Source organism: Mytilus californianus, unplaced genomic scaffold, assembly GCF_021869535.1.
Source record: "Mytilus californianus isolate M0D057914Y unplaced genomic scaffold, xbMytCali1.0.p SCAF_5, whole genome shotgun sequence".
Taxonomy (NCBI): domain Eukaryota; kingdom Metazoa; phylum Mollusca; class Bivalvia; order Mytilida; family Mytilidae; genus Mytilus; species Mytilus californianus.
The window spans coordinates 81,937,243-81,998,190 of NW_026262701.1; the positions used below are offsets into that span (position 1 = coordinate 81,937,243).

The 60,948-nt window shown below is 32.1% G+C and overlaps 1 protein-coding gene across 1 annotated transcript; it reads right to left on the bottom strand.

Moving 5' to 3' along the window:
• Positions 1-17,745: 17,745 nt before the first annotated feature.
• Positions 17,746-54,032, bottom strand: LOC127702783 (scavenger receptor cysteine-rich domain superfamily protein-like). Its single transcript, XM_052207086.1, has 5 exons — positions 53,996-54,032; positions 51,125-51,263; positions 45,647-45,670; positions 34,684-34,850; positions 17,746-17,888 (listed from the first exon to the last, which is right to left on the bottom strand). Exons 1-5 carry the CDS (start codon positions 54,030-54,032, stop codon positions 17,746-17,748), a joined length of 510 nt encoding a protein of 169 aa, XP_052063046.1.
• Positions 54,033-60,948: the final 6,916 nt, after the last annotated feature.

Consider the following 60,948-nt stretch of genomic DNA (forward strand, 5'->3'; position numbering starts at 1 on the left):
CCTATCACTCCTACCATTCCAGTGTTGACACATTATCCCCAAACAAGTAAAATTGTATTAGCCTTTTATAATTTTGCATACACTTTCCAATTTCATTAGCTAAGAGACGACTAGCTTTTGAGAAAAGCTATTACTTCATGTACTTGTAGCTGATGCTGTGAAATTTAGCATTGAGGCAATTATTTGGACTAGCACTAAGAGTAAGAAAGTTATTTTGCTATTACATGGACAGATTTTATTTAATCATGTAAATAATTGCTACAGCACTTGTCTTGATACACTGAGTTATTCTAAGTAGAAGATGACTTGTCTGCTTTTATATCCTTGTAACAATTTGTGTACAAATGTAATTGTTAATCGTAACACTGAGTTGGCTGTGATATGTACGAAGTCAATGTTTTTCAGCTGTCAGTTTGATCCACGTGACTAAGCATGCTGGACGAGTGAAGGTCCTTAAATCCACATTGGAATGTGAAATAGCTAGTATTTAAATAGCGGAATTTAAAAGTTTTTATATGTTTTTGGCATCAAAACCTTTCAATCGATTGGGTACGCGCAGACACTGCCTTTGACAAAAACATGCACTTTTCTATCATAACCGGTATTCACCTTTACTCGTCCTTGGCGTGTGACATAAGCCATATGATTATCGAGTATTTCTGTCACCTGTGTATAATTGTTCAATCAAACTTTTATCACTTGTCAATTATCCGACGGCTTGGTTAACCCGAATAATTCAGTCCCTCTCCGTAATCGATCTCTCCTAATGTAGTAATCGTAGATCAGCGGAATTTAACGACTGAATTATTCGGGTTACGGCTTTGTCAAAATATAAACAAGTTGCATTCAGTAATGTCAGTCATCAATACAGGAGTCTTTCGATACACTCAGGCTTTTACTTTATATTTAAAAATAAACATTTGTAAATATCGTAAATAGCAAAAATTATGCGGGAAAATGTTCATTCATGAAATATTCATGAATGAAACGATGTCCCACAGAGATTTCTTTTGATTTTCTCTTCAGCGAATGGAAAATCCGCAAAGTAGTGTTTGTAATACTTATTTTCAAAATGAAGTTAAATTCACCTGAATTTTGGGTGAACATTCATTCCTTTTTAATTCCAGCTGTAATCTTTTCAAAAGGAACTCAAAATTTTAAAAGCATCTTCCTAGAATCAGTATTCAAACACTAGTACTATATTATCTTGGAGCAGAACATTTGCGATAGTCTGTCACGGGAAGTTTGAGGCTGACGCCTAAGGAAAGTATTGCTATAGTAAACTTCCCAAAAATTAAGATAATTATTTAAAAGCTTGTGAATTTTAGCCATTTAGTTTAAACCTATTTATTTACCTTTGATTGGGAAACAATTGCAACTTACACATTCATGACATTACAACTACAATGTAATATTAATACCTTTCCACTTCAGTGTTCTCCCCAGGATTTTTTTAAGGCGCAAAATTCAAGGGCGTGTAACTCTTTTTTTTAGAGTGAACGTTTGTGATCTGAAGCAATAAGTCATAAATCATGACATGCAATATGAATTATAATGCTTTGTGTTATGTGTTTAATAATGCAGAGTATTAATGAATTACAAGAATATATATATGAAATAAATTGATTTTAAACACAAAAGTTATCATGTTTATATTCAGTCAATTAAAGAAGTCAAAATATAAATATTCATCTCTACTCTCTGCTCCTTCTAGGGATATTGTTTCAAGATAGTGTTATTTTGTTGGACAGTCTGTTCCTCAACTTTGTCTTTATCCTCTTCAGGGTTAAAAATTAAACCCCCACTCACAATAACTTTTGCTTATACCCCCTTTAACATTTCTAAGCCATGATACTCAGTCAGGCACTTGTCACTGAAACCAGAAACATGGTGCTTGCTTTTATCAATTGCTAAAACTGGAGCTTGGTTGGGATTAGGAGAAGCAATGAAATCTGCTTATACTGACAGTGTAGACAGAGGTGTATTCCCCTTTTCATTAGAAGTCATTGGTCTGAAAAAAACTTCTACTTCCATCATCTACATGTACCTTTTGCTTATAATTCACCCCTTTGTTATTTGCAGAGAACATGTTCATTCAGAATTAATAAAATCGAGTATGGTTAAGATATTTGGTATACAACTTTTTAAAACAAATTTTTTTTATAAATGAACAGCTGACCAGTTTCCGTAGTTTCACATTACGCTTCTGTGCGTATTATTGTTTAATCCTATTTTTGGCAGATACATGTAGATACTGTAAATTCAGAAATTATTGCGTGCATTTAATATTGCGATTTTGTCATTTTAGACTAAAATGCGATTCTAAATTTTGCGATATTGAGAAAAATCTTGTTTAATTCATATAAAAAATTTCAAAATGCGAGTTTAAATTATTGCGATTATAACCCTGTCGCATTTTTCGCAATAATAAAAACATCGCAATAATTTCTGAATTTACAGTATAAAAAACTTTACAAATTCGTTTAAGTTAAAACCATTGAAATTATTTACCAGTGACATTATACAGAAACTGCGGCCATTCTGTACCCGTGTTGATTGTCACATATTTCCCGACGCACAGATTCACGATCGATGTTCAATGATCATTTTATTTCTACAAATATGACAGTTTCAGACGAATTTACCTTGCAAGCAACATTTTTTCACTTTCTATTAAAGTTAATTACTCCTCGTTATCTTTGCTCTTAAATACAAGTCTTGATGATGAATGGCTTAGTATTTGATCTTTATGACATTATTCATTTCTTTAAATTGAAAATAATTCACAAAAGAAAACCGTTTTAGGTTTTAGAATTACACTTCATTTTAAAACAATAAAAATAAACTTGTTTTATATATTTTTTATCGCATTACACTAACCATTCTAACTAAAGCACAATGAAAAAGTTATTCAACACAAAACTTTCATGAACATGTGCAAACTTGTAAGGTGCAAATGTAAAAGGGATGAACGTAAAAGTAAGCACATATGATTTTGCCCGAATAGACCAGGATTCATGGGAGGTTATGTATATCACATAACAGTTGATTTGCATATTTATTTCTGCCTAAAAACATCTGATACAATCTCTTGTGGTCATGAATACATGTACATACATGTACATGTATCCTCCTTGTATGGGTTTTCATGTTATTAAGAATGCATTTTGACGTCACAATTTCCTGTGTCAAAGCAAGCATACAGACTAGTACGAAATCAAATGAATCTGGATTTGTTCGCCCTAGTACCTGTTTGCTCTAATACCTGTTCGCCAAGGGGTCAATTCGCCCTGATTTTATTTATTCATCATTGTTATCTACTTATCATGCTTATAGAATGTTTATTATTTGATCAGAATATGTTAAAGTTTGTTAAAAATTCGCTGAATATTTGTATTGTCCCAACCGATTTATTATTTTTCCTTTGATTTGCATAGTAGCAGTGGGGTCAGTAAGTTTTGAAGAGGCAGGTTAAATTTCTAAAGTAGCAGGCTAGTAAATGCCATCCCCATCAACGAGCTTACTAGTCATACCTACTGTATATACATTTCCAGATGCGGATTTAGGGTGGAGGCCCTGGACCCCCCTTTCCTAGGAAAAATTTAGTTGATTACATAGGGAATAACTGAAGCATGACCCGAGTGGGCCCCCTCTTAACCCTCTTGCTGCCAGTTGTTTTTCAAGGTTGTATTTTGAGTGCCAGAAAATACGACGTCTGTGACGTCAGATGTCCAACAATGACTTCGTTTCGATACATGACATCACGCCATGATGACCGTTACAGTTGGGACCCAATGAAGAAAAATATGACCCTGCTTTACATGTATCTTCGTCTTTTATTTGAAAAAGACACAGCAATGATAAGAAGCTTGCACAAATTAAAACAGGGACATATGTGTCCCTCCGACACAGTTGGTGTGGACACATGTGTACCTGCGGCAGCAAGAGGGTTAAGCAATCATGCAATGGACTCCCACTATAATGGACATTCATGGATCCGTCACTGATTTCTGTGCATTTTCCTGCAGGTTGATTGCCAGTGAATATGGTTGAACTGAAAGAATCCAAAGATTAATTTGAATTATCACTTGAATTATTTAGTTTGTGGATAGTAAACCCCCTTTTGCAGATACAAGTGCATGTGCCTTGATGGTCAGCCTGTACGAAAACATATATTACATGGGTCTGACCACAATCATGGCCAATGCTTTTTTTGTTTCTTTTATCGTACATATCAATGTGGCACAACCACCCAAATGGACATGTAGATGTATTTTAAGACATCTGTCTAGATTCTCTGTACTACTCTCATTATTGCATGTTATTGTATCATCTGTTTATTTTCAGCACGAACAACAGATGGTCGCATTAAAACGAGATTCTCTCACCTGGAACCTAGACTTGTAAGCATCTATTCTGCATTCGAGTCTTTGAAATGGAGTTGGGTACCAGATAATAATATATGTAATAGAAAAAACATAGTCGGAAAACTTGTGTTAATTTTTCGGCTTTTCCTCTGTTTACCTTTTGCATTCACTTGACACTATTTATGTGAGTTATCAATAAACTGTATTTAATCGTTTATTTATTTTGTTAAAGTGACTTGTAACTGATATCTATGTATATTATATGTATGAGTGTATGTATGTTTGTTTGTTTTTTTTTAAAACAGGAACATATATATTGATATTAGATATACTGTTCCCATGTTTAAATAAGTTTATTTGACAATAAAGATTATTGTTAATTTATGTGCAAAAATTGTTAAACTAAAACAAAAAAAAAATGCATGTTTCATTTGAATGTTGTGACATTTTAAAACATTTTTTAACTTACATTTCAAATGTTCTTTTCAAATGGCACTGCTTAAATTTTTATCTATTCATATAAATAAATATAGCTGTAAAAAATTGTATTAAAAAATATGCTAAAATTAAATGCATGTAATGGAAAGCTGTATATATATATCTCTTTATGTTTAATAATGATTTATACAGCATCAGGAGTATAAGGACTGGTTCAATTATTTATTGCAGTTTCATTAACCCATTTGTCGATATGAGCAGTGGAGAATTTAATGTAGCTAAAGATATGATGTGTCAGTGTATCCATAATAAAAGGACATGTAGACAGGCGCTTAATGTATCAGAATTTTTTTTTTAATTTCCCCCTATATAAATGTACTTTAGGAAAAAAAATTCTGAGACAAGTGCCTGTGCTGTGGTAACATGCATTTATTACCAAGAGTATGTATTGTTAAAAAAATCTTTTATGTATTCTGGACCATTCTTGTGGAATAATTTGCCAATACCGTTAAGAAATATTACAAATGTTAATTCTTTCAAATACAAAATAACAGATCATTTATTGAAATCAACCTAGCTGTATAAATAATATTGAAAACTGATTATGTCATCATGTTTATTTTTTCATAACATTTTATTAAGTTGTATATATTGAACTTTATTATCATAACTTGACTTTTTATACTAATGTATGCAATGTATATAGTTATATAGCTAACTGTGTAACCCTCTTAGAATAAAGTATTGTTGTTGTTGTTGTTAGTTAACATGTATTCACTTCTATTGAAAAAAAAGAAGTCATGGCAACACCCCAGGGGTGGGTGGGGGGTGGGTTCTGACTATTCTTTCATGTATAACTGTGCCAACAGCACTTGCCAAATCATACCCTGTTCTAACCAGAAAACATTGAAAAACATACCCTGTTCTAAACAGAAATATTGAAAAAAATACCCTGTTCTAGACAAAGATGTCAGTTGTTAAGATTATTTGCACTAGACCATATAAAATAGATGCTGTTCTAGACCCTTGTTCTAGACTATCTTTTAAACAGTTAAATAAGCTATCCTGTTCTAGACAAATACTTTGTTTATAAAAGACCCTGTTCTCACCAGCAGGGCATGAAAAAGCGACCCAGTGTTCAAACCAGAAGGACATGAAAATGGGACCTGTTCTAACCAGCAGGCCTAGGGCATGAAGAGGCAACCCTGTTTTGCGGCACACTCATACCACTAGAAATATAGGAAGTAACCCCCTGGGCATGGCAATCATGCATGGCTTTAAATGCTCTTTTGGTGTTAGTGCTGAGGTAAATGTGAAAGTAAACCACTGCTTTAAGTTACTTGATATGTACACCTAAATCTTTAAAACTTTATCACAATTTTGCCTAGGGTTTACTTGCTCTATTTAAAAATATCCATGTTTAGGCCAAATAAAATAGTATTTGTGGTAACACCTAAAAAAGTTAGGGTGAGTAGGTAGTTTTTTTTAACTTCTTATTTTATGTTTTTTTTTACAGTGAGTCTATGGGAGAAACATTCTGACTTTAGCAGTGCATAATGAAAAATGACAAAAAAAAACCTAGGGTAGGCTATTATTAAGACTAAGACCAACGGTTGCATACATATTCTGGTCGAATGGGACAATTTGACCACTTTTGTAGATGAAAAATTGTACCAATTGAATAAATTTGCAGGTTTGAAAGTGGTTCAGGGTTGGAAAAAGCTATTTGCAGTAGTTACCATTATTATTTTTCGTTGAACAGTATCTGATTTCTAAAAAAACAAACAAATGCATTGGATTGAATTATACATGTAAGGACAGAGGGATGCAAAGATAGGACAGAAAAGGGATGGGTGATTTGGGAGAAAGAGCTAGTGGCTGCTGACTCAGCAGAATAATGCGTCGGGAATATTGTTCTTTGAAACAACAATTCCAGATTACTACACCTCAGTACTACAATTCAATTGAATAAGCCCATTCAAATACATTTCGCTTCCACCAGGGACTTTCTATACTAAAGTCCCTGCTTTCACCTTACTATTTGCATGATATGCAAGCTTGTCAATTTTCAAATACAACAATTCATTTTAGTTTTATTTAGACAGAGACATTTAGATCTAGAGAACTTTGTCATGTTTGTTTTAGATTTGTGTTCGACATTTTGGGATTATATTTTCTTAATAAGAAAATGTCATGAATATAAAAGATTAGACAACGATCTCAACATTAATTTCTAAATCTTTTACATTTTGTTAGAGGAGGTCGGAGGGGTTCTGATCCCCAAATCCCGGGATTAAAAACATAAAATCCCGAGGTCCCGAATTACAAAAAAAAAATCCCGACATCCCGAACATCGAAAAAAAAAATCCCGGATCCCCAAAGGGTCAATCCCGAAATCCCAAGCTTAAAAACACCTGATCCCGACGTCCCGAAAAAGGTCCTGCACCCCTCTTTTGTATACAATCATTTCTATCTTACATTACAAAGTTATTTACCTCGCTAGCATTCGTTTGGTATATATATATAATAACAATGATTCCTCTATCTTTCGATGTAAACAATCGCCATACTGTTTTATTCTGTGACGTGTTGGAAATTCCAGACGATATTTACGTAGCACTTTTATATATGTATCATATAACTGATCACTTTAACCTCGAATGTAACTACAAATGAACACCTTATCTACTTCTTTGATCATGACGTCACAAAATCTATATATATCGGGAGACTTAATCTACCATTCTACCTACGTGTCACGTGATCATTTGGTGCCTGTATATCCCAAATCTATGTACTTGAGATATTCTTGAAGTAAAGTAGCCAATTAATTAAGGTCAAAGATAAGGTCGCCACTTCTTAAACCCATATAAGGAGGTGATTGGTATATATCACATAATAATTCCATTTAATTGGAGATTTTTTCATTTTAAGTAATTATCTGTAAATATTATTCAAAATTATCCAAGAAGTTAGTCAATGCATCGTATATTATGCAAGTAATCATGAAAAATATGGATGATGACTTTAAGTCTTCTCATATCTACAGGTGACTTTCCTATGCCGAGATAGCTATATATATATATATATATATATATTATAACATGGCCTTTTTCATATCATACCCCTTATCAGGCCTTGGTCATGATATCAGCCCGAGAGCTGACAGGCTCGAGGGATGATTTTGACCATGGGCTGATAATGGGTCTGATATGAAAAATGACATGTTATGTTCTTTTTATCATATACTTCAGCAGAAACCATACAGACAAGAAAACTTTTTTCAAACTTTATAAAATTCATTTATTGTATTATTTGTTTCGCATTTTTTAATAATATATTTTTCTGTTTTCTAATATTCGTTCTTTCATTCTACCTAGTTATGTTTTTCACTAAAATGTACCACTGAGTTTTTTTTCCGGAATTTGGAGATTAATGACGTCGAAATGCTTTGCGATAACGTTTAAGAAAGGCATGCGATATTAACCGGAAGCAGTTGATATAAACCGGAAGCAGTTGATATATACCGGAAGCAGTTGAAACGGTTTAGACAATTCTTCAAATTTAATGAATGAATATATGTACAAATTAGATTTATCAAGGGGTACAATTATACCATTATTTTCTATAAGTATATGATAAATATATATATGGACCTGTTAGATTACTTTGACGCTCGGACTTCGTCCTCGGCCAATATAATCTGAACAGGTCCATATATAACGTATTGGCCTCGACAAAAATCCATAATTGATAAATATGTTAGCGGCAATAAGTGAAATTAGGTATTAAGCTTAAATCCTAGGCAATAAGCTAACGCCTAGGTTAAATTATTGCCTGAAATTTCCAGTCATTAAGCTTATTTCCTGAAATCTGATGATTATTCAACCTATTGACAAACATCATTTCAGGAAATAAGTTAAGTTTGAAATGTTTGTTTATCTTCCAATAACATGTTAATTCGGTGAAATATTCTTGACGAATAATATAAAAATATTATATTCCCAAAATTAATATATACTGATTTAAAAGATCTTCATCTTTTAGTATTTTTTCGTATGCAGAACAGAACTTGCTCGTTTTTCTTTGTGGCATTGCTCTTTAATGGTCGAGCCGGTTTCAGCTGGTCATTAAAAAAGACAACTGAAGATATGAAATTTTGCCAGTCACATCATCTTACCATCTGTTTTATTGGAAATTTATGTAAATTTTCTTAAATAATCATCTTGTCTTTTAAATTTATTTTTTAATCTGGATTATTAGCATTTAAGAAACAAAATCATTCTTGAATCTTTTGCGGAAAATAGATTTGAATCATGCAGGAAAAACAAAGATGATATACCCAAGGCAAAAGGACAGTGATCAGTTTGAGATTAAACTTTTATAATAAAAAAATAAGGCAACTATAGACTATTACAATTTTGAAATGGTATTACAGTATTTTACCATTGGAGGTTTGAAGGAATGGTAAATCTATAGTAAAAGAGATTGATGAGGGAAATTTAAAAGTTTATGTTTTTCTAAAGGAACGGTATGGTATTTTTGAAAAACACATAAAGAAATATGTCAAAGCGGCATTATTATATTATTATGTACCATAGAATTAAACAAATTAATAATGGCTTTTCAATCATTTTCTATGATTTCATTGTTCTTTTTCTTCCATTTTGTGAAAATCTCTACGTGATAAAATGTGCATAGAGAAGGGTGTAGTAGGAAGTCCCGTTTTAACCAAAGAGTTTTGCAGAAGAGGACAGGTTGATTTAATCGAATTCCATACAAAGTTAGATGGAAACTATATTTTCTTATGATGTTCCAATATCACCTCAAAATTTATGTGTCTAGAGCTCTTACGTCTAAAAGTGCTTTATAGGTGGCTTCTAATTTAGTTTATGTTTTCACAATATTTGGTGTGCCACATAAACAGCAGAGTGACAAAGGTCATGGATTAACAGTTAAGGTTATATCTGAATTAATGCTAATGTGGCCAGAACTAGTTATTTTTTTACGGGAAGCAAATGCATCTCTAAGCACAGGGTAGTATTGAGTTGTCAAACGAAATGTTCATAACATTCTTACTGCAAGGACGAGGAACAACGAACTAACAGTGACCAATTGGAATCAAATACTTCTATATATACAAGAATTCTGCTCTACATAAAGGCATTGAACATCCGGGTACAAAATTAATGACAGAAAAAAATAAAGCTGGGGAATAGTCTGTGCCATAACTCTGCACCAATTGGTAACAAATACATTTCAATAGAATTTTCTATCAATATTAAAATAAGGAAATGTAGTATGATTGCCAATGAAACAACTATATATATATATCCAACAAGTTTACATATATTTTAAGAGGTTTATTCAATGAGTTTTAACATCAATATTTTATTTATGATATTATTTTATATAATTACATTTAAACTTCAGTTCTTTTTATTTTATTATGTACAAACTGAATTTTAACTTTCAAATTGGATAAATTTCTTTTCATTTTAGGCATTAACATTAATGTCTGGACATAATTTTCAGGATTTAAGTTTAAATCCTAGGATTTAAGAGTAATGCCTAACATTATTTAGGCAATAGACTTACTGCCTAGACGTTAGCTTATTGCCTAGGTTTTAAGCGTAATGCATAAATTTACTTATTGCCTCTAACATATACACATCAAACAATCAATATCCAGCAATAAAAACGACTTATGAGACACTATTAAACTTTCAAATGTATTACTTAAAAAAAACAATAATGAAGTTGTTATTCAATCTTAAAGATACATATCAGTTCGCATTTACATTTTAAAAATGTCTTGAATAGTTTGTTTATTTTAGAAGTCTGGATCTGAACTAATTTTTAGTAAGTGTGAATACCCTTAGTTCGGTAGTGCTTTTGTTTGTTTTTTCATTTAGTATATTTGAATTTGTACCTAGAACCTACTTCTATGGGTGTTTATTGACCTAATACCGATTTTATTTGTTCTTTCAAACTGGTGTTTACAGTTTGTTTTTATGGTGTGCTGTATGACACTGATGCAGGTTTCATAAGCCTGTCTCAAGCCAATAATTTGTATAATAAGAGCTGTCGTTGGTTGTTGTCTGTTTAACATTTTTCTCTTCCTGTTCTTGTGCTAGTATACATAAGGTCGTTAGTTATCTGTTTTGGTTAATTCACATCTTGTTGCTTTCTATACGACATGGATTTTTGTTGAACATGTATTCGTTCACAACCTTCCCCTGTGTAATCTGGTGGTTATTTGTATCTTTGCAATAAAACTACATCTTCTAGTTAGAATAGATGATATAACTTTTTTTTAATCGGCATTTATTTCAACATTCACGGTCGTGCCGTTTCTATGTTGTTTTTATCATGCTGAATGCAATTCACTAGACAATACAATGAACAATATTTGACTGCAAATGCGCATGATTGTACATGTATTTACGAAAATGATATTTATTTGAATTTTGGTACCCGGAAAATAAAAGACACAGAATAAATGTTCACAGGACAATCAGCTCATCAACTACTTCATGGCTGGAATGGAATTGACTATAAATGTTGCATCTTGTTTGAAGGTTATGGGGACAAAACTGCCCCAAGTATTGATTGATTGGGGATGTGAATTTTGATCATAGATGCTATCAATCAGTTGTAAATAAAAAAAATATGAAGTCTTCCTACAAGTTCAACAGTTTATTGCTAAAGTTCCAAATCAAATAAAACGGATATTCTGCTTTAATAAATTTAAAATCAGAACTTTAAATTTCTGTTGTAATCTGTTTTATCTTCCTTTCATTAAACATCTCTGTGTTTCAAAGACTTTTGTCGAATCCGATGTTAGGGGATGTCTACAACTCCCAGTAAGAAGCGAGGTTTTGCCCAGTGCTTTATGCATTTACATGACAATGAGGTGAAGAGCAATATTTATCTTTATGATTAAAGGAGGTCTAGTTTGTTCATTGATTAGACACTAACCAAAAACAACACAATATTCAAACCTTAGGATAAAAGACAATTAAATTCTTCTCTATATTTTATTGTTTAATTTTTTTCCTTTAATTTTAAATTTGAAAGCATTGACATGTATCAAATAAATGAAACAATATAAAAAATAGATTACTATAGAAACAAAACTTGTTTAAATGTCAATCATACAAAAAATCAAACGTTAACAAAATTTTTACACTCAGTCTAGGAAGTATAAACGAGAAATCTAAAATCTTAAATAGGCAAAGAAAACTCTTTCCGAAAGACTTTCAATAAAAATAATCAAAAGTTATATTATAAATATTGCATTGTCACTAGAATATAACGAAAGTTAGTAAAAGTTTCCGCCAAATACTAATTATAAAAGAGCGCCGAAATTACTGCGTATTCATTTAAAATGTTGTATTTAATGAATGTCGCTGCTTTATGAAAGGCATAAGTACAATCGCTGATAGTATAGTATAGAACGTTATGAATTTGTTTCAACAGTTCAGTTTTTATGAGTTTACTCTCATTAATTGCGTGCATTTTTATAAGATATTTCGTATAATTAGTATTAATTTTGCTTGCACCCTTTTATTTATTATTTCGTTATTACAGACTGAAACATGATTTCTGTATTAATTTCACTATACCATTGTATACGGTTTTAATGTACATTTGGTCATTCCGCTAATCAAAATTAAAAGTAAAGGGACGCAATTGAAAACAAAGCGATGCTTACATATACCTTTCTTCAGTTCCTGTGTCTTTCAAACGTAAGGAACTTCGACAGTGTTGATCTTTAGTTATATCTAAATGTATTATCGTATTTTAGTTGTCTCTGTTACAATATAAACTCAAGCCGAAGAAGAGCTTGAAATATTGTGAACATGCTAGCCTATTGGTTAACGGCCTCTAATAAGTCTGATGTACAAACATTGCGTCTGGCGTTACCAAAAACATAATATAAAACAAAAAAGATGTGATATGATTGACAAACTGGCCACCAGAGACCAAATGACTGGTCACTTAGGAACAACTATAGGTTAATGTACAGCTTTCAACAATGAGCAAAACCCATACCGCATAGGTACATGTATGGTATCTTTGACAATTTTTGTTAATGCTAGTTTGTATTCTCTTAATATCTTTCTGTTTTAAATCGTTGGATTACTGCCATCTAGAAGTATATCTGACATTTCCATTTATTCATCGTCAAAATATCACAGTTTAAATTTTGATAGCACTATTTGTATGCCCCATTTCCGAAAATATCACTAATCAAACCTCATTCTGTCCATTGTTTAACGATTGCAATAATAAATGCCCTTAAAATAATCTAAATGAACTGAATTGTTTATTATTCATTAATGATATTGAATCACATCAATATTCTGCGTCTGACATACGCCTTTACTGCTTTAAGATTAACAAAACAAAGTCCGATTGAAAGATTTATATCAATATGTATTTAAGATGACAAGTGATGAAAGGTCAACCAATTGCAGGGCCATTTCCTGGAAATAAATTTTGAAAACAATTAAAAACATTTGTAACAAAACAATTTAGGGTCTGTTCGTGTATGTCTAATTCTAAGCTGTTCATGTTTGAGGTTGAAAATAAATAGGAACTGTTATGAAGATATGCTGAAGCTTTAACTGATTATGGCAAAATTATGGTATTTTTTCAGAAAATAAGGGGATAATTTACAACTGCTATCACCATGAGAGGAAGAAGAACAAACATCAATTTTCACGACGATGTCTCTACGGTTGCTTAGTACTTAAAAAATGAAATATAGAAAGCTATCACCTGTTTGCACAGGGTCACTTTAGTTGGTCTTTGATATGATCATCAGACTATTTCAAAAGACCCGTTAATTTATCACGAACCTATATGAAACAATAACTTAAATCCAGGGCAATCAACTCTTATAATAAATTGGATTAGTTCGTTCCCAATGCATCAAGCCTGCGTCTAAACATTAATGTAACACATTTTTTATACTACTTCTTTTTATTTTCCATCTTTTCTAGTCTCATAAAAGCAGCGATGATTAGCTAAGATCAGACTCTATACATGATCAAGGTAAAGGCTCTCAGGCAAAGTTGCTTCGATTAATTTGGCTTTTTATTTTGGTCATATAGCACTTCACGTGTTCAAGTTTTTTAATCCTTGGCTTATAAATGGGAAATAAAAAAAAAAAATGCATCGGACACAAAGAATTAACACAAAGTTATTTTTATTTACTAGCACTGAGTAGAGACCACTGCTTGTGGACTTTTGAACCTTTCTTTTTTTAATTGTCCCTTAATGTATTTATAAATCATTAAGAAACTTATGTTCCAACTCCCCCAAAGAAAAAGTTCGCAGAGGATGATTGTGTCCACCAAGCAGGGTTATCGAGCCAGTGGTAGAAAATATAAAGAACATTTTGCTAATTACGTATGTCTTGGTCATGTTGGTAAATCAGTGGTCTAAATTAAAATCCAAAGTTTTGTTTAATAATTTGCCAAAATGTAGTTTATATCATGGCTTTCTCAAATATATAATAAAAAATATGAATCACGGGACTTTTTGTCAAGCTACATGTTGTACAAAATTGTCAGATTTCGTATAGATGATTCATGGAAAACACAATTTTGTCTGATAGAAAGTAACTAAACCATAGAGTTTTAACGAGAAGATATAAGTCATGTAGCCCATATAATGGGCTTACAAAATATAAAAAGAAAAAATTGACAAAGTTGAAAAAATTTAATCAAACAAAGCAAATATGTATATGAGAAAAAACAGTCGCAAATATGACAAAACACATTATTTTCTTCATACAGTTGAAAAGTCTAACAAATGAATGACTCTCAAAATATGCACCTTTCATCAAAGATCTACCATAGTTTCTTCTGCTATGTTACAATCCAAGATGGCGATTACACTCGAGCTACCTTATTCCATTTAGTTATTTGCATATATCTCGTGTCTAGAATGTATGTTAGCACAATTTTTTTTCCTGAGTATGTCAATTATGTCACGTTAACCAATTGTGTCTGTTTGGATTGCTCACTCAAATTATCGACATTACAAAAATAATTACAAGAGTGGCGAAGGATTCCAAAGGGACACACAAACGCACAAGTCGAAAACAAACTGACAACGATATGGCTAAAAAGGAAAAAGGACAAACAAACAAACAACAGAACACAAAACCACAACATAGTAAACCAGAGAATGAGCAACACGAACCCCACTAAAAAACTGGGGGTGGTCTCAGGTGCTCCGCAAGGGTAAGTAGATTCTGTTCCATATGTGGTACTCTTTGTGTTGCTCATGTTAGTACACACCCGGTGATAAGTCTAATTTGGTAGATCACATTTGGGAAAATTTAACGGGGTTGTAGTTATGACAATTGGAATATATCTGTTGTCATCTTTTCAACTTAGAGGTGGCTAGTAATAAAACCAGGTTTAATCCATAATTTTTTTTCAAAAAAAATCTGTACCACGCCAGGAATTAACAGTTAAATCCACATCGTTCCGTTGGTCGATGTAGTCGAGCGTTTGGTTTTGTTGGTTGTTAAGAACAAGAATTTACCTTGGAGTTTAGATTTTTTTTATTTTAGGTTTTTTTTTGGGCAAATTCAAGGTTTCTTTCAGGGATTTAATATCAATGAAAGATCGTTGTCGGTGTTTGTTTGAACAGTTTAGTAACAACTTGGTTGCATTCAGGCCGATATACATGTATAACAAAATAAACAGCAGATATAACCAAAGGCAATCAAATCAACCAGCCATAAAAACTTAGATACTATGGCTAAAATAGAACACACCAAACAGACAAAAACAAACAATAGTTTACAAAACACTACACATTAAACTGGTATAAAATCAAGCCGTTCTGCACTTTACTATCAATGGCTGTACATCATACATAGTAGATGTTATACTTCAACGGCATGACGATAATTATGCGTGCAAAGCAGGGATAAAAATGTTAAAGATTTCAATGAAGAAATTATGAATAAGTGCATGTATGTTTTTAAATTCACTATTCTTTAAACGTGATGGTTAAAAAAACTGTCTATATATCAAATGCAGACTGTCTGTCCCGATTGTTTATTTAACTTACAGTATTCTTTTAAGTATTCTTTTAACTTGATGGTGAAACATTTAACTCTTGAATAAAGTAGCAAAGACCGATCGTCCAGATTTTCTTTTGATCCTAAATTATTGTTGTAATAGTTTTTTGTTAAGACATACTATTTAATTTAACTGTATTCTTACCTAAACAGGCAACCCCGACATCCTGAGAATGATAACAATTAGTTCTGTACCAGCCATCTGATCTGCAGTTGTCAATATTCGTCTCATTACCAGTGCAATGTAAATAATCTAACATAATAGAACCATTTGCCACTCCGAAATGAGCCCCTCTAAATGCCTGCACTGCCCTATAGATAAAAAATGTTGTGGATAAACAATGTTATTCAACTCACATAGTGTTTCCTGACATCAAATCACGAATGTATCTGTCCGACGGAAAGTATTAATGTATAAAAATGAGAGGTAAAGAGAAAGTACATGTTTTATGGCATCTTTAACAATGTTTAAATTTACTTATGTTCCGAATTCTCCAGAAGCTTTTAATTTGTTCAATTAACAAATCTTATCAAAGGTGCTTTCATTTTAACCTACTGTTATGTCATAATGCTTGCAAGTCACTACATAATACTTTTAATTTGTGGGATATCATAAGTAGTTTATTAACTGACTACAGTGAAAATATTTCGTTAAACCGGTTTGTTTTATGTAAAGAACCTCATAAGTTGTCTTTACTTGCAATTTGATGTTATTTATCGGAAGAAATCAAAAAAAAGGGCTGTTGGCAGATATTTGAAAGACTTTTTAGGTATATTAACAAATATACTATCATATTAGTGCTCAAAAGAAGGATAGAAGATACAAATGTGACAGTCAAAACCAATGCGTCAACAAAAAATGACAATATTGTATACATATGAAAACTGATAAAAAGACAAAGACAAACAACAAAACGTTTACAGAAAATTAAAGATTGATCAACACGAACCCAATTGAAACCGCGAGGTAAACACACATTGTTGACAATACAATGGAATTTTATGCGACTGGCATACAAGTGAGAGGTTTAGCTAGCAATACAATTAGGTTTAATCCACCATTTTCTACATAAGGAAATGCTTGTACCAAGTTAGGAATATGACAGTTGATTTCCATTCGTTTGATGTTTTTTGAGCTTTTGATTTTACTATTTGATAAAGGAATTTCTGTTTTAAATTTTCCTTTTGGTTCGATATTTTTTTTATTTTACTATTTATCTACCTGAAGGATAAGAGATTCATGCTCAGCTAATGTCACCCTTCTCAATGTTCATGACAAGAAAAAATCGGATTTGAAAAAAGATATGTGTCTGTTGTTAACTGTATCCATGTTGAATACGTTATAATTCCTGTTTGTCGTTTTGACTTTAAAAATAGTCAGTTTTAATTAAAAGTTACAATATAAGGATACAAGAAAATTAAAGTCTGCGGAATAAGAAGTTGTCGAAATGCATACATCCAAATAAAAAATTCCAGGTTGTGCTTTGTTTTATTGTTTATAACTAGATACGTAGAAATTTGTGTCATATTAATTGTCCAATACAAGAATTTTGAAATAGTGAAGTCTTAACTAGTTATTGTATCATCTTGGCCAGCATTAAAGAAAAAGAATACATAGAGTACAGTGCAGCCCCGCCTATTAATGTAAAACACTCATCAAAAATACCAGGCTTATTAATTACAGAAGATTAATTACTAAGAAGTTTTCTAGATATAGGAAAAGCTAATGGTGAAATGGATCGTTCGTTATAGTGCGACAAATGTGCAAACCTACAAAGGGTCCGGTTTTTAAATACATCGGGATTTTTATATAAATTATTACATAATAATTTACCTTGGATATCCTGCCATTCTACATATCACGTGTGCATCATCAATATCAAAAGCGTTATCACAAATAGATCCCCACACTCCATTTATATTCAACTCTACAGTCCCTTCATATGGTCCTGTACCACCAGCCAATCGTATTCCTGTAAAGAAGTCAAACATGTATGTTACATTTCAAAAAGAGTTATGTGAATAATACGCAAAAATATAAATCTTTTAAGTATAGCATGTCGGTCATATATACTTTAGAGTGAATTAGCAGGGGAAAAAAAATACGTAAGTATAACAAAAAAAAAACTAAACTTCTCATTAACCTTTAAGACAAATAATCCTAAGCTACGTAATCGTAAATATAACTTATTTTCTGTTTAAATAGTCTTATTATCAAACCAACAATTCAAATATTTATGCAAATTATCAATTAAATTAGGTTAAACTTTTCAAATCTGTTTTAGAATTTGTTCTAGGGTACGACAGATCGAAGTGACGTTATTAAGAGCAGTTCTCTGACTGTGATTTATAACAGGGGCAGTGAATTGTATTTTCCCTGTTTAAGACTTACGACGAAAAGGAAAAAAGAGTCCTGTATATATGTTTTTGTTTTATTTTATCTCCAAGGTAATAACATTTAGTAATTCATTTTTAATCATAACTATTTAAACTTGTTTAAAGTAATGGTGAAGCAATGAGGAAATATACTTTACACTTATATGTTAATATCAATAACGTAGTGAAGGTTAAAGATTTAATTTGAGGTCGCTAAAACAATATTCATAGAAAGAATCGTTTTTGTCCCCCGCGTAATGCGTTGCAGGGGAAATGAAAATACCGGGCGTCCGGCCGTCTGTCCGTCTGTACGTCCGTCCGTCCGTCCGTCCGGTCTTGTTAGCGCTCTCACGGGAACAATTCTTGCCAGATTATTATAAAACTTATACTATAGGCTAATACCAGCAATATCTCAGATAAGGTCTAAAATGGTGGACGATCAATATTTTATTAAAGAGTTATGCCCCTTAGAAATATTAAATTTATGGAAAATGTCCTTGTTAGCGCTCTCATGGGTACAATTCTTGCAAGATGTTTATAAAACTTATACCATTGGTTAATATCAGCAATATCTCGAACAAGTTCTAAAATGGTGGACTATCGACTTTTTTTAAAAAGAGTTATGTCCTTTGGAAATATTTGATATATATGAAAAATGGCCTTGTTAGCGCTCTCACGGGTACAATTCTTGCCAGATATTTATAAAACTTATACTATAGGTTAATATCAGCAATATCTCGAACAATTTCTAAAATGGTGGACGATCGACTTTTTAAAAAGAGTTATGTCCTTTGATAATATTAAATTTATGGAAAATGGCCTCGTTAGAACTCGCATGGGTACAATTCTTGCCAGATTTTTATAGTTATGGTTCAACTAGTCAAAGTTGTATGTAAAATTTCACCTACATCTGTGACATAACCCCTTTACTGTACCTTGACCTTATCTAGCGTATTCACAGACTTTTAAAATGTAAAACATGCAATAGTTCCGAAGTCATTGATTCCCGACTAAGGGTGAGGGGCCACACAATCCCAAAAGAAAATATATGTACTATCAGTAGTTCACTAGTTGTTCTTCCCAAACTGATCACAAACTTGTGAACGTAATCGCAAACTCTTACATTAAGATAGGCAAACGTTGAACATTAAATATACCATGATTGAGGTGGTAGGGCTACATAATTCCAAAAAAATGAAATGTACCAATGCCAATACAACTTTATAACAACTATCATTTAACTTCCATTATAATTAGTAGTTCTCCTTAAACTGACCTGAACACCAACTTCAACAAACTGTTCACGCAATCGCCGTCGGACACATTTCTCCTAATCTCAATAAATTCAAATCTACTTATTAAACACTTCAGCAGCACTTTCATAGTAAATAGATCCCAAATGGGATACAATATTAAATTCAATTTAAAGTTGATGTCATCTTTTCTAGTGTTTAACAAAGGCCATACCGATTTAGATGACAACTATAAAATCACAGATTACCACGGATTTATTTTATTTCGTGTAGTACATGCTTGTCAAATTTTGTTGTTTATGACATTATATAGAGTTCGAATTCTTACTTTAACTGTAAATGTCATCAGCAAAACGACAAAACAATAAGTGGAGCAGGAACTTCTTAATTTACCGGAACACATTTTAAGAAAAGGGTTCGTTTTGCTATTAGATATTAGTGCGTTACGTTCCCCTTGATTGAGTAATATATATTCAACAAGTATGCAAATAACGTTTTATTTAAATATTTATAAATCCATTAGAAATCAAAACAGACGAAACGAAAACAAACTTATTCCACGTACCTTCTACTATATGACTTCTTATACTGCCTGAAAAATACGATGCAACTCTAACGATATATTCATTTATATAGTATTAATGTATGGACTTTGTCATATTGGCCCTGTAACATGCCCGAGGTATTAATAATGGCCAAGGATGATTGTAATGGCCTGTGGCAACGCCGAGGGCCATTACAACTGTCCAAGGGCATTATTAATACCAAGGGCATATTACAGAGCCAATATGAAAAAGTCCATATATTGATACTTTTATTAACCAACTTCATTCAAGAACAGTCTTCGAGTCTCGGGTCCAAATACAACTAACCACGAATCTATAACAGGGCCAATACAGAAACAGCCATTTCATAACACTTTTATTAAATGGTTAAAATTCTTCAATTAAACTAAGAGTAAGAAACTTACCGTGAAGAAGATACAGGAATTCATAGCTGAACTTGTCTTTTCGCATTCACGATGGATTTTTGGTCAACATTGTCAGATGAAATTTCTAATTTCTCATCCAAGTACTTTATCTTATGCTATTACAATTCATTTTATCTAGCAAATATAAAGTAGCTGGAGAGAATAAATCAGACAGTTTAACTTTTCTTTCTCTTGTCAGAGTAGTTTGCGTTCTGATGATTGATCAACGGAAATGAAACAGTGATAATAATCGAAAGTCGTACTCGAAAAGGCTGTGAAACATTTCCGTTTCAAGACGTTACAAAACACTAAACATCATTTACACTTTTTTTATGATATTTAATATTTTTTTAAAAAAAAGGTGGCACTTATTTTAAGAAGTAAACGCCATTTTGATTTAATCGATGTCCCGTTTCATCTGTTTATAATGCATGACTGATTTCGTAATGCACGGGTGTCATTTCGTAATGCAGGACTGCGATTTCGTAATGACTGACTTTAGCAATTTCTCCGTTCATAATGAGCAGTTGTCGAAATTTTCCATTTATATAGCATGGGCATTTCTTTACATATTGTAGTTAGTTGGTAAATAAAGAACAGCAACAAAATTATCTTAGTTTCATAAAATACACTTCAGTCTATGTTTTAACATACTATTGCATGTTCATTGTAATCATCATTATTCGTATGTTTTATGTAATAACATTATAGGTTGCACTTCTGTATTCTATTTTCCATAGGAACGCCCCTTGTGCCACTTTAACTATGAAGTTTCGTTAAAAAAATATATCCTAGAACGGAAAGTTGATATGCACTACTACACATGTATTTTATTCAAAGGTCAAAACATAGGGCTGTGCGGCATATTTTCAACATTTATATGGCCCGATTTTCCAAGATTTTAAACTTATACTAAAATTCTGTACTACTCCTCCTTTCACTTTTTGCCTTCCTCAGAATTCAATATTCTCCGGTACCATGTGTTTTTATACTGGTAACATTCCCAAGTTATGTCTCTATGAGATGACACATAGAGATCGTATCTGGGAACCAGTAGGTAAACAAAACAAAATATCTATGAATATTATATATCTTCCCTAAAGAGGCCTGGCTTGTGAAACAGCTGTATTTACAAAGTGCGACCTATATGTCGTACAAATTCATTTTTTAAATAAGATTTACTTATTACATATTTTCCTATAATGTCGATTGATTGCTGGATATATGTCTTCTGAACTTCCAGTGGGAAATATGTGAATACCCTACTTCTGACCCAAACCGCAACGCTAACTCGATTTGATTACAAGTAAAAGTACAAATAAACCACAAATCCATTTGTGTACCTGTTATTTGAACAAAAGGTTGCTGATTGCAGGATACAAGTATTAACAGTATGTAAGAATGATATATTACTGTATAAGTATAGGCATTTATTAGTTAGTTTATGTTGTTTTACATTATACTCAACAACTGAATGCTCCCAATTGAACGGTATACATTTTGTAAATATATTATGTTTAAATTTATTATCAATGTTAGAATAATATCATTAATTCATATCAAAGTGTTAAATTGATATCGCTTATGTAGCAACATTCCAGCAGCACCTGCATACGTAGTATATATCTCCGAATTGATACGATATTCCCGGGCTTGTATTTCCTATCATGATTTCCTAGAGTGTTGCTGCTCGCAAGGAAGCTATTAAACCAAGAGTTCCAATTGGTGAAGTTGAAATCATCCCTTCGTAAATTTTACGGACGCCATCACGAATTGGTTGACCGTTATGGAATATCCGTTTCACAGATGATATCGGATATGTTCCTTATGTCGTAACTACAATCCCGTTCCCTTTTAACGAATGTGACCTACCGAGTTAGACTATTTACCGGGTTTGTAATAACATGAGCAACACGACTGGTGCCACATGTGGAGCAGGATCTGCTTACCCTTCCGGAGCACCTAAGATCACCCCCAGTGTTTGGTGGGGTTCGTGTTGCTCAATCTTTAGTTTTCTATGTTATATCTTGTGTACTATTATTTGCCTGTTTGTCTTTTTCTTTTTTAGCCATGACGTTTTCAGTTTATTTTCGATCTATGAGTTTGAATGTTCCTCTGGTATCTTTCACCCCTCTTTTATAAGAATAAGTTTATTTAAATGATCGATAAATATATATGGATCGTATCGACATTTCGGTCACTTTAAACAACGTCGCCTTAAAAAATTAAATGTGAAAACCCGTTTGTATACGTTTTGTACAGGTACAGCCAAAATTCCAACCCAAACATGTGTATCGTTTAAAAAATAAAGTAGAGGTTTTAAGTAAATTGTGGAAATAATATCCTTGACTAACTAATTTACAAGTGATCACTGACGCCTTCAACACGATGCAAAAAAAAAAAAAAACCCTGAACGCTGAAAATTTAATCGTTCACTTTTTTTTTTATAAAAGAACGTTTAATTTATAAAGTCTTAGCAGACGTCAAGTTAGGTGTTTGACCAATGTCGTTGCTAGAATATTCTGAGGTTAAAGCAGCTGATGTAGATTGTTTGTTTTGTTTTCCTTTCTTTTAAGAATTTAATATAAGTAAGTAAGTAAGTAAGTAAATTATTTATTATAGTGACATGTGTAAATATGTACAGATTATAAACATACAATATATTATAAATATCAATATGAATACACCCGGCCCAATGGACCTATAAGTCACCTCAAATGAGATTAAATAATTATAATTCAATTTTATCACGTTCTTCAAAATAACAAATTATTCATGAAATAATCTTTTTGTTGACGAATGTTAATTTTAAAAAATACAAAGATATTAAGCTATTTGTAAACAGAATTGCGTCTTTTGAAATATGCCTGTACGATGTATTTGGCTAGTTTTCGAGTATGACTTATAATTAAAAAAATAAGCTTTTCATTATTGTCCATAGATATAAAGGAAGTAGTTAATAAAAGTTCACCAAACACATGTTCTCGTATATCAGAATAGAATGTACAGTCTAGTAAAAAATGAGTTTCAGTTTCGGTCACGTCTGCAGTACAAAATTTACAGAGTCTTTCTTCTGGTCTTTCACCTATATATCGTCCTGTTTCAATCCTCAGAGGTAATATTCCACATCTGAATTGTGATAAATGCAAGCGTTCGACTTTGGTTAAATTGATTTTTACATACTGTTCTTGATTAAAGGCAGATTTGAAAGTTATATAAGTACGAAGTTCTGGCACTTGTTGTATATTATCATTCCATATGTTTGAGAATATGACAGATCGTTGATGACGTTTGTTTAACTTAGTAACATTCAAGGCGATGTCTAAGAAAAGACATCACAGACAATACCGAAGAAACACCAGTCGAAAAAAAGCTAAGATACTCTGACAAAAGAAACACGAAAATCCGACAACAGTTAATTAAACACAACACAGAAAACTAACTTCATAGCATACTAAACCGAAGCAAAAATGGGGATGAGCTCAGTTGAACAGGATTGGTAAAAAAACGTGTCTATCGATGATGACCAAAATGTTGATCTCTATTTTGGACAAATGTTTTTGGTTTTAATATGTTATATGATTACTATATAATCGACGTAAAATAACTTAGGTAGACCAAAGACCTTTAACAGAATACATTTAAGTATACTGTATGTAAAACTCAAAATCCGGTCTAGAATAGATATGAACAAGTTTATAAAATTATTTAACATCTGTTATCTCTACCAAACTCCCTAAATGACAGAAAACTTCAACATAAAAAAAAGACAACTATCAAAGTGGTTCATGGACAGGCACTTGAACATTCGGCAGAAGGTAGTCTTTGTTTTTATCTTGGCTATATCCTATTATCTTAATTAGTTGAATAATAAAGATATATAAAATGATGCAATAACGATGTGTACCTTTAAAAAAAGCATAACACTATAATACTGGTATAATAGATGACAGAAAAACAAGTATATAATCAAAAATAACAAACCTTACTCGCTAGTACTCTTAGCAGAAAAGTATAACGTAAATTTCGAACTCTTAGGTAAATTCAACAAGGAGAAGTCCATAAAGACTGACAGAATAAAACGTTAAATTTCGAACTCCTAGGTACACTCAAAAAGGAGAAGTCCATAAAAACTGACAGAATAAAACGTTATCAACCTACGAAATAAGTGAAAATAAACCTTCATATTCCTGACTTGGTACAGGCATTTAACGAGAAAATGATGGGTAAAACTTGGCATTTAAGCTAGCTAAACCTCCATCTAGTACTTGTATAACTGACAGTTGCTCAACAAGCTCAAAATACGCTTCATACTAATATAAACTTAAGCTGTCCTTCACTATATTATCTGGGGTTGTACTTCAGAGTACATTTCATACTACAAAATCATAATCAGTACAACACGTTACGAATTTGTGCAATGCAGAGATAAATATGACCGGAATTTCATTATAAATGAGTGCATTGATGTTTATCTAACTATTCTTTTAACATGATGGGGAAACACGCTGTATACATTTAATTCTAATCTAAAGATGCAAAAACCGTGTGTCCAAATTCTATTTTTATCATAAAGTAATGTTGTTTCAGTTTTCAGTTATATAAAATGATGCAATAACGATGGCATATTATATGATTTGACGATCTGCTTACCTAAGCAGGCAACTCCGGCATCCTGAGAATGATAACAGTTAGTTCTGTACCACCCACTTGATCTACATAAGTCCACGTTCGTCTCATTACCAGTGCAATGCAAATAATCTAACATAATGGAACCATTTGCTCTTCCGAAATGAGCACCTCTAAATGCCTGCACTGCCCTTTAAAATAATGATATTATGGATAAACAATGATGTAAATCATTTTACAAGCCAAATCATATCATCAGATCACGAATGTCCGATGGATAGTATTAATGTATAGATGTGAGAGAGAAAGGCAATGCATGTGTTTTAGGGCATCCTTAAATTTATACTTATGTTCAAATTCTTCTCGCTTGAACATGTTGAACCAGAAACTATAAAATTTGTTAAATTTACATATCTAATCGAATATGGAGAATGCTTCAAAGAGATAACAACCCGACCATTGGATAGAAAACAGCCTAGGCCAATCAATCGGTCTTCAACACAGCGAAAAAAATCCGCAAAAGTTTGTATTTGTAAAACGAAATTGGTCTGTTTTAGGGAACAAATGTTTACTTGTAGATGTATCCTTGTTGTAAACTCCACTTTTTTTGTTATTCATGAGGACTTCTCAAAGAGATTCTCAAAATACATGCTTGCAAATAAAAAAAAATGTCGGTACTACTTCAATGTATTGCTTATGACTAGAAAAACATTAAAAAATCGACTCAAATTTAACAAGAAGACAGTTTGAGTGATGAACAAATGCATCCAAACAATAATTCTGAAGTCTCACATATAACCAGTTGCGTCAGTTTAAAAATCATAAAAAAAAAAATCAACGCTGAATTCCAGAAACATAATGAAACTAGTAATTCTGTCATGTAGATATTACTTTATTAGAATACACAATGAACAATAAATCTCCTCCATGTCATACCGGGATTATAAATTAAAGACGTTTAATTACTGAAAAGATTTCTAGATCTAGCAAATGGACAGGTTAATGGTGGAATTAAATCGTTTGATACAACGCGACAACTGAAAGGTTTACAAGGGGCATAATTTTTTTAACTTATCATGATATTTACATACATAATTATCATACCTTGGGTATCCTGCCATTTTACATATCACGTGTGCATCATTTATATCAAAACTGTTATCACAAATTGATCCCCACACTCCGTTAATATTTAATTTAATTGTTCCTTCATAAGGCCCTGTGCCACCAGTTAACATTATTCCTGTAAAAAAATCAAATATGTATATTACATCGGTTATGTGAATAACATGCAAAAATAGGAATCTTTATGATATAGCATTTCGGATATATCTTCTTTGAACACAAACATTAACATGATTAACTTGTAAACTATATAAATGTTTCAAAGCCAATGAACCATGATGAGGAGGCGGTGCAATATAATATCCACCGAAACTTGCAAATGCCAATATATTTGCATACCAAATATCATTTAGTTAACATATGTGGTTCATCTTAAACTGACCAAATCACAAACTAATACATGTACTTTAAGCACAAGTTTCAAAGTCAATAGACCATGAGGGGTTAGGACAGAGTATTCTCCATGGAAATGAGATATGCCAATGCTTATACAACTGCATTCCAAATATTATTGACCTACCATTAGTGGTTCCTCATAAACTGACCTAATCAGAAACAAATACAATAGACCATGACTGAGAGGGCGGGCCCACATAATCTCCATGGTAATAAGATGTGCCAATTCGAATACAACTGTATCCCAAATATCATTGACCTACCACTAGTGGTTCACCATAAACTAGACCAAATCACAAACTAATGTATTGTTGACGCCGCCGACGCCGGAAACAGCATACCTATGTCTCGCGTTTTGACTCCGTCAAGGCGATACAAAAAGGACAGCTCATCAATACTCTTACTGATATATTATCCACATCTACGTAATCGTAGTTCAAGTAGTCTTCAGCCAACCATTTAATTATTTTTTACAAAACATCAATGAATTAAGGAAAGTTTACGTTGATTTAATCCCTCATGTTAAATTAAACCGTACCACAGAACGCTGAAAAATGAAAAATCTCGGTAAAAAAAAGAAAATTAGTAAAGGAATAAAATCGAATCGTCCTTTCCCTCGTACATTGTATATTCAAGTTGAACTTTTCATTTTGTGCCTTTTCAGTTATGTTTTACAATGTATAACAAGTACATCGATGTATCTGATATTAAAGTGGAAGATTTAGATTATTTTGTCAGAATTATTCATATGTATCTTACTTTATTAAAGTATTTCCATCAAAGACGATTCATAACAATAAAGATAAAAAAACATTTACAATTGGAGGTGCGCAGGTAGAACCCATAAAATACAATAATTTGGTAAAATAAATATGAAATCGTGTCATAACGAACAAAAAAATAATTAGAAGCAAGAAATGTTAAGCTTTAACCATGCAGCGTATGTCAAAGAATAATGACTCATTTTTATATTTATATGATTAATGCATATTTATCAGAATCATGGTATAATGGTCCAAATTTCGTCGAAGATAGAACTTGAACATATGTCATAATATAGAACAGTACTGAATGACGTAAATTAGATCTTCTCTCTGATCGTGTTTTATAAAAGCAACAGTTGATTGTATTTTCACTGTATGTCATATTTAAGATGAAAATAATAAACTAATAAAAATAATTACATTATAATAAAAATAAATAAAAATGTTTTTGCTCTGTAAATTCTTCATGTTTATCAAAAGTATGTTTACTTGTGTATAGTTATTATGAAGCAGCGGGAGAACATTCCTTTTATATTTCTGTAATTATTATCAATTATACTAGTAATACGTACTCTTATAACGTCAACTGTACAGGTCGATGAAAAAGTTTGGGGGTTTATTACTGGTAAACTATTTGGTTAACACAGTGACGTATCATTTTCAAGGATATTATTTTTATATTCGAGTTTACCTGACATTATACAATCTAATATGCTAGAACATTTTGTTTCAAATAGCATAGATAAAATAATAAAAATCAAATAGATTGATAAATAACAAAAACAAATAATAAAAGAAACAATAAATTAATTATTAATGATTAGTTTGATTGATTTTATAAGGAAAACATTGATAAATAAAAACATTAAGTATTAATTAAGAAATATTCAACGAGTGACCGAACAATAAAGGCATCAGTAGTATACCACTGTTCAATATTCAGAAATATATTGAAAGAAAACAAATCCGGGATACAGACTAAAACCGAGGGAAGCATATCAACTATAAAGGGAAAACAAAGGATCAATAGGAACACTGTAGTGCAACAAATAAAAACGCCAACATACATAGACACGAACTATTTGACAACATCTGCCATATTCCTAACTTTGTACAGGGCACAAGTTATTTGAAAATAATGGTGGATTGAACCTGGCTAGCCAAACCTCCCGCTTATATGGCAACACATTAACTCAAAACTACACGTAGCGCATGAGTTTAATTTCAGTGTTGTTCGGTCACATGTTTTCGATATTAGAATTCTTTTTATTACATAGACAATGGGCGTTTTATTGGAATTAAAGTAATAAAGGTTTGGAACTTTATTCCTCACTCGCATTCACAATTTGTTTTAATGGTACGCCATCGACAATGTCTTGACAATATATACAATGTATATTGTTGTATGACGTTAGAGGCGTGACATAATCGCATTTATGTCACCTTTGAAATTATCGGTTTTTATTACAATTGGAAATCACGGTGAAACATTTCAAAAAATATAATAAAATAAATTACTACATAATAAGAAGGATCTTTGTCTAGGGTAAAACTGTCCGAAAATGAATAACTAGTCTGTAAATCAGATTATTAAGAAGCAGTCATCTTGCTACATGCTGATATAAATTAAGGCATTATTTTCTGCTGCTCAAATCTAGAAAAATTGAATTAAGAAGACCAATCAAGGTAACTCACAAAAACTGAGGAAGTCGCATGCACTCCAAAAAGAGCGAGACCGATTGAATTGACGGAGCAAGGATCTCTTGCATGTATGCGCCACAATTCATGCGAATCAACACAAAATTATAATATCAAAAACCGGAAATAGGACAACATCGATAAAATTATGTAGTAGACCACTCTTCTGGTATCGAATGATTAAAGATTGTCACAAAATCATGTCAAAATCGAAAATAGGACATAACTGGTAAAATTATAGATAAGAAAACTCTCCTAGTATCTTCAGATTAAAGAATGCTGCAAAACAATGCCGTCAGTGAGTGTGAAACAGACATATCGTATTGGTCAACCAATTAATGTTGGTGACTGTTGAAATTATGTACTCCTTACTCTGATAGAAGCACACCTTGCCAATAAGGTTTGGGTAGTGTGAACATGCACAAGCGTATGCAATTAAGATATAAAAACAACATCAAATAGGAAAGATAGTATGTTTTTGCTGCGAAATCAGAAATAACATTTGAAAAGTTGGAATCATCGCATTGGTCATATATTCTAATTTAAATTTGATTATCTGTACCGATATCGAGAAAAAAACCAAGATCAAAAGCATATCTTTTAGTTTCGATAGGATCCATAAACTCAAGTTCTCTGTCATATATAAAGATGGAACAGAGCGAAGACAATAACCACGACCGTTGGTCTTACAAATTAGTCTGCAAGCCTGAATTTTAAGCCGACTTCTAGTCGACGAATTTATTCTTCTAGAATGAAATTCTTTAGGACTATTCTTAAAGCTAATTATATCCGTGCCATGATAGTTTAAAAACAACGCTACATTGCTGGCGTCTACTAAATGGTCCACCGAACTGCTCTCCAAATTAATTTAACAAATAATTTAAATAATTATCAACAGAAAGTCGACATTCATATGGAAACCAGTTAAACTTATCTCAACTATCTTGATTGAGGCCGGGCCTTTAAGAAGAATGAAAAAAACGATCAATTCGTTCTGCTTTATCGATACCGTTTTCATACTGAAAAATACGAAAAGTTTTGGGATTAGTTCATCGGAATATTTCGCTTGAACTTGAAATGAAGGATCACACAGAAACATTATAACCTTGTTTGTATAGTAACGTACATGATGACATTAAATGTTAATAATACATGAACCATTTTATAATGGTGTAGATCATAAATATCCAAAATCCTATGATACTTATGATACAAAAAAAATCACAATGGTGGTCGTCTGACAATTTCATCTTAACGACAAAAGGATAAATTCATTTCTCTTATTCTAAACACTCCAGTAACACATACATAGTGTATATGCACATGTCTTTTGTTTATGACACTATCGAAATTTACTTTTTATTTAAATTGTCATCAGCAAAAAGAAAAAGAAAAATGGACCAGAAACTGCTTACTTTACCGGAGCAAAATTTTGATATGGTTCGTTTTGCAATTAGATATAAATGGGTTACTTTCTCAGTGATTTAGTAACATACACCAAACAAGCAGCATACAAATGACATTGTAAATTTTTGTATTCTTGTCTTTCATTTTTGCTGATGTGCTTTGTCTATATGCCCTTTTGTACATCTTTGTTACATCTTTGTTAGTTTTTGTAGTGATTAAGATTATAACACAATGTTGACTGCTGTACCCCTATATTGGACATTTTTACCAATTATGTTTTTTTTTTTTGTTCACACATCGTTGTCAATATAATGGAATTCGATGCAACTGTGATACAAGTGAGAGGTTTAGCTAGCTATAAAACCAGGTTTAATCCACCATTTTCTACACAAGAAAATGCCTGTACCAAGACAGGAATATGACAGTTGTTATCCATTCGTTTGATGTGTTTGTGTTTGAGCTTTTGATTTTGTCATTTGATAAGGGACTTTCCGTTTTGAATTTTGCTTGGAGTTCAGTATTTTTGTGGTTTTACTTTTTGCATGTATATATATTTACAAATTTATCAAAAGTAAAAACAGAGAACTAATACACATACCTTTCTACTGTATGACTTCTTTTACTACCTGTAAAATACGATGCACTTTTTACGATGTATCCAATAAAGCAGTTTTACGATGAATTCAGTAAACATCAGCAACAAAATGATATTAGTTTTATGAAGTACCCTTCAAGCTATGTGCAATGGAATGTATCATAATATTTTTCGTATGTTTAATGCAGAAACATTATAGGTCTCGTACATTTTTTTAACTGATGACTTATTGTATACTTTTTATAATTTCGATTGATTGATGGATAGACGACTTTTAAACGTCAAGTGGGAAGAATGTGAATACATACGACTTCTGTTTAAAACCTAATTTCAAATTTCGATGTACTATCACAGCAAACAACATGCCCTACTCTCTTTCAACGTATTGAGATTCAACCAGTTTTGCTCTTAATGCCTTCTGTCCCATAAAAAGAAGGTATGGTATGATTGTCAAAGAAGCGACTATATAACAGATTTTAAATGCCTTCAACAATTAGCATAACCCAAACCGTATCGTCAGTTAGAAAATGGCCGACATAATGAGAAATAGTTTAAGAAATAACTAATGGACTTGTTTATGACCAAAACATATATAACAGACAGGATCAAACAACAACCATTGACTTATAAGCTCTGCGCTTAGGACAGGCACATACAGATATGACGGGATTAAACATGTGTGTGAACGCCAACCGTTTACTTACTTTGGATACATGTATAACAGCACAAAATAAGAACAAACTGTAAGACACCATTTGAAAAACTTCAATTAAAACAGAGTACTCCCTTTACAGTACTCGCTTTTATTGAAAGCTAATTCTATGCACATTACAACAGATACATAAATCGTGTTTACCCTGAGTAAAATGTCAATCCGAACAAATCAATTGGTTTACGTTTAAAGATGTTACAAACATTCTGATGTGACCTTGTGCAATTGTAACAGTGGTTTGATTCCGCCAGTGTACTTTATCCGGAGGAAGAAAATCCCCAGTGATTTTTATCCACCAACAAAAATTCACTAGGTTTTTCTATCCGGGTCCAGTGTAAAACATCCACCAGTCATTATAAGGTTCTAAAAAGGGTTGTTTGAAGGGAAAAAATATATAAGATATGGCTTAATAGTTTTTAGTGTATTTGAAACTTGCATAGCTGATTTATATAAAAAGTGGAGAGTTTTCATCCAAGGAATGTTCACACTAGTGTTTTTGAACCAGGAATGATTACACTAGTGATTTTGTACCGGAATGATTGACTAGTTATTTTATACCGGGGCTTATTAACGAATAAGATTTAAATAATTTTTCTATGCAAATATATAAAATCATATGCTTTTAAATTGTCACTAATTGTAATATTTATATTTATTGGATTGCCGAAGTTTTTCTGTGTATTTGCTCTTCGGTCGACTTGGATATAAAATCATATCTTCTTTGTCAATATCAAAGGATGCTTCTATAATTGAAACTTTATGTAAGAACAAATCTGCTCTTTAGATTTGGTTTATATCAAGTTCAATGTCCTGATCATTGATAAAGTATTTTGAGTTATAAAAATATCCTCCTCGTCATCTACAATATCATTTACTAGATTGACTCAGATTAATTAAACTGGTTCCTTGAAAATTATTTTAATTTTAATCCATTTGTTTATGTAAACAATAAACCGATCAAATATAAACAAAACAACAATATCAAGATCGACTCTTTCACACTATTTACATCCAATATTCTCTAGTGAAAAACAGTTACCCGGAATAAATACACGGCGGAATGAAAGTACGCTTACACAATAACATGAAATAAATATTTACAGAATTTAGGAACGTTAGTGTCCATAACTGTATAGAAATGCATATGTATTTGATAGACAGTTAGGATTACTTTAGTTAATTAAGCTAGTATCTTAAACATGTATTGATCATTTATTGAAAAAATATCTCCAAGGTAAGGGCAGCTGTTGTTGAATATATGAATCAAATGATAAAAATATCTCAGTTTTGCTCTTTACAAAGCATCAATTGTTGTATACTCACAGACGTCTTTTAAAGTTTATGACTACGCATATTTATTATCAAATGTGGTCATAGACACAAAAGTAGTGCATTAAAGCGACTAAAAAGGTGTACATTATACAAATATTTCACCCCTGGACCAGATAAGTCGCACCCTTTGCTCAAAATGGACATTAAGGGGTTTGACTGCAGTTTTTGGTTCAAAATGGTACAAAGGACATACAATTGGTTTATCTTCTAACAGTATGATTAGCAACTGTCTTCTAGACTAGGTTTTGCTCCCTTTTAATGGAACTGCAAAATGCAATTTGCCAGAAACAGATATCAGACTGCTCGCCATTTTGATGGCATCTCGGTTGCAAAAAATCACCACGTGATATCTTATTACTACAAAACTAGTATGACAAACAGTTGTTCGTCAATCAGTATCTGTATGACTCACAGACATAATGGTTAAAAGGATTCACCCCTTCAATGATTTCGTTTGATGTGTTTGAGCTTTTGATTTTGCCACTTGATTAGGGACTTTTCTTTTTGAATTTTCTTCGGAGTTCAGTATTTTTGTGATTTTACTTTTTACCTCGCTTCAATTAAACAAATTCGTTACCGACAAAAACACAAGGATCGATATACATGTATGTTACCTTCTTATTTTCTTCCGCAATGATAGGCATTTAACGGGGTTTTCGGGTGCAGGATTGTGTCGTTGTGTTGAAGACATATTGGTGGACTTGCTGGTGTCTGCTCTTTGGTCGGGTTGTTGTCTCTTTGACATATTCCCCATTTCCATTCTCAATTTCATTTGAATCTATATTATTTTTTCATTTTTAACAAGGATATTTGTAGTAAAATCTTACTATTCTAATCTTTGGTCTAAATGCTATTAATGGAATATGCGTTTGGAATTAAAGTATAATAAAATTCTTCTCTATTCGTAAATCAAATATTTTTGTGACGACTTAAAATATCTTCTTGTGTTGAAACATTGAAAATAAATAATTTAAACTCCGAACTATTATGAAAAGCTTATCGTGCTAGCATTTTTTTGTTCCCCAATCTGGATGGTTCAAATACGACCAAATCAGTTCACTAGTGTGGATAATCAAAGGTAAAAGTATCGCGGTATTGGTTGTTCTTAATGAAGGTCAATCATCGAACACCTGATGGTATAAATGAGATATGTTTTGCTTTTTTCTTTTGAGGGGAGTTTTGATTTTTTTGTTTGTAAAGTTAATTTGATATCCAACTTCACAAAAATATCGTTCTATGTTATGATATCGGTGGCTGTAATTCGGAGTAGATTTTCTGAAACAACAGCATAAACAGTACAAGATGACACAAACTTGCGCAATGCAGGGTGAATTTGATTTAGAATTTTACTGATAAAACTATTCTGTTAACATGTTGGGGAAAACACTGTATACGATTAATTCTGTTTTCAAGTAGCAAAAACCGTGTGTCCCACTTTTATTTTTATCTTACATTATTGTTGTTTCCATTTTCAGTTATGACATTCCATATGATTTGACCTGAATTCTTACCTAAGCAGGCAACCCCGGCATCCTGAGAATGATAACAGTTAGTTCTGTACCAGCCATCTGATCTGCAGTTGTCAATATTCGTCTCATTACCAGTGCAATGTAAATAATCTAACAGAATAGAACCAGTTGCCCTTCCAAAATGAGCCCCACTAAATGCTTGCACTGCCCTGGAAATTATATGATTATGGATAAACAATTTTATTCATTATATAAGGTGAATCCAGACATTAAATCACGTATTATCTGTCGAATAATGAAATAAATGTATAAAAAATAGACATAATGAATGTGTTTTAGGGAATCCTTAAATTTATACTTGTGTTTCAAATTCTCCTCTCTTGTACCAGAAACTTTAATGTTTATCTTATAACAGATCTGAACAAAGATGACTTCATTTTAAGTAACTATTATGTCAAAGTGCTTGTAGTTTGTGGGATAAATTATATTTTGACTACTGGGGAAATATTTTGTTAAACCGGGTAAGTAAGTAACGAACGTCATAAGTTGTCTTTGCTCAAATCTTAATGATCTTCCCCTTCGGAAATTAAATGCTGAGTGAAAAATGCTAATAGCCTTTTGTAATTATATTTACAGATACTTAATGCTTTTAAGGAGGAATGGAGAAACAAAACAGGCAGCCATAACCAAAGTCGACATACAAGACAATACTATTACCAAATGAAAAGTGACAAAAGACTTAACATACGCCGAAATTTAAGATTGATCAACAGAAACCGAATTTAAACCGTTGTCTAATTCTTATCATTCATAAAGATAAGCAATCCTTGTTGAACGAGTGTCACAATCAATGGCCAAAAAATTCGCATTTCGCACGACATTTATCTGTTGTTAAGGACCAAATGTTGACCTGTAGTTGTCCGAAATACCCGTTTTTCATCCGGACATTACAAAAACAATAAGTATTGCTTGACTTCAAGATTTGAAGGGACAAGGAAAGTGATTAGATCAACCCGTTCAGAAAAACATGCATCCAAATTTAACACTTCCCGGTACTGCTTCCTTCATTGCTTCACATTATTGGTCACAGTCTGATCATATTCAATAAGAAGGAATTGATTTTTGAATACATGCATCCGAATTTGACAACTCGTACGTTTCACCCAGTAACATTTATTAATAAATCCTTAAAAATACCAAACTCAAAGCAAGAAACATATTGAAACTGGTAACTTTGTAGATTGGAAATTATTTGACTAGAATAAAAAAAAAACAAAAACAGTACCAAAAGTACAACAAATCTTCGCTAATGTTTTTGATATTTGATACAAAGAAAATAAACTCACCAAAGGCACCAGGTTTATAAATTATAGACGTTTTACTGAGAAGTTATCTAGATCTAGCAAATGCACTTATGAACGGTTAATTAAAATCGTTTACTACAGCGCAACACCTTAATGTTTGCAAAGCACCTGTTTTTTTCAAAGTATCCTCATATATAAATGTTTGTATTGGGAACAATTTTAGAGCTATCTAAGTACCATCATAGGATATTTCTTAGACTATGAAGCTACGCTATCATTCTGCAGTTCAACTTTTGACAGTCTTATGGTGTTTTTTTTTAATGAAACGGTGTTTTCTGTTGCTAAGATATCGAAATATATCTTATATATTAGTATTTGAATGATACTAAATATTATAATAAATATAAATCAATTGTTTTGTAAGCAATTGTTAGCGGCGGTCTTTCCCCTCTGAAACATAATTGATTGATTGATTGGTTTATTGGTTGGTGGGTTAGTTGGTTGGTTGGCCAAAAAAACACATTGGGCCTAGACTGTAGGAACATGCGAAAAACAAAAGAAGATCCCTCGTCCTCTATGAAACACATGGACCAGACACCTGCATAAGTGATTGGTTGGTTGGTTGGTTGATTGGTTGGTTGGTTTGTTGGTTGATTGATTGATTGATGGATTGATTGATTGATTGATTGATTTGATGTGCACTTTCTCTGTGCGAGGCAGCGAACTTAACGTCTATATTATGACCGAACGTGACTGCGTATTTATATATCCTGCACAGCCAAACGGACGCCTGAGATGTCCTCATAAAAATTGATCGTAGCATCCTTAGTTTATAAATTTTCTCTATTTTCTATGTTACCTCGGACTTCCATTTTTCATCTATTTGATGTGTATGCGTTTTGTAGGAAAACTGAGTAAATTTTATCATGGAAGTTTCTCTTTCTTTATTTGGATATGGAATGTTTTATTCTAAATTTAGGTCCGCGTAGATGGTGTTGAGAAGTCACGTGACCCTCGAATATATATGTCTGGAATATTAATATCTTTTCAAGGGAGACCGTTGAACAGAGCACATGTGTATTGATCAGAGTAACACGATAACTTTTGATTTTATTTTTTACAGGTCATTGATGTCGGATCATGCATTCATTTTACGTACACATGTTTACGGGAGCAGAGTTTTGTATTTAAATGCATGTTTAGAAATGTGATTGTAGGATTTCAGTAATATTTACGAACTTGGGAGCGGTTTCTACGTCATGGAATTTAATTTCTCAATCAAGCGCACCGCACGTGTATTTATAGCTAACGGGAATATATTTTCTTGATTCATTCTACAGATAAACTGATTTCTAATCGCTGATCACAAATCTTCATTCATTGTTGTTACAGTATTTTAACAAAACGTTCATCGATTAATTTCAGAAAATACATAAATTGGAGCAGATGTTTGCAGGGATGGATTTCTATTTCAGAAGTTTGTACATAAGAAGGATTGCTAATTTGACAGTAAAATGACAGTAAAATGTACGGGACTGAAGGCGATTTTCATTTTATGAAAATGAAGATTCCTTAAAAAAAATCAAAAAAAGGGGTGGTGGTAGGGTGGTGGGCGTTGGTTGATTAATTAAGATATGATGCATGTATCCATCATGATACCTGCTAAGTTTGAAGCTATAATTGGTTAATTTGTTCATTTTACCATTTCAGTGGCATGGAACCCCCCAAAAAATGACGCGTACCATTTCGACAAAAACTACAGTTATATTATGTCGCGACTAACATTTTGATCAAATTTCTTTTGTCGATATCTTCAACTTTTTCTGAGTAGAAGCAGCATGAAGTGAATGTCAAAATTTAGAATATGACCTTTACCTTTGACCATGACCTCATTTTCTAAAACGACTCTAGGTTTATACGGCTTACGGTTAATGAATTACAAACATATTACGACAGATGGTTTGGTTAAGGTAGATAACTCCTATAAGATTTCACTGGATCGCTTCGATCCAAATTAGCCAAAAATTCCTGAGGAAGTAACGAACAATTCAGAAGACATTTTGTCGTTATCTTTTTTTGTTACAAAGGAGATATGCACACACACAAGATAAACAGTGAATTGGGAGATAACTCTGACAAAGAAAATTGTTCAGCTTAGCAGGGGGAAATTTAAAAGCGCGTAAACTGTATGATACTATATAAAAAATAACTAAACGACATATCGGGAAACAAAAATTACACGCAAGAACAAATTTGGCGGAAGAAAAAAAAAATAATCAGAACAAATACAATAGGTCTTTCCACAAAAAAGTGGAAAGACCTAGTAATTTATCAAAATAAATGATAGAATGATACTAAATATAATAATGATAATTTATCAAAATATATGATAGAAATTATAGCAAAATGCAATGAATGAAAAACATTAAGACAACATTTTACGAATATATTGATTCACTGCACACTATTATATTGGGATAATTAAATCATAACGTATTATGGTTAAAGTCGTTTGTGGCTTGTTAACACGATTGAAATAAAGTTTGAATATATGTCGTGTCATACACATGTATCCTTTTATCAATTGTTTCTTGAACATTTAACTGTTTTCCTATGATAATCAATTGTAAAAACTATTTTTATGTCTAACCTTAAGATGAATTCAATCAGACATAATATATACATGTTCACCTGAACGGATAATCAAAATGAAAAAAAAAAGTTACCGATGAATTTTGTGTTTATTTTTTAGTTAGTTGTGTTTTGTTTTTTTGTGATGTATATTTACACAGTTTTAGCTGCTACATCCCAATAATTATCACATTAACATATTCTGCTTGCTTGGGTTACTCACCCAATTTCGTCAGTAAAACGGAATGTAACCAACTGTCATATAAGAAGGCTGTTTAGCTAGCTGTAAAACAAGGATTTACATACCATTTTCTTTGGAAAATACATTTACCAAGTAAGGAATATGGTAGGACAGTTGTTTTATGAAATTTGATGCGACTGTCATACAAGTGAGAGGTTAAGCACTATAAAACCAGGTTCAATCCATCATTTTTTACATTTGAAAATGCCTGTACCAAGTCAGGAATATGACAGTTGTTGTCCATTCGTTTGATGTGTTTTATCATTTGATTTTGCCATTTGATTAGGGACTTTCCGTTTTGAATTTTCCTCGGAGTTCAGTATTTTTGTGATTTTACTTTTTACATTCGTTTCGTTAGTTGGTAAAGTGTCACTTTTAATTTTGTCAATTTTGATGGACTTCCCTCTTTCTTAGTTTACCTCGAAGTTTAGTATTTTTGCTATACTTTGTCTGCCGTACACACACACACACAATTATTTGTTTAAACCATAACCTTTTTGATATTACCTCTAAAGCTTGAAATGGCTAATTTGGCTAAACTATATCTTTTATAGATATGACTGTCATTTGCAAATTTCATGAATATTTAAGTCCATAAAATATATCTGCTTCATATGTTATAACATCACATTGCAATTGGAAATGTTCTATATATACACACATAAATATAATAAGTACGTCTGAACCAATGACAGATTTTTTCCATCGGATCACCAGTGATGGTGATACAAGGCTGAAAACACATTCTGCATCCTACAATAATTTGTAAGATCCTCTACGATAGATAACTCAGCTGATCTGTATTGTCCAATCTTTATGCCTTATATATATCATGTACTGTGTTACTACGCTAGATAAAAACTGACGAGGAAAGGTAACACCCGGCCACTGAAAGCTTGATTTTTGTCGAGCCTATGTGGTCGAGTGGTCTTACGCGCCAGGCATAGTGCAAGGCGATTTGGTGCAACGATATCTCAGTAGCATGAGTTCGAAAAGTTCGAAAGAAAGAAAAAATTTGCTTCCGCAAATTTACATATCTTACATTGTTGGGCTGCTATTTAGACGAATTATATAAATATATATATATCTAAAATGAAGATATTATATGATTGCCAATGAGACAACTCTTCACAAGAGACAACTCTTCACAAGAGACCAAATGACACAAAAATTAACAAGTGTAAGTCACCGTACGGCCTTCAACAATGAGCAAAGCCTATACCACATAGTCAGCTTTAAAATGCCTCGAAATGACAAATGGAATTAAATAAAACAATTCAAACGAAAAAACTGACGGGCTGATTTATGTAATGTCTAGCCTACCCAAAGACCATGTCCCAATACTATCATACCTTCGATTTAATTTGTGTTCGGTTAATATGTTTGGATCAATTTTGATAGAAAAACCTATATCCGAAAGACAAATTGAAAAAATACAAACATGAAAAACATCCTGCATTGAATCGAACAAACAAAAAAATTGAAAAAAAACATTCCATTTTTTAAATCTTAGTATAGTATTCAAGTTTGTTCAAAGTGCGCGGTATTGGCTTATTTCTGTAAACAATTGCTTTGAATTAAAAGGTCTGCACGTCTACCTATAAGTATCCATCTTGTATTTTTAATTAAAAGTTTAAGGTTATAGTAAAAACAGAATGAATTAGTATACCCTGGGTATCCTGTCATTCTACATATAACGTGTGCATCACTTAAATCAAAAGATTTGTCACAAATTGTTCCCCACACTCCATTTATATTTAACTCCACGGTCCCTTCATATGGTCCTGTACCACCAACCAACATTACCCCTGTAAAATTGTAGAATACATATAAAAAAGGTTATGTGAAATATGCATAAAAATATAAATCTTATAAATATACAATGTGGATTAAATCACTGTGAAGCTTAAGATAAATTTCAATCAATTAAAAAAATTAAGTACCATTTAGCCTTTAAAAAGCCTTTAAGATGAAGTATCCCAAGATACGTAATCGTTTATACAACTTACCTGATTGAATTGTCTTTTTAACAGACACATCAAATAATCAATACATATCATGAGATGATTGGAAGAAAGAACCATATATGCATTCCAAGTAGGACTAATTAACATGTGGTCCTTGCTGTTGACAGATTTAACTTTTACGAATAGTTTTCAATGATTTATTTATACAAACCACAAAATAATGAAAGGTAAGGTGATAATATCACTGTTTACTGGAATCATTGTATATTAATTAACTCATTTAGAAAATTCAATGGATGAACTATTAAAAACATCAGGTACATTCAATATACATTTTGAAACGTGTATGCGGAGAAGGGAACAGAGTTTAGTGAGAAAAAAAAACTTATCAACTGCAGTTCTTAAAATAAATCTGCAGATCTTTTAAGCGGACAACCGATCTCTGTTGTTGACGTTTGTTACGATTTATTCTTTTCTTCAGTGAAATCTACTTGTTCGTATCTTATGGGTAATAATAACCATGATCTCGACAGACGGCCATTTTGTAATATTTGCATTACCAATGTTATCATCACTTCTACCACATGATACGGATATAAAAATTTACAAAGTTACCTAAGTACAAATCCTCTTCTAAATCTAAGAAATTCACTAGCAATGTCTATATAAACAACGTTATATTGCTGTGTAAACCAAATAGTCCACGAAACCATTTTTCAAATTAATAAATTTAATCTATCAGCTATTAAAATAGACTAAATATATTTTGTAAAAATATCGACTACTTCTATATATTAGAAAAAAATTAGATAAGGATAAATAAACATCTGCCCTTTATCGAAGTATTCAATATTCTAAATCCTGACTAAAAAAACAGTCAAAGCTTCTTTCATGAAAAAAAAGCAACGTAAATTCTACCACTGTATCGAGTGTGATACGATATTATCTCGAGACAGTTTAGTGGTGGAATCTGTTTCTAAAATGATTTTTAAGCCATATGCAGACAAATTCAATCCTTTCATTTGACTAATCTGCAAAAAATTGTGTTCTTTTGGAATGAGGTCATCAGGCATGGTTGCCTTTTTGCATGACGTCACAATAAAAAATTCAGAGGAAAGCAAGAAAATGTGACGTCATAATCAAATTTTGACCAATGAATAACTAAGATCAAACGAACAACATGTTGATTAAATAAAAATAATCAACAGGTCAAAAAAACGACAAATCGTGTAAGAATTAGAGAAGCACAAATATCTTGTTACTTACACGTTTTTGGTTATCAGTAAAGTTATATGACTGAAACCACCACCTTAATAATATTACAGGCTTTTTGATGTGGTAACTGCATGATTTCAAATACCCCTTTTCATTGATCACATTTGTTGTTAAAGTTTAAAATCTTTTCCGAGTGATTCATTTTGCCCTTGTGTTACCTGTGTTGTGATTAATGATGAAAATAGTCAGTCCATTGAGATCTGCCTTACACTGGTGAGGAACTCTCAAAAGACAAGAGGAGAGGACTTAGAGGTTGACCTGGCTTACAGACAAAGCCACTACGATGGTCAGTCGTACGTCTAGAAAATGACTGTTCGTACTCGCAAGCATCCTGTTTGCCACATTTACACTGTAGTAGAAACACTATTTTTGTTGTCTTGCAAGAATCAGTTCAAAATATGGTGTTTGTTGTCCCATTGACGATAATGACACTATTCATTTCCGCAGTGATTAACTAGGTTTATATTCATCGGGAACGCTCAAACAAAAAAGATTAACAAGCCAAGGATAAATAAGACCTGAGTCTGACCTGCATGACCAAATGAGACCTAAGAATAGCAAAATTCTTCTGAAATCAACTTTGACTATTTGTATTTGTTTTGATAATTTCATAATTATGTGAGAGTGACGGCTTACAGTCTGGGTATACAGTGTCTCTTGCAAGTTTGACATTGTTTATTTCCCCAATCCGTTCAGGAACCTCTTGAAAAAAAACCTGACTGAGAGAACAAATAAGGCCTAGCTAACAAGTCTTGAATGGTTTTGGGGCTACGGAAAACCAGTTGACTCGAAGAAGACATTTGAATTTTGGATGTTTTCTTTATTTATTTTCTATCTTTGCAGATAAGGTACGTATATATACGTGTAAAATATCATTGCAGCTGCTGTTGTAGCACGAAAATCTCTTTCGATGCCTTTTAATTTGTAGACCAGGTTTGTTAAGAAGCTTTAGGGTTCTTATAATCGCTTTGTGACAGTATCATTGTTGGAACAAAGCCGTCCAAATCTAATGGCCTGTAGAAAATGTTTTTGAAAGCTTTCGATGTCTGTCTGTCTTTGGGTTGCAATACAGATTTGCCAATATGATTCCATCAAATACTTGTTTACTAGTGTCACGGATTGTGACCAAAGAGATAGATGGTAGTTTGTAATTTTTTTAAAGGAAAGGCGTTGTTGGCATGCTGATGAACTCATTAAATTCATGTTCAGTATTATTCCCACTTCATTTTAATGTCGTAACGGAATCGGAACCTCGAGGGGTATTAATAATTGGCTGTTCTAATTTGACTTATAAAATATTGACTACAACGAGGAGCACCAACTTTAGAGTTGCAGTGGAACTTTAGAACAAAAACATGGCTGCCATTATCAGGAAAACCTAAAAAATGTGAAAAAAAATTTTGGGGTTTGATGAATTAGTATGCTTAAACCTAAAATCATTAATTTTAATACAATTAAGTGACAACTATATACAGATTTTGGAAGATTTTGTCACTCATTAGAACTACCATGATTAAATATGTTAGCGTTTGTGTTTGTAACAATTCAGTGTTTCTGTTATTCCGTTGTTTCCCTCTTATAATTGATGTGTATTCTTCGGTTTTGGTTTATGGCCCAGATTTTTTTTTTTTTGGCTTAATCGATTGATGCCTATTGAACAGCAGTATACAACTGTTGCTTTTTTAGAGGAATTTGAATTTTTTAAAACTTTTTCTGTAGTTTCCATTGCATCAAGCTCAAAGCTTGATTAAACTTCACTTCTAAGTTAACTGGCATGTATGGATGATTGGGGATTTGGCTTTGGAATTTACAAAATGGCTGCCGTTACCATGGAAACAATGAAAAAAGGTCAAAATGCTCTAAACACCTTCCTAAAAACCTTAAAGTAGCATTTCCTATCTTACAGTGGTAGATCAAATCCATTGTTCCCTTTGATGTATCAAAGTGGCATCTGTCATTAAAATTTTGGAATTGGTCACCGTTACCATGGAAACTGCAAAAACGGCCAAAATTTCAAAAAATGCTCCAAACTTAATATAAATGTTACGTAGTAAGTATTTTGACTTTGGAATTTCCAAAATTGCCACCGTAGGCATTGAAACAGCAGAAAAGTGTAAAATTTTCAAAATGTTCCAAATGTTCTGAAAATTTACAGACAGAAATAAAGTCATGCATACATGTTCATATTATGTTTGAAATTTTCTAAATTAGGGTAGGGTGACATCCGCTACTGCTTGCAATCGTAATATTCTGCTTGTTCAAATTAATGTTCCATTTATAAAGAGATAGTGTTCACCAATGAATGTAAAATTATTGCATTTCAATAGCAAGGTTAAATGCTTGACTAAACATTCAGTTGGTAGGTGTAATGTGCTGTTTGTGTTAAAATTCCTTATTAACAGGATTAACCATCTTCATGTGGTGTGCTGGATGTAACGTCGAGCGAAGGTAGGGATTGCTTGACGTGTGAGAGGTAAGGATCGTATCGTTACCCCCAAGCATAGATATCAATAGCTGTATTAGGCAAAACCTTTTGGAACTTTTGGCCCTCAAAGCTCTTCAACTTCGTTCTTTTTTGCCGTTTATGGTTCGAGCCTTACTCATGTTACTAATGAATCATTTGTAGACTGGCGCATAAGTTATAAGTCTGGTTCTTTGCTGAGATTTTTTACAATCACTAGGTCGATGACGATGGTGGAGACACTTCTCGATATTTACAGTAAAACAGTTAACATATCAATTGAACATGTTATTATTTGTATTTATAACATGTTACAATGCAGGACATGTATCTTAACACGTGTTTATGAGTTTACGAGAAGGGTCAAAACTTCACTGTAGACTCTAGAATAAAGAATAGAAACGTGAAATGTGTAAAGAAACAACAACCAGCAGGACAGAAAACAACACAAGGCCACCAATGTTTCTTCAACGCAGCGGACAAAATTCCGCACCCAGAGACAGGCTTCAGCTTACACCTATACAATAATGTAAAACTGTATACTGGTTCAGCTAAAAAGACTAGTATATGAGGATATTCAAAAGTGTTGCCTTATACTCTAATAGTCTTAAAATCTAAGTTCTTTGTGTTAGGGTTAACAATAAAGAGACACAATATATTACAAAATGATTCATGATCGCATATAAATTTCAAACATTAATACTTTAAGTCTTTGATTTTAGTCCATCTTTTTGGCACTCATCATTCATTCTAAAATTACCTGTGAATGTTCATATTGAAATACACCTCAAACAACGCCTCAAACAAAATTTACTTTTCTACAATTATATTTATGGGTGTTTACCAAGATTTATAGGTTAACAAAACTTACGCAAATAAATTTGGATTCGTTGTCGGACCAATTGTTTATTCCTTTAAAGTGTTAGTACTTGTTGATTCCTTTTTAACGTTTGTTGTTTTTTGTTTGTTTTTTGGGGGGGAATTTTTCTTGTTTCTTTTTAGAGGGAGGGGTTTCTACATGTACATGTTACCGTAAAAAAATCCACGAAATACAGATGAATGAAATTGTAAAGCTTATTTCAAAGGAACAATATCATTAGAATACGCAGGATCTTATAAGACTTACCTTCCACTGGTTCTAATCCATGTCCTGTAAAAGTGAAATACAAGCATACATATTTTTGTGCAATTCTGACTAGGAATAAGATATTACAACAACCAAAAATTATCCATGCTCTTTTCTTGTTCTCGTGAATCGATCATATGAACATTGTCGACTAATTCCGTTCAATGAATATGGTAATTCCAGTTTATTTATGAGATCTTGAACAATTTTAAAGAAAAAGACAGCAACAACTTGCATTGCATTAGCTTTAAAGGTGTTTTTTTTATGTTTTATCTCAGTTCATACTATTTTTTTTTCAATCTGCATAGTTTTTTATTTAACGTGAATCAGTTATCTTTTAATCATCATACTTACTGACACAGTTAAGTCCAACATCACTGTGATAGTCACAATTTGTTTTAAACCATTCACTTGAGGGACAGGTACCAATATCATCCTCATTGCCAGTGCATCGTATATTATTTAGCATTATGTGTCCACCATTGCCGCTTGAAAGACGTTTTCGGTTAAATAGACCTATTACTCTGAAAGAAGTATTATTAAATCTCTTAGACACTCACAAGTTCCTACAACCTTTTTTTTCTTTATTTGACTTGCAAGTAAATAAGAATGGGTTAGTGCTTATCTAACTTGATGTGACGGAGTCAAAACTTAGAGACTGTTTGGTTAATTAAGAATCAGAAGATACACAAGTTTCGCAATATTAAAATTACTTTGTTTATTGGAAAACCAAAGTGCCTGGAATGTGGTAACTTTTAATCAACACCATTGTTCTATATAAATAATATATAAAGTTGAACTCCATAAAGGGGTGCAATTTAAAGGTTCTGATCTTTAATATTTTTGCATGCAAAAAACACCAAAGCTACTTATATTGTATTGTAACGGATTCGTCCTCATTGTTTGGCAGTATGTGTCCCCTCCCCCTTTTCAACAGTTCCACCTCCGTGTAACAGCATTGGATACTAATAAATTGTTAATTATGTTTTCTTTTATTAAAATAAGTTATCTTAGATATTTAGTACTTAAACACATTTTTTATAGACAGTAACTTGAGCAAAGATAAAAATAACGTTAGGTCCCATCTGAAACTGAGTCGCTTTTCCATTTATTTTTGTATAGTGTAAATACGGGATTTCCTTATTCTTAACCTACCTTTATATACGTGTTGATGATTGTATTATGTTGTGTTAATCTCTATATATAATTATAGTCAGTGGATTAGTTAACCTGGTCAAGTTTCTAGAGACTCAGAGTCTCTCTTTTTCTGTGTAATGTTCGCCATGTTTACGTGAGTCGCTTACCATAAACCAGTCTAAGTGCACTGTCGTGAACGGCGATATTACATCGAAATAGAGTCTTTTGATTCGCTTTTGACGTCAAATGAAGTCTTTCGAGTCTCTTTCATTGTATATATATATATATATATATATATATATTGGACTGCTATTGAAAGCGTTAATCGTAATCGGACTTCCGTGGCAAAAAGTTGCTTACAATCACAAGCCTAAATATTAAAATCCTTTCGTCACTGTAGCTAACAATTTAAGCTTGCACTTTAAAAGGTTAGGAAATATTTTTGTCAGAGTTTTACTTTATATAAAACATAGATTTATAAGTTTCATATTATAAAAGACTCTAAAGATTAGACGAACAAATTTTCTGCTGAAAAGTACACAAAAAGTCGGAAAGATAAGATATTTCATATTTTATACACTAACTCAACGACGCAGACTCGAGTCTTAAAGTCGCTATTCAAATAAGACATCAACATAGTTTTTCTTCAAAGAAAGTTACAGTTAAAGTGATTCTTATATTATTTACTTGAAATACCAATAGTATAGAAATTATTATTATTAATTTCCAACTATTCTTTACATATTACGAAGTCGAATCTTCACAAAAGTACAGTAAAATCAGGAGTCGCAACTTATACATAAGTCGACATAGCTGATATAATACTTCATTAAATCATTAACTTTATACGAATTGATTATTTTTGTCTACTGAAACAACGCATCTTTAATCATATCACTTGGAGTACGGGGTTGAGTTGACTCAAGGGAGCAGTCATTGGAAAGAGTAATTGCGGATTATAAGTTTGTCTGACAAATAGTATAGTTTTTGCCAGTGGGTCATATTTTCACTTCAGGGTAACGAAAACGCTATAGCAACACAGAGCGAAAACGTTGCAGTATGATATTATATTTTGATTCATTTGTAATATTTTTCAAAGATATATGTAGGACTGAAATAAAATGTTTGATCATTTATCTTTACATTGCACTGAACAATATTTTGGTTTTTTTTCAGTTTAATTTATCAGTCAAACCAAATCAACTAATCAATCCACGAACAAGTTATTCTTAAAATACGATCATGTAAGGCAAGCGTTGAAATTCACGAATTACATTATTTCTGAACTGATTTAAATGGTTTGGACTCACTGAAAAACTAATTTATATTTCTATCTTTATAAATGTAAGTGTTTTGTGTACAATTTGTAATTTTATATGACCATTATAAGAATCTGTGGACATGTAATCTTGTATATGCAAAACAAAATGTAGATAGAATCTCCAATTAGTATGGTGTGTTAATGAGACAGTTCTCCATGTTAGTATAAGGTGTATTATTCTGGCAGTTAAACATCAAGCTGCTCAATTTAAAAAAAAAAACAAACCTGTACCACTTGGTCAACATGGGTGGGTATCAAACTAAATAAATGATAACTTGTACAAAACGTCTGCACAAATTATAATTTGTACAAGAATGTACAAAACGTCTTCACAAATTACAATTTTTATAATATTGTACAAAACGTCTACACAAATTATAATTTGTATAAGATTGTACAAAACGTCTGCACAATTTATAATTTGCATAGTATAAGATTGTACAAAACAGGCGCTTCTGCTAATTCAATAAGACTTCCTCATAACTCTTTACAGAATACACATGATATAAGAGAAAGAAGAAACGTATATTGTCCCTTTAAATGTTATAAATTTGTCAAACTCCTAAACTAAACGAAATTTGTCTTTTATTTGTATTGTATAATCCATCCTGACATAAAAATATAACTGATTTACTATGTAACTATAAGATTTACATAATATAGTGCAAATATGGTCAGTTTTGGTTGATGCGGACAAATAATTATGTTATACGAGTCAGTCTGAGATATCAAAAATACTGAAATTTGTTTACGATGCAATATTTTGAATAAAAAGAGGACATGCTAGCACTCTAAACTGATGCGTACAAAATTTTGTAGTCATTGTGTTCCAATATTGCTGTCATTTGTATTATACAATCAATCCTGACATAAAAATATAACTGATTTACTATGAGGCTATATAGATTTTCATAATAAGGTGCAAAGGTGGTCGCTTTTGGTTAATGTGGTCAAATAATTCTGTTATACGAGTCAGCCTGAGGTATCAAAACTACTGACATTTTTTTACGATTTAATATTTTGAATAAAAAGAGGACATGCTGGCACTCTAAGTTGATGCGGACAAAATTTTGTAGTCATTGTGTTCAAATATTGCTGTCATTTGTATTATACAATCAATCCTGACATAAAAATATTACTGCTTTACTATGCGGCTATACAGATTTACTTATTAAAGTGCAAATATGGTCAGTTTTGGTTGATGCAGACAAATAATTCTGTTATACGAGTCAGCCTGAGGTATCAAAACTACTGAAATTTGTTTCCGATCCAATATTTTGAATAAAAAGAGGACATGCTGGCACTCTAATTTGATGCGAAAAATTTGGTAGTCATTGTGTTCCAATATTGCTGTCATTTTTATTATACAATCCATCCTGACATAGAAATATTACTGATTTACTATGAGGCTATATAAAGTTACAACATAAAGTGCAAACATGGTCAGTTTTGGTTGATGCAGTCAAATAATTTTGTTATACGAGTCAGCTTGAGGGATCAAAACTACTGAAATTTTTTTAACGATTCAATATTTTGAATAAAAAGAGGACGTGCTGACACTCTCAATTGATGCGGACAAAATTTTGTAGTCATTGTACTCCAATATTGCTGTCATTTGTAATATAAAATCCATCCTGCCATAAAAATATTACTGATTTACTATGCGACTATATAGATTTACATAGTAAAGTGCAAATATGGTCAGTTTTGGTTGATGCATCAAATAATTTTGTTATGTTTGAGCCAGTCTGAGATGTGAAAACTGCTGGATTTTGGTGATGATTTAATTATTGAAATAAAAGGAGGACATGCTTGAACTGTTTATTTAAATTGTGCGGAAAAAGAAATATACTATGATTAATTTTCAATTAATTAAAGAGGTGTCATATCATTAACTGTAAGCGTCAATATGTCAATATTGTTTAAATATAAATCACTGGAGGCTTAAAAGCAGGTTTACCCACTAGTTTCTTCGGAAAATACCTGTTCCAAGTCAATATCATGACGGTTGTTTCCGGGCCAAAAATGAATTAAATACACAAGACAAATAATCTTCTTTATTATATCAAGTTTACCGAGTTAAAGTCCAATCCTAGAACACTGAATACTAGAATTACATATAACAAGTGATGCTGAAATTTATCAAACCATCTCCAACGCGACATTAATCCAAAACTAAGTCACCTACGTCTGTACATGTGACCTTCCTGTAAACAAAACTGTATATATTCCAAGCGTGCCTATGACGTCATTCAATAGTTTCCTCGGAGTTTAGTATTTTTGTGATTTTACTATTTTACTTGATTTTCGGTGCTTTCAATTATCAATGTATATTTTTCCTTTAGATAGGGACTCAAAAGAGGCCAAAAAGAATTCATGTAGCCAAGATTGTTAACTTTCTCCGATGGAATTAGTTAACTTTTATTAACACAGAATTTGTGAGAAAAAAAATTATTACACCAATGTTAGTGTTGGAGCATTAGTTATCGGTTCAAAGATATCGTTATGAAACTAACAATCCATCAGTTATGATAGTGCAAATACCACATGTACAGGGTATAAAGATTCTTTGAGACTAAAATCAGAAACAAATACTTTTTCTCGCATATTTTGTATTGCCTGAAATTGGTTATTTTTCAGGTTGAATCCTCAAAATAATCGCCTTTTTCAAATATCTGTGAATTGATTTTCCTTTAATTTAACACAGAATATGTTCTCCCCATGTATTTCTATATAAGAACACAATAAAATAGAATTACGAATTGTAAGTACGGATTTTTTCTCGAAAATAAGTACTTTTTTTAGTACCTTCACCGAATCATTTTAATTCAAAGAGGTAGCTCCTATTGTCCGTGGTTATTTTTACATTAGGGACGTTTAAACAGTCTTTTCTGAAAAGAGAATTACTGCTCTGGGTATATCTTTCACGGTGTCATTTTGTAAAAAAAATATTGTCTTTTCATAATTGACTCACTCCATTCCTTTAATACTACTGAAAACATATCAGATATTTCAAGTACCTCTGATATCCTAACATATGACAAACAACTTTGGCGTCATTTAATCTAAATTCACGATTACATACTGTTCCCCAACTACCATTGTGGTTTATTTCAAGTCTTCCTTCCCAAGGACCTTTGCCTCCGGATAGCCTAACATCTGCAAATATTTGATAACGACGGTATATAATAAAATCATGTCTTGACAAAATGTTTTCTTTTTTTCAACTGTATTGCCAAAAGTGAAGTATGTGTTAGTTATATTCTAAATTCTAAAAGTTTAGAAGAAAACAATTGTTTTGTGTGGTTTTTTATGATGTCACTATGACATTACAAGTCCAAACTTTACAATTTGGTATGTGACTAGCTTTTTAACCAACTCTTGAGGAGCTTTTATTGAAATTAATATGATAAGGACATATCATTGCGTTTTCTCTGTTGTAATGTTTCACGATTGGTACATTGTAGTATTCGGTCTGTAATACTTTGTATATGATATGTGTGGTTTTTTTTTTATATTTTTCTTATAGTTGAAGGCCATGTTGAGAACTCTATTTGTTTTCATTCTTGTCCATTGTCCATTGGTGGATAGTTGTTTCATTGGAAATCATACCATATCTCCTAAGTCGTTTTTCGTTTTTTTGCCATGGCATTATTAGTTTTTTTTTTCGACTTATGAGCTTGAATATCTCTTTAGTATCTTTCACCTCTCTTTTATGGTTTCTACCATTGGCAAAGACTGATTAAGCTTAATTCATAAAAAAAAAATTTTGTTTTCAATGCTTTTCAATTGTGTTTTTGATTTGTTCTAACTGTTTTTACTCGAGCGCATGATGAGTTTTATGTTGACAAAATGCGTGTAAGGAGTAGGAAAACAAGTAAGTAAATAATAAATTAGATTTTTGTAGGGTTTCACATTATTATGCATATAAGTAATCAGATAATCATAGATTTGTGAGTATACGAGTTTTTTTTCAGATAATTTAGATGAAGCATGAAAAACCGAGGTCAGTCTTTGATAAGTCATGTCGGAATTATGTCCTGCGTTATTCTATTCAACTTCGTATTTGATAGGCCTTCCAACTCTTTGATTCAGGCGCATTCATAATTTCTATTTAGATGACACACTAGTCTCACTTACAGTTTTAAGCCTGGCATGTGTGGCGAGAAAAAGTCCAGTAGTCCGCCCTTTATACCAGTGTTGACATGAAATTTCATTCATACGCTTAGTTTCAAATTCATTATTCAAAATAATTCTATGGTTGATTAAACTAACGGATCATAAGGTCTATATATATAAGAAGATGTGGTATGAGTGCCAATGAGACAACTCTCTCATCCAAGTCACAGTTTGTAAAAGTAAACCATTATAGGTCAAAGTACGGTCTTCAACACGGAGTCTTGGCTCACACCGAACAGCAAGCTATAAAGGGCCCCAAAAATGACATGTGTAAAACCATTCAAACGGGAAAACCAAATGTCTAATCTATACAAAAAACGAGAAACGAGAAACACTTATGAACCACATCAACAAACGACAACTACTGACTTCCGATTCCTGACTTAGGACAGGTGCAAACAAATGCAGCGGGTTTAAACGTTTTACTAGTAATAGGTACCAACCTTCGCCCTTATCTGAAACTCTATAAAAGATCTGTACGAGTTAATCGTTTTTTTAAAGAACCAACGCCTATCAATAGTATCATATTATATAACAAGCCTGGTACCTTTGATGTTTAATTTCAATTGGATTTTTTTACACCAATAAATTAGGAGAGTGGATATACTTCCAGGCCAAATACATCAACACTGCTTTAGCATTTAATCCCCTGATGCTTCGCTCAGCCTGTGATCTAACACTGCTCTTGTGTTACTAGGCCTCTTAATTCAGAATTAAAAACTTCTTCAAAGAATGATTCAATGATTTGTACGTCTTATGTTTCACTTTTCCGATCTCATTTGCAGATCGTAAAATTATTAAGCTGCGATGCTGCAACCTTAAAATAAAGTATATTGTATATTGCATTTGTTTCAATCTATATCGTCCATTTTTTTTAGAAATGCGTCATCTTTTTCGACCATTTTTATAATTTTATAAGTAGTGCCACCCCTTGCTAATTTAAATTCTGGTCAAAAGTATAGATTATGGTACATAGAGAATATTTCAGCAAACATATTTGTGGGCGACGGGTGGCGTCACTGTTATTTTTTCAGAAAACTGTCAAGAAATCCTGCCAAATAATGCAAATAACTAGGTTTTAAAGAAATTTACCTAAAATTCTGACGTCACCAATATCACTGATGACGCCATAGATGAAAATCTTTTTTTTTAATGAAAAAATTACATTTTAATATATTTTTACAGCAAATAATCATTATATTATTTCAGTTAAAAAAATCAGATTTTAAGGGCGAAAATTATGAGTTAGTGAGACCAACTCCTTTTGTAGGAAAGGAACTTTTGGTTTGGATCGTGTCGCGCAATCTTTAGTGTATGGTCCATTCGTCTTTTATCTTTTTTTCAATGGTACTTTTTGTTTCTTTTCGAATTATAATTCTTATTGTATTTTGTATTTTGGGGTTTTGGGTTCCCCTTTTTATTGTCCCTCCCTTTTCACTATGAAGACACTCAATATGCAATAATCACATGTGTAGACGTTCATCAATATGATTTTGACCTAAAACATTTAATCATTTTTTACTAACTTTGAATTGTATTATGCGTATGCATTGATTAATTTATATACATAAATTCATAATTATATCAAAAAGCATAAAGAGCAGCACACCCACAATTGGTCCTATTTATATTTGCTTAGCATAAAAATTTGGAACACGAAGTGAGAGAAAATATAATCAGCATGAAAAACTCATATAATTAGCAAAACTTACTAGTTGCATGTCCTTGTGTGAAAAACCCAAGTACCATTAAGATCAGTACCATTGTTTATCTGCATGAGAAAAAATTAGAACATGCATATCAAAGTTTAAATAATGTACACGCAGTTGATTTTCGTATTAAATTGCTTCACTTTACTAAAGCTTTCATCATCGATATCAAAAGACATACATGAGCTTTTTTGCTCTCAATAAAAACCTATCACATACTTATGTCGAAATGAACATTTTGATTAATGAAACACTGCCACTATTAAACAAGAGAACACATTTACAAAACGATATCAAATAACAAATATCACATGAAACATAAAAAAAAGGGGGATGTATAATTACCCAGTCACGTCCGGTCTGTGTTTTCGCTAGATGTTTTGTGCCAGGTTAGGGGAAGGGTTTGGCGCCAGCTTACTAGTTGCCTGTCCCAAGTCAGGAGCTTTTTTTTTCATTGGTTGTCGTTTGTTGCTGTATATCTTATTTGTTTTTCGTTCATGGTTGAGGATGTATAAATACACAGTCACGTCCGGTCTGTGTTTTCGCTAGATGTTTTGTGCTTTGTATCAATCTGATAGGTTAAGCCCTTTTCAAATGATTTTTATAGTTGTTCTTATGTTGTACTGTTACACCACAGTCCCAGGTTAGAGGAAGGGTTTGGCGCCAGCTTACTAGTTGCCTGTCCCAAGTCAGGAGTCTTTCTTTCATTGGTTCTCGTTTGTTGCTGTATATCTTATTTGTTTTTCGTTCATTGTTTTGTTTTGAAATGTTTTACATTTGTCATTTCAAGGCCTTTTATAGCTGACTATGCGTTATTGGTTTCGCTCATTGTTTAATGGCCTACGGTGATGTATAGTTTTTATTTCACATGTCATTTGGTCTCTGGTGGAGAGTTAGCAATCATACCACATCTTGCTATTTTTATATTACATGTAATCAATAATTGTACTTGTGTAATAAAACCATGCATATGACAAGACTGAATAGTTATCTAAGTTGTTTAACTTTTAAAGTCTAGGCGTACCCATCTAATGCGGGATGGTCAAGAGATACTAGTAATCCAGAGATGCGATTAGGACACATGAGGTTTTTAAAGTGCTGTTTTCAATTTGTATACCCTTGTATTTGTATTTTACTTGTTTGTGCCAGGTAAATATTAATATTTTCGTTTCCGTATATCTAATCTGGTACACACTAGTAAAAAAATCGTTCGCACGACTTTGAAACTCGTGCGCAAGAATCTTGTTCGCACGATATTTAACAAAATGGTGTGCACAACTTTCAAAACCCGGTGCGCATCTCGTGGGCACAACTTTTCCGCTCGTGCACATGGCTTTCAAATTAGTGTGCATGACTTTCAAACTGGTGTGCATGATTTTCAAACTGGTGTACACGACTTTAAAACTCGTGCTCACGACATAACTGGTGCACAAGACTTTCAAATTAGTGCGCACGACATTCAAACTAGTGTGCACGAGTTTGAAAGTCATGCGCACCAGTTTGAAAGCCATGCACACAAGTACAAAAGTCATGCGCACGAGCTGAAAAGTCGTGAGCACGAGTTTAAAGGTCATGCGCACGGTATTTCAAGCACACAAAAATATTTTAATTTACATGCACTTAAGTGGCTCAGTATTATGCTTTTACCAGACTGTCTTGTCTGTATTACCAATTACACAAATTTGTTTGTAAGCGTCTTTGTTTGATTTAATTGTAAGTATTTAAACATTTAATTCAAATGTGGTGTATGCCTGTAATGTAGTTTTGGCTGCTGGATCCCAGGTAGGGTTTTATGTCTATTTGGGTTGCTCACCCAATTTGGCAATATTACGGAATATTAAACAACTGTTATACAAGTGATCATATTAGCTAGCATAAAACCCAGCTTTTAGCCACCACTTTATTCAAAAATGCGTGTACCAAGTCAGGAATATGACAGTTATCTACCTGTTTTTTTTCATGTTCAACAAAGATCTTCGTTTTATAGATATGAATGTGCATAAAAATTAATAGCAATCAGATAAGACAATCTATACTTTTTAAACGACATAAAACTTATGCAGGAAGAACAGACGGACTTATATTGTTATAAGAAAACTAGTCGGTGTGGTATTATCCAGTCTTTAGTTATACCAATTACATATGTTAATTATCACGTGTTAATCGGGAGATTTTATCGTTTTCGTGGATTTATGCAATAACGAATAAGCGGAACAGATCTTTCACGATTATCAAAATACGGTACCCAATCTCTAACGATCCGAAATATCTATTTTTTTTTAGCAACTATTACCATTTTTGCAAAATTTCTATCTAAAATCAATCAAAATAATGTTAAGAACTATTTCAAATAGTAATATTGAACGATATTTTTTAGAGAAAAGTAGTTTATGCATTAAAATTTGAAGAAAAAATATCATGTTTGCTTACTTTTTTATTTCTTTGAAATTTCGATGAGCAATCTGCCATTCTTTGTGTTGTAAAAACGGTATACTTTTATTATGCCTTAACTTTTCACGGATATGGATCATATTGTTGAACACATTTTGACAGACAACTTTTTTTCCAATATTTGTCATTATAATTAATTAAATTATATTACTTATATAATAGATATACTGAACGACAGTCGTGAACTATCATGTCTTGTCCTTTTATTATGAATCAATTACTTCAGAACAATATATACAATATAGCTTCCGTAACTGAACACGCGGATTATTTTATGATTTTTTTTTCTGGCATTAATTTTAAAACCAACATTAATGATTCCATAATAAAATACTTACAAATATGTTACTCTATCAAAGTTGATACTACGTACAATCACACTTTGTAACCTCCAACCTTTATTCTGCTTTATCTGTTTGCACTTAAGATATGAATCGTAAGGACGTGTTTTACCATTTTAGTTTTCAAAATAATAAACCAAAATGAAAAATGGGCTTACACTGATTTTTAAAAATTTTGGAATCGATTGACAGCATCAATAACATTGACTTATTCGTAAACCTTACTCTAATTTTGTTAGTCTATTTTATTGTTAACTGTTTCGCTCAAAATAAGATTATGATGCGGGTTCCGTTGTTAGAGCTAACGACCGACGGGTGCTAATTGACGAGAAACACTCACTTTGGGCCTACAGACCATGTAGTCTAAAAACATGCAAATCTACTATTTTTTTCTTAATAAATATAATTTAATATGCTGAATAGATTAGTGGTAATTAGCATCTTGTTGCAATATAGTATGTCACAAACACTTTTGAACACACTATCACATTGATGCTTGTATCTGTTGTATCTGATAAACAATTATAAACTGTTACACCTTATTACTGTATCATAAAACGTATAAATTCAATTTAAAGAAAACAGAATGAAGTGTAGTTTTGGTGCAATCATACCTCATTCTTTATTTTTATATCAACCTGTTTGTTAGCACTCAATAAGGTAGAGGTTGAGGTAGAAAAGTGTAATACTCACGAAAGGATTTATCATGTTTTATATCATGATAAATGAATAAGCTGTGATCAATGATATCTGACAGATTCAAGTTTTATGATAGATTTTTGATAAGCAAATTTGAATTTTAGTTTCAATAGTGGCATTATCAAAACTTTTTCTTTGTGAATATCCGAAAATATCATAAACATGTAATTATCTAAACAGAACAGATGTATTGTGACTGTTACACGTCAATTCAAGCCAAATGAACGTCACACAGATTAAGCAGAATAAAAGAGCCGTTTACTTGACAATAAAGATAAAGCACCGTTTAATAGTTCTTCATATGGAATTATTCATGCTAGGTGTTATAGTTTTAATATCAGCGTCACTCAGATATTTTACTATTAATTTTAATAAGCATTTTCTTTTTCTTTTATCGCACCAATTAGATGTAATATTCTAAAGAAAGATTGTATTATCATCATTAGAGTTGAAATTTCAGCATGAGAACTGCTTGAAGTTTGTCATTCTTTTGAACATAAAAAAATATGCAAATTTTGAACTCAAAACCAAGGAGTTCGTTACCAAAGTTACAGGGTAATAAACTTGTTGTCCCAATATTTCTAATGTATTTATCAATAGATATCATCACACAAACTCTCAAGAAAAGTACATGACCATCCGTCTCACATGAGAATATGATTGGTGGTTACAGAGAATTGCTATTGAATGCTTGATAAGAGATTGTAAATTTAAATGAGTGTTTTGTTTTTGAATTTTGGTATATTTGGTGAAAACAACGAAAATAATACATCTTTCATTTGTAGGTATAATTCAAATAATACACGCAAAAAAATATGGTACAACACAATGTATATGTGATTTAAAAATAATTTTTAATTCGTATGGTTATAAAGTAAACTATTGACGTTCCTGCATTAATCACACGTAGATTACTTTTTCTATTGCTCTTTCTGACCTCATGAATTATCATTTACTTTGTTTGACTATTTTTTACAAGTGTTGAACACAAAAGTACGGTTTGATAATGTTGTGGTAATTCAGGAGTTTGTGTCTCTCGGTACATGCTGCAATTCCAAGAAGATATTGTAAGCTTTGACATGCAAAACTAATTAGTACTTTTAAATAAAGTTCTTTTCCTTCAAGATCTGGTATTCTTGAAATATGTAATCATAAACAAATTATTAAAATGCCTTAGTTAGTCGCAGAAAGTGATATCTTGTTAATAGTAGCAGATAAATATAGTTAGTCGCAGTGAATCCCCCGACTTTGTTATTGATTTTTCCCATAAGAAATGCATTAAAAAAAAATCGGCGGCCTTAAAATTCCCGTCCGCAGATTATTATTAATCGCCGGCATGAAAATTGCAGCTCCCGCAGATTTTTTTTTTTTTAAATATTCGATTTCTTCAAAAATAATAATCTGCGGCAAACCCCGCTAAAAATCATTCGAATCTGTCTCGTATCGGCTCGAACTCTTGGACCCACAAAAGGGGGGATTCTAAGAACATGTCCATAATTTCGCTGCCTCCAATATCATTCATGATTTTGATTGGGATATGTTTTCATGGCAAATAACTAATTTTGTGGTTTTTACTACATCTTTTTTTTTGTTTAACTAACTACGTGTTTTGTCCTGTCGATGTCATCATTGTTTGGGTAATTCTCTCAAATATTGACCTGTACTGTTCTTTTACTTAAAGTAGAACTTATCACACAGTTTATTTTCTTTAATTTTCAAGATACTTATTTTCATACAAAAAGTCTATAGCACTAATGTTTTAATCATCTAAAACAAAGCTTTTAAAGTAAAATATGCGGACGGTTTAGAACTGACATGACATGAATACACAAGAAAACATGATTCTTGAATATAGCTCTTAATCAATAAAGTATCATTGACATTTCTTTTCAGAAAATCAGTTTGGGAGAATGAAAACACGAAATGCATATACTTCATGTAGGACAAAGTGAAGGGCATTTTATGAGAAACATAGATTGTTCTTTTACAACTGTTTAAAAAAGGAAACAGAACATATACGATGAATGACTTATTCAGAAATTTCACTTTTTTCAAGGTTGAAATTCATCGGTAGTCTGCTATTATAAAATTCGCCTCGTTCCCAATTGTCCTGACAAACTATATATAAATCTTAAGAACTGGAAGTGGTATTTAACTCTATCGAGAAAAGTAACTGAATCACGCTATGCCAATCAACATTGTATCTGAGTTCTGAAAGCGAACATTAAAACCTTTAAGAAATCTGTACAGTGTAAAATATAGGTTAAGTGGTCTTCTTTTTTAAGAAAGACCGTATATTTCCAAGATTCTTCATAACACAAATCTTATGCTTGTGGGTCATTCAGAATCTGTCATCAAAATTCCTAAGATCTAAATTGGTTTTGCACGAGCACTCGGATATGGACATGTGCATGTCTGTATTCCAAAAGTAACTTTCAATTTCATACAGTCGAAAATAAACTTGAGCACAAAATCCATTGTTATCAACAACAGTTAATTGTCGTCTCTTTCATACTAATAACAGATATTAAGATTTAGTTGAGAATAACTAGAAACGGATTCAAAAATTGTAGATAAGAAATTGAAAAGTAAATACGTTATATAATATACGTAAAATAATATTACACGTTGTTCGTTTTTAATTTAACATGCAGTTCCTTTTAAAACAAATTGTTATATTATATTTGACAAATTCAAACCTGTAGTTGAAGAAAAGATTTTTTTCCTTCTCGTTGGATACGGCCAGCTTGTGTGAATATGGTCATTGCTAAATGGTATGCCTTGTGTATTCAGATGCATGAACCTTGCATTTATTGACAAGCATGTGCTACCAAGCTTTAACGAAAGGGAAATGCGTTGTTTGATTGTAACTGTGGCAGCAAATATTTCATGCATATGGTTTGGATGAGGACAAGTGATTTGTCTTCTTTGTTGGCCGATAACACATTACTGAATTTGACTTTTTTCAAACAGCAAATGAAATGATAATATTTTTGGATCAATACATGATGCAGGTTAGCTTTATTTGCCTTTAATTATCTGTTGTGTATCAAGAACTGTTATAAAAGTAATCCCTCTCATCATTTATATAAAAGTATGCAAAATCACGATTTTTGAGAATGCATTGGCAAAGTTAGTCTTCAAAGATTAATAAATAGCAACCAACACATTAGTTACTGGTATACAGATGAGTATATAACATTCTGGTTGTCGCACACTCGATGGGCCTTAGGTAAAGTATTTTAATGATCATTTTGTATTTCGAATTTATCTATGAGTTATCACTTATTTAGTCAACGGAGCTTTTCCTTTATTTATATGCTTCCTTGTACCATAGGGTCAGGGGAGTTATTTCTAGCACAAGGCGTTCGTCATCATCGTCGTCCGTCGGCGTAAACTTTTTGGGAAATGTTCTCTAAAACCATTTAACCAATTTCATGCAAACTTGAACTAAATAATCTTAAG

What these genes read in the sequence shown, in the direction of transcription:
- LOC127702783 (XM_052207086.1), bottom strand. Translation starts at nt 54,032, where the DNA reads ATGGTACTTGGGTTTTTCACACAAGGACATGCAACTA. An exon ending in CATATGTTAGGATATCAGAG is followed by an intron (nt 45,671 to 51,124) that starts GTACTTGAAATA and finishes TCACTTTTACAG; the next exon opens with GACATGGATTAGAACCAGTG. An exon ending in TGCCGGGGTTGCCTGCTTAG is followed by an intron (nt 17,889 to 34,683) that starts GTAAGAATTCAG and finishes ACTTCTTTACAG; the next exon opens with GAATACGATTGGCTGGTGGT.